At 45.1% G+C, this 72,089-nt stretch overlaps 1 protein-coding gene across 1 annotated transcript; it reads left to right on the top strand.

Moving 5' to 3' along the window:
- The first annotated feature begins 30,579 nt into the window (after nt 1-30,579).
- Nucleotides 30,580-63,091, top strand: LOC138638843 (CD48 antigen-like). The gene is made up of 5 exons (XM_069728505.1): nt 30,580-30,645; nt 53,720-54,028; nt 54,231-54,530; nt 56,400-56,495; nt 60,932-63,091. The coding sequence occupies exons 1-4, from the start codon at nt 30,612-30,614 to the stop codon at nt 56,486-56,488; spliced, it is 732 nt and encodes a 243-aa protein (XP_069584606.1). The 5' UTR covers nt 30,580-30,611; the 3' UTR covers nt 56,489-56,495; nt 60,932-63,091.
- Nucleotides 63,092-72,089: the final 8,998 nt, after the last annotated feature.

The following is a 72,089-nucleotide window of genomic DNA, read 5'->3' as shown; positions in this document are numbered from 1 at the left end:
AATAGGAATGACGGTTGAGGGAGAACATCGATAAGGGATGAAAAATAGTTTGTAACCATACTGGACAAATGTTGTCTCCTGTCACTTTGAATTGATGCTGCAGTACCTGTCCTGTCTGCGGTCATAGCAAAATCACTCCACAACCTGGTCAGAAAACCCCTCTGTCCAACGCCACTTCTGATGTGTGCACCCCTAGCACTCCTGGTCTGCTGGCCCCTGGAGCTCGTGTGAGAACGATCACGGGCGCTGTGTGCTGGGAATGCCTGAAGCAAACGGTCAACAAGAGTTGATTGTTTTGTTGCTAATATTAGTCCCAAGTTCTCATGTGGCATAATATTTTGCAATTTGCCTTTATAGCGAGGATCAAGGAGGCAGGCCAACCAGTAATCGTCATCGTTCATCATTTTTGTAATGCGTGTGTCCCTTTTGAGGATACGCAAGGCATAATCCGCCATGTGGGCCAAAGTTCCAGTTGTCAAATCTGCGGTTGTGCTTGGTTGAGGGGCAGTTGCAGGCAAATCTACGTCACTTGTGTCCCTCAAAAAACCAGAACCCGGCCTTGCCACGCCACCAATTTCCAGTGCCCCCGGGAAAGCTTCCTCATTAAAAATATACTCATCCCCATCATCCTCCTCGTCCTCCACCTCCTCTTCGCCCGCTACCTCGTCCTGTACACTGCCCTGACCAGACAATGGCTGACTGTCATCAAGGCTTTCCTCTTCCTCTGGTGCAGACGCCTGATCCTTTATGTGCGTCAAACTTTGCATCAGCAGACGCATTAGGGGGATGCTCATGCTTATTATGGCGTTGTCTGCACTAACCAGCCGTGTGCATTCCTCAAAACACTGAAGGACTTGACACATGTCTTGTATCTTCGACCACTGCACACCCGACAACTCCATGTCTGCCATCCTACTGCCTGCCCGTGTATGTGTATCCTGCCACAAAAACATTAGAGCCCGCCTCTGTTCGCACAGTCTCTGAAGCATGTGCAGTGTTGAGTTCCACCTTGTTGCAACGTCTATGATTAGGCGATGCTGGGGAAGGTTCAAAGACCGCTGATAGGTCTGCATACGGCTGGAGTGTACAGGCGAACGGCGGATATGTGCGCAAAGTCCACGCACTTTTAGGAGCAGGTCGGAGAAACCAGGATAAGTTTTCAATAAGCACTGCACCACCAGGTTTAAGGTGTGAGCCAGGCAAGGAATGTGTTTCAGTTGGGAAAGGGAGATGGCAGCCATGAAATTCCTTCCATTATCACTCACTACCTTGCCTGCCTCCAGATCTACTGTGCCCAGCCACGACTGCGTTTCTTGCTGCAAGAACTCGGACAGAACTTCCGCGGTGTGTCTGTTGTCGCCCAAACACTTCATAGCCAATACAGCCTGCTGACGCTTGCCAGTAGCTGCCCCATAATGGGACAACTGGTGTGCAACAGTGACAGCTGACGATGGAGTGGTTTGACGACTGCGGTCTGTGGAAGAGCTCTCGCTTCTGCAGGAGGACGAGGAGGAGGAGGGGGTGCGAACGCCTACAGCCAACTGTTTCCTAGACCGTGGGCTAGGCACAACTGTCCCGAAATTGATGTCCCCTGTGGTCCCTGCATCCACCACATTCACCCAGTGTGCCGTGATGGACACGTAACGTCCCTGGCCATGCCTACTGGTCCATGCATCTGTAGTCAGGTGCACCTTTGTACTCACAGATTGCCTGAGTGCATGGACGATGCGCTGTTTAACATGCTGGTGCAGGGCTGGGATGGCTTTTCTGGAAAAAAAGTGTCGACTGGGTAGCTCGTAGCGTGGTTCAGCGTACTCCATCAGGGCTTTGAAAGCTTCGCTTTCAACTAACCGGTAGGGCATCATCTCTAACGAGATTAGTCTAGCTATGTGGGCGTTCAAACCCTGTGTACGCGGATGCGAGGATAAGTACTTCCTTTTTCTAACTAGAGTCTCATGTAGGGTGAACTGGACTGGAGAGCTGGAGATCGTGGAACTAGCGGGTGTGCCGGTGGACATGGCAGACTGAGAGACGGTTGGAGACGGTATTGTTTCCGCCGGTGCCCTAGATGCAGTATTACCTCCAACGAAACTGGTGATTCCCTGACCCTGACTGCTTTGGGCTGGCAAAGAAACCTGCACAGAAACTGCCGGTGGTGAAGAAAATGGTGGCCTTACAGTGACGGAAGGGATGTTGCGTTGCTGAGTAGCTTCATTGGCCGAGTGTGCTACAACCTTAAGGGACGTTTGGTAGTTAGTCCAGGCTTGCAAATGCATGGTGGTTAAATGTCTATGCATGCAACTTGTATTGAGACTTTTCAGATTCTGACCTCTGCTTAAGCTAGTTGAACATTTTTGACAGATGACTTTGCGCTGATCAATTGGATGTTGTTTAAAAAAATGCCAGACTGCACTCTTCCTACCATCGGATCCCTTTTCAGGAATTGCAGACTGAGCTTTAACCGGATGGACACGCTGTCCTCCAACATTTTTTTGCTTTGCCACGCGTTTAGTGCCAGATACGGGCCCGGTAGATGGAACCTGTTGCGATGTTGATGCCTGCTGCGGCCCCTCCTCCTCCGCTTCAGAACTACTGCCGCCTGCACCCTGTTCCCCCAATGGCTGCCAATCGGGGTCGACAACTGGGTCATCTATAACCTCCTCTTCTAGCTCATGTGCAACTTCGTCTGTGTCACCGTGTAGGTCGGTGGTATAGCATTCGTGACGGGGCAACATAGTCTCATCAGGGTCTGATTCTGGATCAGTACCCTGAGAGGGCAATGTTGTGGTCTGAGTCAAAGGACCAGCATAGTAGTCTGGCTGTGGCTGTGCATCAGTGCACTCCATGTCAGAATCTACTTGTAATGGGCATGGCCTGTTAACTGTTTCACTTTCTAAGCCAGGGACGGTATGTGTAAAGAGCTCCATGGAGTAACCCGTTGTGTCGCCTGCTGCATCCTTCTCTCTTGTTGTTGTTTTTGCTGAAGAGGACAAGGAATCGACTTGTCCCTGACCGTGAACATCCACTAACGACGCGCTGCTTTTAGATTTGCCAGTTTCAGAAGAGGAGGCAAAAGAGCTAGAGGCTGAGTCAGCAAGGTAAGCCAAAACTTGCTGTTGCTGCTCCGGCTTTAAAAACGGTTTTTCAACTCCCAGAAAAGGGAGCGTTCGAGGCCTTGTGTAGCCAGACGACGAACCTGGCTCCACAGCTCCAGACTTAGGTGGAATAATTTTTTTCCCACGACCACCTGATGCTCCACTAGTACCACTACCACTACCATCATTACCAGCTGACAATGAACGCCCACGGCCACGACCTCTTCCACCAGACTTCCTCTTTGTTTTAAAAACTTAACCAAACTTACTTTATTTGTTGCTGTGAGACAACTTACACGGTGAGCTATAACTTCAGTATGATTTCGCTATCCCTTTACAGGTTGGTGAAACCGCAAGGAAAATCAGGCACAATGTTACACACTCTGTTTTCTGTGGCACAAAATCAGAGAGATGCCACACACGCAGGATTGTCACTCAAGCACAAATGTCAATATTAATCTCCCACTGTTTTTTTTTTTCAGGGAGACTTTACAAACGAAATTAAATAAAATGATTTATTCAGGAAGAATTTAGAAACCAAATAACATAAAATGATTTTTTCTGGGAGAATTTAGAAAACAAAAAAAAAATAGAAAATAGCCTTTCTATGGCCCAGTGCCCACTATTTGAGAGAGACAGATGGCACACCCAGGAGTCAGGAGTGGCACACAAGCAGAAAGGTCAATATTTATCTCCCACTGCCTTTTTTTTTCAGGGAGACTTTAGAAACAAAATGCAATAAAATGATTTATTCAGGAAGAATTTAAAAATAAAAAAAAAATAAAATGATTTTTACAGTGAGAATTTAGAAAACCCCCCCCCCCAAAAAAAAAAATAGCCTTTCTATGGCCCAGTGCACACTATTTGAGAGAGAGAGATGGCACACCCAGGAGTCAGGAGTGGCAAACAAGCAGATAGGGCAATATTTATCTCCCACTGATTGATTGATTGATTGATTGATTGATTGATTTTTTCAGGTAGAATTTAGAAACCAAATAAAAAAAAAAAAAAAAAAAGGCTTTCTATGGCCCACTGAGTGAGAGATGCAACACACAGGAGTCAGGAGTGGCACACAAGCCCAGAGGCCAATATTTATTTCCCACTGATTGATTGATTGATTGATTTTTTCAGGTAGAATTTTGAAACCAAACCAAATCAAACAAACAAAAAAAAAAAAAAGGCTTTCTATGGCCCACTGAGTGAGAGATGCAACACACAGGAGTCAGGAGTGGCACACAAGCCTAGAGGCCAATATTTATCTCCCACTGATTGATTGATTGATTGATTTTTTCAGGTAGAATTTAGAAACCAAACCAAATCAAACAAAAAAAAAATAGGCTTTCTATGGCCCACTGAGTGAGAGATGCAACACACAGGAGTCAGGAGTGGCACACAAGTCCAGTGGCCAATATTTATCTCCCACTGATTGATTGATTGATTGATTTTTTCAGGTAGAATTTAGAAACCAAACCAAATCAAACAAAAAAAAATAGGCTTTCTATGGCCCACTGAGTGAGAGATGCAACACACAGGAGTCAGGAGTGGCACACAAGCCCAGTGGCCAATATTTATCTCCCACTGATTGATTGATTGATTGATTGATTTTTTCAGGTAGAATTTAGAAACCAAACCAAATCAAACAAAAAAAAAATTGGCTTTCTATGGCCCAGTGACTGCCCACTAGTTGAGAGAGATGGCACACCCAGGAGTCAGGAGTGGCACACAAGCAGAAAGGGCAATATTAATCTCCCACTGATTTTTTTTTTATTTTTTCTGGGAGTATTTAGAAACCCAATAAAAAAAAAATTAAGAGGCTTTCTATGGCCCACTATTTGAGAGAGAGATGGCACACTCAGGACTGGCACACAAGCCCAAAGGCCAATATTAATCTCCCACTGTATTTTTTTTTATTTTTTCTGGGAGTATTTAGAAACCCAATAAAAAAAAATTAAGAGGCTTTCTATGGCCCACTATTTGAGAGAGAGATGGCACACTCAGGACTGGCACACAAGCCCAAAGGCCAATATTAATCTCCCACTGTATTTTTTTTAATTTTTTCTGGGAGTATTTAGAAACCCAATAAAAAAAAAAATTAAGAGGCTTTCTATGGCCCACTATTTGAGAGATAGATGGCACACTCAGGACTGGCACACAAGCCCAAAGGCCAATATTAAGGTCCCACTGTATTTTTTTTTATCAGGGAGAATTTATAAACCCCACAAAAAAAATACAGAAAAATGAAAAGGCTTTCTATGGCCCACTATGTGAGAGAGATGGCACACACAGGGATGGCACTCTAGCAGAAATGCCAAATTGCCAATCTTAATCTCCCACCAAAAAAAAAAAAAAAAAACTGGGACTGTCCTACAATTACTATCTCCCTGCCTGCAGTAATCTCAGCCAGGTATGGCAGGCAGCAATAAGGAGTGGACTGATGCACAAATTAAATAAAAAGTGTGGACAAACAAAAAAGATAGCTGTGCAGAAAGGAAGGAACCAGAGGATTTGTGCTTTGAAAAAAGCAGTTGGTTTGCACAGCGGCGTACACACAGCAATGCAGCTATCAGGGAGCCTTCTAGGGCAGCCCAATGAGCTACAGCGCTGAGGAAAAAAAAATGTAGCTTCCACTGTCCCTGCAAACAAAAGGTGGTGTTGGACAGTGGAAATCGCTACAGCACAAGCGGTTTGGTGGTTAATGGACCCTGCCTAACGCTATCCCTGCTTCTGACAAAGCGGCAGCAACCTCTCCCTAAGCTCAGATCAGCAGCAGTAAGATGTCTGTCGGCGGGAACGCCTCTTTATAGCCCCTGTGACACCGCAGACAGCAAGCCAATCACTGCAATGCCCTTCTCTAAGATGGTGGGGACCAGGACCTATGTCATCACGCTGCCCACACTCTGCGTTCACCTTCATTGGCTGAGAAATGGCGCTTTTCGCGTCATTGAAATGCGACTTTGGCGCGAAAGTCGCGTATCGCATGGCCGACCCCGCACAGGGGTCGGGTTTCATGAAACTCGACTTTGCCAAAAGTCGGCGACTTTTGAAAATGAACGACCCGTTTCGCTCAACCCTATCCGGCACTATGTGCCAGGAGCGGTCACGGACCGCCCCCGGCACATTAACCCCCGGCACACCGCGATCAAACATGATCGCGGTGTGCCGGCGGTACAGGGAAGCATCGCGCAGGGAGGGGGCTTCCTGCGTGCTTCCCTGAGACGATCGGTACAAGGTGATGTGCTCACCTTGTACCAAGCATCTTCTCCCTGCAGTCCCCGGATACAAAATGGCCGCAGGGCTGCATCCGGGTCCTGCAGGGAGTACTTCCGGGTCAGGAGCAGGCTGCTGCTGCAGCTCTGTAAGCCTGCAGCGATGAGTGAGATCGCCGATCTTACAGAGTGCTGTGCAAACTGTAAGATCGGCGATCTGTGATGTCCCCCCTGGGACAAAGTAAAAAAGTTAAAAAAAAAATTTCCACATGTGAAAAAAAAATTAAAAAAAATTACTAAATAAATAAATTAAAAAAATATATATTATTCCCTTAAATACATTTCTTTATCTAAAAAAAAAACAAAAAAAAAACAATTAAAGTACACATATTTAGTATCGCCGCGTCCGTAACGACCCAACCTATAAAACTGTCCCACTAGTTAACCCCTTCAGTGAACACCGTAAGAAAAAAAAAAAAAAAACGAGTCCAAAAACAACACTTTATTATCATACCGCCGAACAAAAAGTGGAATAACACGCGATCAAAAAGACGGATGTAAATAACCATGGTACCGATGAAAGCGTCATCTTGTTCCGCAAAAAACAAGGAACCACAAAGCATAATAAGCAAAAAAAAAAAAGTTATAGTCCTGAGAATAATGCGATGCCAAAATAATTATTTTTTCTATAAAATAGCTTTTATCGTATAAAAGCGCCAAAACATAAAAAAAAGATATAAATGAGCTATCGCTGTAATCGTACTGACCCGACAAATAAAACTGCTTTATCAATTTTACCAAACGCGGAACGGTATAAACGCCTCCCCCAAAAGAAATTTATGAATAGCTGGTGTCATGATCCAGTTCTTAGATTATGCTCAGCTCTCTTGTCTCTGGACTGGTCATGTGGGAGCTAATCCTCTCTGCCTCACCCTGGAGCTGGCTGAACTATTTAAGTCCTCTGCAGCCATTGGGCCAGTGTCAGCTTATGGTTCATGCTGCACGGTTTGAGCTCCTGACCTGATCCCTGTTATTGTGTTCCTGTTTGCCTCTGACTGCCTACACCCGTTTATGACTTGTTCTGACCTCTGGCCTGTACCCCGACTCCGTCTCCGTCTCACATTTTGGTTACCATGTTCCCGGTAGGTTCTGACATCTTGCTTGTCCCCGACGATTCTCTGCTCGCCCCTTCTGTACCGCGCTGCTATCTCCGTGTATGACCTTGGCTTGTTTCATGTCCCTTTCATTACCTGTGACACCTGTGTTGTTGCTCAGTGTTGCTGCGCTGTGTGTGCAACCTCCTTTCCTTAGCCAGCACCCCCTGGTGGAGATTTCTCTATACTGCACTGCAGCAGCACATCACAGCTGGTTTTTGGTCATTCGGCCTCACAAAAATCGGAATAAAAAGTGATTAAAAACTGTCACGTGTCCAAAAATGTTACCAATAAAAACGTCAACTCGTCCCGCAAAAAACAAGACCTCACATGACTCTGTGGACCAAAATATGGAAAAATTATAGCTCTCAAAATGTGGAGACGCAAAAACTTTTTTGCTATAAAAAAAGCGTCTTTTAGTGTGTGACAGCTGCCAATCATAAAAATCCGATATAAAAAATGCTATAAAAGTAAATCAAACCCCCCTTCATCACCCCCTTAGTTAGGGAAAAATAATAAAATTAAAAAAATTTATTTATTTCCATTTTCCCATCAGGGCTAGGGTTAGGGTTAGGGCTAGGGTTAGGGCTAGGGTTAGGGCTAGGGTTGGGGCTAGGGTTGGGGCTGGGGTTAGGGCTAGGGTTGGGGCTAGGGTTGGGGTTAGGGTTGGGGCTAGGGTTAGGGCTAGGGCTAGGGTTAGAGTTGGGGTTAGGGTTGGAGCTAAAGTTAGGGTTAGGGTTGGGGCTAAAGTTAGGGTTAGGGTTGGGGCTACAGTTAGGGTTAGGGTTTGGATTATATTTATGGTTGGGATTAGGGTTGGGATTAGAATTAGGGGTGTGGTTAGGGTTACCGTTGGGATTAGGGTTAGGGGTGTTGTTGGATTAGGGTTTCATGTAGAATTGGGGAGTTTCCACTGTTCAGGCACATCAGGGGCTCTCCAAACACGACATGGCGTCCGATCTCAATTCGAGCCAATTCTGCGTTGAAAAAGTAAAACAGTGCTCCTTCCCTTCCGAGCTCTCCGGTGCGCCCAAGCAGGGGTTTACCCCAACATATGGGGTATCAGCATACTCAGGACAAATTGGACAACAACTTTTGAGGTCCAAGTTCTCTTGTTATCCTTGGGAAAATAAAAATGTGGGGGGCTAAAAATCATTTTTGTGGGAAAAATAAGATTTTTTTATTTTCGCGGCTCTGCGTTGTAAACTGTAGTGAAACACTTAGGGGTTCAAAGTTCTCACAACACATCTAGATAAGTTCCTTGGAGGGTCTAGTTTCCAATATGGGGTCACTTGTGGGGGGTTTCTACTGTTTGGGTACATCAGGGGCTCTGCAAATGCAACGTGACGCCTGCAGACCAATCCATCTAAGTCTGTATTCCAAATGGCGCTCCTTCCCTTCCGAGCTCTGCCATGCGCCCAAACAATGGCTCCCCCCCCCCACATAAGGGGTATCAGCGTACTCAGGACAAATTGGACAACAACTTTTGGGGTCCAATTTATCCTGTTACCTTTGTCAAAATACAAAACTGGGGACTAAAAAATCATTTTTGTGAAAAAAAAAGAATTTTTATTTCACAGCTCTGCGTTATAAACTGTAGTGAAACACTTGGGGGCTCAAAGCTCTCAAAACACATCTAGATAAGTTCCTTGTGGGGTCTACTTTCCAAAATGGTGTCACTTGTGGGTGGTTTCAATGTTTAGGCACATCAGGGGCTCTCCAAACGCAACATGGCGTCCCATCTCAATTCCAGTAAGTTTTACATTGAAAAGTCAAATGGCGCTCCTTCCCTTCCAAGCTCTGCCATGCGCCCAAACAATGGTTTACACCCACATATGGGGTATCAGCGTACTCAGGACAAATTGCACAACAACTTTTGTGGTCTAATTTCTTCTCTTTCCCTTGGGAAAATAAAAAATTGGGGGTAAAAAGATCATTTTTGTGAAAAAAAATGATTTTTTATTTTTACGGCTCTGCATTATAAACTTCTATGAAGCACTTGTTGGGTCAAAGTGCTCACCACACATCTAGATAAGTTCCTCAAGGGGTCTACTTTCCAAAATGGTGTCACTTGTAGGGGGTTTCAATGTTTAGGCACATCAGGGGCTCTCCAAACGCAACATGGCGTCCCATCTCAATTCCAGTCAATTTTGCATTGAAAAGTCAAATGGCGCTCCTTTCCTTCCGAGCTCTGCCATGCGCCCAAACAGTGGTTTATCCCCACATATGGGGTATCAACGTACTCAGGACAAATTGTACAACAACTTTTGGGGTCCATTTTCTCCTGTTACCCTTGGTAAAATAAAACAAATTGGAGCTGAAATAAATTTTGTGTGAAAAAAAGTGAAATGTTCATTTTTATTTAAACATTCCAAAAATTCCTGTAAACACTTGAAGGGTTAATAAACTTATTGAATGTGGTTTTGAGCACCTTGAGGGGTGCAGTTTTTAGAATGGTATCACACTTGGGTATTTTCTATCATATAGACCCCTCAAAATGACTTAAAATGATATGTGGTCCCTAAAAAAAAATGGTGTTGTAAAAATGAGAAATTGCTGGTCAACTTTTAACCCTTATAACTCCCTAACAAAAAAAAAAATTGTTTCCACATTTGTGCTGATGTAAAGTAGACATGTGGGAAATGTTACTTATTAAGTATTTTGCATGACATATCTCTGTGATTTAAGGGTATAAAAATTCAAAGTTCAAAAATTGCGAAATTTTCAAAATTTTTGCCAAATTTCCGTTTTTTTCTCAAATAAACGCAAGTTATATCGAATAACGTTTACCACTATCATGAAGTACAATACATCACGAGAAAACAATGTCAGAATCGCCAAGATCCGTTGAAGCATTCCAGAGTTATAACCTCATAAAGGGACAGTGGTCAGAATTGTAAAAATTGGCCCGGTCATTAACGTGCAAACCACCCTCGGGGCTTAAGGGGTTAACTTTGTGTTTGTCACCTTTTAGTTTTCTTTAATTGTCCATATTCTATTGGCTTCCTCTCCCCGGATCTCTTCATTTGCGCTGGATTTTCCTCTCCCTCCCTTTTTTGATGTTACACCTAATGAAGACGTCATCTTGGACAGCACTTATGCCCATGACTTGCTACATATTAAGTTATTATGTCACGTTGTATATTTTGTTGTTATTATTTTTTTGTATTTTTGATGATTCTTTTGATAACTTGTCTGTTATACATTTATATAGGTATATTATAATATTGCACTATTGTCACTTTAATAAATATATTTTTTCTTCAGAACTGTTAAATATTTAGCACAATTGCCCTTTGTCCCTTTCAGCAACTTGCTGCTTCAGTTGGATCATGTATTATGGGACTTAATGACCCCGTGGATGCCAGACATGGCATACTTACCAGTTGTGTATCACTTGTGGCTTGTTTCTGTATTGTTTTGCCGCTGTGTGTTAGATGGGTGGGCTTTTTGCGGTGTATTCTGTGATGGCAGTGTCCTTGGTCATCTCTAAAATGGCTGCTGCTGCGGGCACGCGCGCCTTCATCCTTGCGTTGCTTTACTTTCTCTATGGTATCGTATGTACACTATGCGCATGCCTGCTGACGTAATCAGGTGTATTTCGCCTGCATGCACGCAGTGTGCCGACGGCCATGGGGAAGGGGATATTTTGGCGCGGGGCTTCCGGGACGCGGGCGCCACATGGGTTAGAATTTCCGGCTGCATTACTATTTAAACCTGTGAGACTGAGCACAATGTAGCCCCTTTTTGAAAAAGCTGTCACACAAATCGTGCATCAAAAGGGCCAGCAGGGAGACATGCGGACACTTCCTTTGATGATGGGTGAGCAGGATTAACCCTTTAGGGTATAGGAACCTGGTGCTTATAGTGTACTGACACCTGCTTGATTACTCACCAGTGTTTGTTTGCTATGTATGTCATTTTCATCATCTTCATTTGTTTACATATCTGATCCTGCTCACCCTTGGGAATATGTGACTCATCTTTCCCTGCTGTACCAGTATGTCTCCTTGATTATCTTCCTTTTTGTACTATGATGTTGACTGTTTTTTATTTGTATGTAATATTGGGAATAAAATTTTCTATATATTTTTTATTTTTGTTTTTTGGTGATCGGTCGGTACTCCGTTTTCTCTTGTGTTTATACTTTTGGGAGTATTCCACTAGTTTATTATCCTTTGTTGTGGTGTATTTGTCACGCCCCAGGGTCCTGGTCATCACAGTGGCATTTGTGGCACCCCTAGGGGTATTTGCCACAAAAATAGTTACTGACAGTAAATGCAAATACTAAAATAGCAAGACTGCACTACCACCTCCGGCCAGAAGGGGGAGCTCCAGAGACTCCCCTTGATCCATTCTGGTCTGAGAGAAGAACTGGCAGTTGGGCTAAGGAGCTGAAAGTGAGAGGTCATACAGTTGAATCTCTAACAGCCCTGTGACTGTTACCAGGCCTAAATCACCGGCCTGAGGAGAAGAGGGATAGAGAAAAAGGACATTGTGAGAACCGGGTAGCATTAATCACTACCCAGAACAGGCGCAAAGACGGATACCGGATCCGTGGCTGTATTCATTACATATAATACAGCAACCGGAAAAACGTGAGGTGATATCAGCTTCACTAGGGTCGGACGCAGCAACAGACACAGAGTTCAGCGGTACTCCTGGAGGGGGTAAGCCGATAAAAGGACTCGGGTTGCCCGTCGAACCAGGACCCGGAGGGGACAGATTGGGCCGGCAGCCAGTTCACATACAGCAGCAGGGCCACACAGATATTGCGTACAATAAGAGGCGAAGACCCCGGCAGGGTCAAAGTAACTCAGAGTTCCCATACAGACTCCGGTGACAGGACTGGTTGTAAATCCTTTTTGTTAAAGTAAACTGGTTAAACGTTTTAGTGCCTCAGTCTTTCATTTGGACAATAGCCATCTATCCAGGATTGGGATCATCACCGCTGGGAGAACCTGCTGCTGATCAAGTAAGTGCCTGTTCCCTCACGATACCCTTTACACTGTGCATTGCCTGAGGCCACAGCACCGGGTCAAGCCACCCGTGACACCCCCCTCAAGAGACAGACCCCATTGGTCCGGTGCTGGGTACCCCGGTCTCTTGGGCGTCACAATTGGCGTCACGAACAGGATCTAGCCAGCCCGTATACCGGGTATTGTGTGCCGTGATTGGAGCCCAAAACTGTGAAAACTTGGATGAAAAATCTTGAAAATTGACTTTATTAAAGAAAAATCCATTCTCCATTGAAAACTATTGAAAGTGACTTTTCCCCATTGGTTATAATGGAGTAAAGATGGCCGCCATCCCCTGAGGTAATCACTTCATAACCGTTAGGCACGAGACTGTTAATTGAGCTACGCCATCACCTGAGCCCCAGTCTAACTGAAAAACTTCAGAATCCGCCATTACAGAGCGCGGTGGGTGGGAGCAGCAGGGGGCGTGTCATTGTGGGCGGCACCAAGCTGAGCGCTCTGACATCAGAGCAAGGGGAAAATCGATCCTGCTGCACAGCGGAACGAATCTACACTATCCCGACGGAAGCGGAGGACCGGAAGGGTCCGGATTAACTAAGGGGGCACAGTATGTCGCAGCACGGAGACGCCGCAGCACCCGGCGACGCTAATGCAGCTGAAAGACAGAGTGTCGATAGAGAGTCCGGTAGCGCAGCGGTGCAAGGAGTGGCGCCCATCATGCCGGTGCTGATGCCATATACCCCGGGTGGCCCATGGCTTCCAATGTATGAAGGTGAGCCTAATACCCTTGACGATTTCAGAGAAAAGATGCTGGCCCATTTTGGCATGTTCCCTGTGGGTGAAGTTCAGCGTGTTAGTCTCCTGATGATGCAGTTAAGTGGCCATGCTAAGCGAGAAGTCACAGCATGGGCAGCTGATCTAAAAGGCACTGTTGAACGCATATTTGCTGGATTAAAAGCTACATTTGAAACCACTGCCAGCAGCAAAGCTAAAGTACGATTCTTTAATTGCAAACAAAAAGTTAATGAGGGCGTGAGAGACTTTGCCTTAAACCTGCAGGAAGCCCTTAAATCACTTACACTGGCTGAACCCATTTTTAACACCGGAGCGGATAAACTGCTAAGAGATCAATTTATTGAGGGACTCTACACCCCTTCTCACCGGGGGCATGTGAGCATGCTTGTTTTTAAGAACCCTGAATTGACATTTGCCCAATTAAAGGAGAGCGTTATACGTCTCCAGCTGGCAGAGGCACCTCGGGATCAGGATCCTGCGCAACTTATGGCAGAGGCTCCTCAACAACATGGAGTACCAGTGACATCAGCTATGTCCGGGGCCATTGCTAAGCCCCTGGGGCCCAGTACTAATGAGGCTCTTCAACAAAAGCTTGACTCTTTAACTGATGTTGTTGCTTCAATGGCTAAACCATGCAGGAGATGAGAGGACCCAAGATGGAGTTGTCAAACCGTAGAGAAGGTGTTCCATGGATGAGACCCCGGAGATACCCGACATGGAGAGGACGACCCCGCGACCGCTACCAACCGGATGGACAGCCCATTTGCCGCCGTTGCCAGCAGCCAGGCCACTTTGCACAAGATTGTGATTTAAACGGGAATCCCCTGGGAATGCGGGCCGCTTCGCAGGAATGAACTTTCAAGGCCCAACACCCTGGCACGACAGGTACATCGGAGGACGACCCATTATCCCTATCGTGCTGGACGGAATGCCCCTCAACGCTTTGCTGGACACAGGTTCCCAGATTTCATCTATACCGTATATCCTTTATAAGAGGTACTGGGCTGATGCAGATATTGATAAAGGGCCCTCTGATGTTGAACTAGATATATGGGCCAGTAATGGTAAGTTGGTACCGAAACTAGGATTCAGGGAGATGACCATAAAGATTGGTAAAGTAGAATTGAAGAAACAGGGTATAATTGTTGTTGATGTTGACCGGCGGAACTGTGAACCAACTGTATTGATAGGAATGAATGTGTTAGAGAACTGCTTTTCCGAAGTCATTTCTGTCTTACAGCAAATTGCTGAAACTGCCCAATCCTGCCAGCAGAGAGTTCTCCGGAGGGAAATAAAAGTATTGATGTTAAGGCAACAGGTAGAAGTTGCAGGTGGAGAAATCGGCAGTGTGAGGGTAAGTGATCCAACATCTATTGTAATCCCACCAAAAACAGAAATGCTGGTATGGTGTAGAGCAGCCATTGGTACTAAGGGACGAGATTATCAAGCCTTAATAGAACCAGTGTACACCGACAGCAGGCCCACTATACTCACAGCACGAGGGATAGTCGAGGTACACCGGGGACGAGTGCCGGTACGACTTTTGAACTGTGGAGAGGAAGAGGTCACTTTGCCAAGGTATGCTACAATGGCAAAGCTATATACTGTTGACAACAATGCCATCACAACCATTGAGCCCTTAGAACCAACCTGTCAGGTGGAAGGCAATGGCTCAGATGGAGAAATGGAGGATTGGTGCCAACAGCTACACGTGGGCATAAATTCAACACCTACCCATCAAAAACAAGGGGTGTATAGGCTAGTGACGGAATATGAACAAGTCTTCAGTAAACACCCATTGGACTTCGGACGGATAGAAGGGGTAGAACACACAATCCCCACCAGTGACCATCCCCCAATAAAAGAAAGATATAGACCCATACCGTCCGCTCACTATCAATGTGCAAAAGATATGCTGAGGGAGATGAAACAGGCCGGGGTAATAAGAGACAGCTGTAGCCCCTGGGCGGCCCCTCTAGTGATTGTCAAAAAAAAGGACGGAACCATGAGAATGTGCGTAGACTACCGGAAGTTTAATAACATCACCCATAAAGACGCCTACCCCTTGCCTAGGATAGAAGAGTCCTTAACTGCTTTGAAATCTGCTAATTATTTTTCCACCTTAGACTTAACAAGCGGGTATTGGCAAGTCCCTGTGGCTGAGCGAGATAAGGAAAAGACGGCATTCACCACACCAATGGGTCTATGTGAATTTAATCGCATGCCGTTCGGACTCTGCAACGCATCCGGTACCTTCCAGCGGCTGATGGAATGCTGCCTCGGACACAAGAACTTTGAGACCGTCCTCCTGTACCTAGATGATGTGATCGTCTACTCAAAGACTTACGAACAACACTTAATAGACCTGGCAGAAGTGTTCGAAGCCTTATCCAGGTATGGCATGAAAGTCAAGCCATCCAAATGTCACCTTCTCAAGCCAAAGGTACAGTACCTGGGACACATCGTGAGTTCGGAGGGAGTAGCACCAGATCCCGAGAAAATAAGCGCCATAAGGGATTGGCCAAGACCTACCAGCGCAAAAGAAGTGAGACAATTCCTGGGATTGGTGGGTTACTATCGCAGATTTATAAAAGGATTTACCAAGTTGGCAGCACCCTTGCAAGACACCTTGGTAGGGCAGACGAAGAAACCTTCAAACCGAAACCCTCCTTTTCAGTGGAACGACGAAAGGGAAGACTCCTTTGAACAACTAAAGAAGGCACTAACCGGAGAAGAGGTTCTGGCATACCCAGATTACCATCAACCTTTCATCCTCTACACCGATGCCAGTAATGTGGGACTAGGAGCGGTGCTGTCACAAAAGCAAGAAGGTCGGGAGAAAGTCATCGCCTTTGCAAGTAGAAAGCTCCGGCCTACTGAAAGAAATTCAGAAAATTACAGCTCCTTCAAATTGGAACTACTGGCAGTAGTTTGGGCTGTGACTGAACGTTTCAAACACTATCTGGCCGCTGCAGAATTTATTGTCTATACTGACAACAATCCGTTGACCCACCTGGACACAGCCAAATTAGGTGCGTTAGAACAGCGATGGATAGCCCGGTTATCTAATTACAACTTCAAGATCAAGTATCGAGCAGGTCGCAAGAATGGAAATGCCGATGCCCTATCCCGGATGCCACACTTGAGAGATGTAGAAGAAGAAATGGGGGAGCTTGAAGAAATTGAACTACCAGCCTTCCATCATCCCAAGGCAAAACATCATCAGTCAAGTACCTATCAGAAACAACAAGAGGTGAATTTAAATCCGTTAGCACACCATAGATGGGCTGACACCCAAGACAGCAATCCGGCTGTGAAGTTGGTGAAGGAACTGTTAACTGAGCAAAGTGCATATCCCGATGAGGATGCCCCAGAAGAGACGCATCAACTCTGGAAAGAGAGAGGCAAAATGTTCCTGTATCAAGGGAAGCTCTGTAGAAGGTACACCAATCCGAAAACACATGAATTGGTTTGGCAGATTATCGTGCCTAAACAAGATGTCAAGATGGTCCTCGAAGCTTACCATAATGGTGCTGGTCACTTCGGTTGGAAAAAGTTAGAAGTACTTCTAAGAGAAAGATTTTATTGGGTCGGGATGAGAAAATCAATCGAACAGTGGTGCAGAAATTGTGGCCCGTGCAACCTCAGAAGAAACGATCAAAAGAACCAAAGAGCACCACTGCAGCCCATAATCACCAAACAACCACTTGAACTTGTAGCCATGGACCACGTGAAGTTGACACCAAGCCGGTCTGGCTATGTCTATGCCTTGACCATCGTGGACCATTATTCACGCTTCTTGGTAGTAGTACCCGTAAAAGATCTGACAGCAAAAACAGCAGCCAAAGCGTTCCAAACGTACTTTTGTAGACCCCATGGATATCCGGAACAGGTTCTCACCGACCAAGGTACAGCCTTTGAATCAGAGATCTTCAGAGAATTCTGTAATATGTATGGTTGCAAAAAGATCCGGACGACGGCCTATCATCCACAAACAAACGGCTTATGCGAGAAGATGAACCATATTGTAATAGAACTACTAAAGACTTTACCTGAGGCAGAAAGGAATCAATGGCCAGAGAAATTGCCTGACTTGGTGGATCTGTATAATCATAGTAACATAGTAACATAGTAACATAGTTAGTAAGGCCGAAAAAAGACATTTGTCCATCCAGTTCAGCCTATATTCCGTCATAATAAATCCCCAGATCTACGTCCTTTTACAGAACCTAATAATTGTATGATACAATATTGTTCTGCTCCAGGAAGACATCCAGGCCTCTCTTGAACCCCTCGACTGAGTTCGCCATCACCACCTCCTCAGGCAAGCAATTCCAGATTCTCACTGCCCTAACAGTAAAGAATCCTCTTCTATGTTGGTGGAAAAACCTTCTCTCCTCCAGACGCAAAGAATGCCCCCTTGTGCCCGTCACCTTCCTTGGTATAAACAGATCCTCAGCGAGATATTTGTATTGTCCCCTTATATACTTATACATGGTTATTAGATCGCCCCTCAGTCGTCTTTTTTCTAGACTAAATAATCCTAATTTCGCTAATCTATCTGGGTATTGTAGTTCTCCCATCCCCTTTATTAATTTTGTTGCCCTCCTTTGTACTCTCTCTAGTTCCATTATATCCTTCCTGAGCACCGGTGCCCAAAACTGGACACAGTACTCCATGTGCGGTCTAACTAGGGATTTGTACAGAGGCAGTATAATGCTCTCATCATGTGTATCCAGACCTCTTTTAATGCACCCCATGATCCTGTTTGCCTTGGCAGCTGCTGCCTGGCACTGGCTGCTCCAGGTAAGTTTATCATTAACTAGGATCCCCAAGTCCTTCTCCCTGTCAGATTTACCCAGTGGTTTCCCGTTCAGTGTGTAATGGTGATATTGATTCCTTCTTCCCATGTGTATAACCTTACATTTATCATTGTTAAACCTCATCTGCCACCTTTCAGCCCAAGTTTCCAACTTATCCAGATCCATCTGTAGCAGAATACTATTTTCTCTTGTATTAACTGCTTTACATAGTTTTGTATCATCTGCAAATATCGATATTTTACTGTGTAAACCTTCTACCAGATCATTAATGAATATGTTGAAGAGAACAGGTCCCAATACTGACCCCTGCGGTACCCCACTGGTCACAGCGACCCAGTTAGAGACTATACCATTTATAACCACCCTCTGCTTTCTATCACTAAGCCAGTTACTAACCCATTTACACACATTTTCCCCCAGACCAAGCATTCTCATTTTGTGTACCAACCTCTTGTGCGGCACGGTATCAAACTCTTTGGAAAAATCGAGATATACCACGTCCAATGACTCACCGTGGTCCAGCCTATAGCTTACCTCTTCATAAAAATTGATTAGATTGGTTTGACAGGAGCGATTTCTCATAAACCCATGCTGATATGGAGTTAAACAGTTATTCTCATTGAGATAATCCAGAATAACATCCCTCAGAAACCCTTCAAATATTTTACCAACAATAGAGGTTAGACTTACTGGCCTATAATTTCCAGGTTCACTTTTAGAGCCCTTTTTGAATATTGGCACCACATTTGCTATGCGCCAGTCCTGCGGAACAGACCCTGTCGCTATAGAGTCCCTAAAAATAAGAAATAATGGTTTATCTATTACATTACTTAGTTCCCTTAGTACTCGTGGGTGTATGCCATCCGGACCCGGAGATTTATCTATTTTAACCTTATTTAGCCGGTTTCGCACCTCTTCTTGGGTTAGATTGGTGACCCTTAATATAGGGTTTTCATTGTTTCTTGGGATTTCACCTAGCATTTCATTTTCCACCGTGAATACCGTGGAGAAGAAGGTGTTTAATATGTTAGCTTTTTCCTCGTCATCTACAACCATTCTTTCCTCACTATTTTTTAAGGGGCCTACATTTTCAGTTTTTATTCTTTTACTATTGATATAGTTGAAGAACAGTTTGGGATTAGTTTTACTCTCCTTAGCAATGTGCTTCTCTGTTTCCTTTTTGGCAGCTTTAATTAGTTTTTTAGATAAAGTATTTTTCTCCCTATAGTTTTTTAGAGCTTCAATGGTGCCATCCTGCTTTAGTAGTGCAAATGCTTTCTTTTTACTGTTAATTGCCTGTCTTACTTCTTTGTTTAGCCACATTGGGTTTTTCCTATTTCTAGTCCTTTTATTCCCACAAGGTATAAACCGCTTACACTGCCTATTTAGGATGTTCTTAAACATTTCCCATTTATTATCTGTATTCTCATTTCTGAGGATATTGTCCCAGTCTACCAGATTAAGGGCATCTCTAAGCTGGTCAAACTTTGCCTTCCTAAAGTTCAGTGTTTTTGTGACTCCCTGACAAGTCCCCCTAGTGAAAGACAGGTGAAACTGTACAATATTGTGGTCGCTATTTCCTAGATGCCCAACCACCTGCAGATTTGTTATTCTGTCAGGTCTATTAGATAGTATTAGGTCTAAAAGTGCTGCTCCTCTGGTTGGATTCTGCACCAATTGTGAAAGATAATTTTTCTTGGTTATTAGCAGAAACCTGTTGCCTTTATGGGTTTCACAGGTTTCTGTTTCCCAGTTAATATCCGGGTAGTTAAAGTCCCCCATAACCAGGACCTCATTATGGGTTGCAGCTTCATCTATCTGCTTTAGAAGTAGACTTTCCATGCTTTCTGTTATACATGTTATATCATGTCCCGGTGAGTTCCACCAATTGCACCCCAGCTTACCTTATGCGTGCAAGACCCGGCCAATTACCAATCGATCTAGAAATGGGAATTCTGAAACCAGACGCAGAAGTCCAAGACTCCAATTGGGATATCATACGGCAAAAGCAGTATCGCCAAGTGCAAGAGAGTGTGGAAAGAAGCCTTCAGCAAACTAGAGAAAGACAAGAGCGAACTTTCAACCAGAATGCTCTAGCGACCCCATTAAGACCAGGTGACCAAGTGCTCAAGAGAAATCGTCGAACCAATAAACTGGACAATCAGTGGGAAGCCGTACCCTACACAGTTTTACCAACAAGAGTGGATAATCCTAAAATGTGTCTCATTAGCAAAAACGGAGGCTTAACATCTGTACTAGTGTCAAGAGACAATCTTAAATTATGCCCGGAAGCATTGAAAGAGCCAGACGTTGTCCAGCCAGAACCAGAAGTTATTCAACCCATACAGGTTCAACCAGTAAAGGAAAAAGAAGAGGAAGTGTATCACACCTGTATAGGAGACTTTCCCAAAACCCTACTAACATACCATGGTGCAGTAGTGGTTCCCATGGTGGCCTTTTACCCAACACCAAACCCAATACCAGAAGTCCCAAGACAGGAAGAGGCTGACCCCGTACTACAGGAGGTTCCAGGCCAGGAAGAACAGATTCCTGGTCAGAGTAATCCCATTCACGGTGGACTTGCCAACTCCATAGTCGTGGAATTATCTTTAGCAGAGCGGGCAGATACTACATCCGCAGTAGACAGTAGTACACCACATGAAGAGACACCGCTATTACGTAGATCACAGCGTAGTACCCAGGGTCAATTACCGGCCAGGTATGCAGATTACCAACTATAAAGCTCATAATGTGAATTGTATATATGTTATGCCGTATATAGTTAAACAGAAAATGTAGTATAGTCATTGTTATCAGTCTGCAACGTTTAAGCCCAGTGCCTACAGAGACTTGTCTGTATGAACTTCTTGCATATTCTTGAACTTTTTATCAGCCCGGAGGCACTAAATCAAAGCTCCGGAAAGACTGCTTTTTGAACTTTGCTCCTCGCTCTTTTTGAACTTTCTTTAGACTTTATATTGATAACTCCGTTGGAAAAATGGAACTAAATTCCTGGACACTAAGTACAGTGCCTTTCCTAATACCTTCAAGGATAGAACTGTATTAATGGACGCTATTTGAAGTGACTTTGTACAGAACTATATTTTTGTTTCCTCGAGTGGTTTTTGTAACTTTTCATTTTTAAGACTCTGTACATATTAATTGTTATTTCAAAATGTTATTGTCCCACAGTCCCGGAGTACTGTTCTTAACTAAGGGGGAATGTGGCACGCCTAGGGGTATTTGCCACAAAAATAGTTACTGACAGTAAATGCAAATACTAAAATAGCAAGACTGCACTACCACCTCCGGCCAGAAGGGGGAGCTCCAGAGACTCCCCTTGATCCATTCTGGTCTGAGAGAAGAACTGGCAGTTGGGCTAAGGAGCTGAAAGTGAGAGGTCATACAGTTGAATCTCTAACAGCCCTGTGACTGTTACCAGGCCTAAATCACCGGCCTGAGGAGAAGAGGGATAGAGAAAAAGGACATTGTGAGAACCGGGTAGCATTAATCACTACCCAGAACAGGCGCAAAGACGGATACCGGATCCGTGGCTGTATTCATTACATATAATACAGCAACCGGAAAAACGTGAGGTGATATCAGCTTCACTAGGGTCGGACGCAGCAACAGACACAGAGTTCAGCGGTACTCCTGGAGGGGGTAAGCCGATAAAAGGACTCGGGTTGCCCGTCGAACCAGGACCCGGAGGGGACAGATTGGGCCGGCAGCCAGTTCACATACAGCAGCAGGGCCACACAGATATTGCGTACAATAAGAGGCGAAGACCCCGGCAGGGTCAAAGTAACTCAGAGTTCCCATACAGACTCCGGTGACAGGACTGGTTGTAAATCCTTTTTGTTAAAGTAAACTGGTTAAACGTTTCAGTGCCTCAGTCTTTCATTTGGACAATAGCCATCTATCCAGGATTGGGATCATCACCGCTGGGAGAACCTGCTGCTGATCAAGTAAGTGCCTGTTCCCTCACGATACCCTTTACACTGTGCATTGCCTGAGGCCACAGCACCGGGTCAAGCCACCCGTGACACCCCCCTCAAGAGACAGACCCCATTGGTCCGGTGCTGGGTACCCCGGTCTCTTGGGCGTCACACATTGCTTTCCTCCCGGCGAGAGTGATGCAACGTTTGGAGGCAAGAAAGGAGTGGGCGGCACGGTGGCGCAGTGGTTAGCACAGCAGCCTTGCAGCGCTGGAGTCCTGGGTTCAAACCCCACCAAGGACAACATCTGCAAAGAGTTTGTATGTTCTCTCCGTGTTTGCGTGGGTTTCCTCCGGGCACTCCGGTTTCCTCCCACATTCCAAAGACATACTGATAGGGAATTTGTGAGCCCCATCGGGGACAGCAATGATAATGTGTGCAAAATGTAAAGCACTGCAGAATATGTTAGCGCTATATAAAAATAAAGATTATTATAACTGTAACCAGGTACCACAAACATGCAACACATTCACACTCCAGGCCACTAGGGGGAGCTTTTGATCCTGTTTACTAGGTGACTCCCCATATATATATATAACTGGTAGTCTGTTGGGAAAGTCAGAAAGTTCCAGACATCAGTCTGAGGAGGACAGAGGGTTTACGGAGCTGTGCATGCCACAGAGCTACAGCTACATATTGATTGCAGTGAGCGTGCAGGAGGGGAAGCACAGGAGAGGATACCAGAAGGTATCCGCTGCGGGTTTTACTCCTGCACTTGTTTTACTATTGATGCTGCATATGCAGCATCAATAGTAATGTTAAAAATAAAAAAAAATGGTTATACTCACCCTCTGACGTCCCGATCTCCTCGGCGCTGCATGCGGCGGTCCGGTCCCAAAGATGCTATGCGAGAAGGACCTTCGTGACGTCACGGTCATGTGACCGCGACGTCACCGCAGGCCCTGCTCGCATAGCAACCTGAGACCGGACGTCCGCGTACAGAGGTGAGGTGAGTATATCATTATTTTTTATTTAATTCTTTTTTTTACCACAAATATGGTTCCCAGGGCCTGGAGGAGAGTCTCCTCTCCTTCACCCCGGGTAGCAACCGCACATTATCCGCTTACTTCCCGCATGGTGGGCATAGCCCCATGCGGGAAGTAAGCGGATCAATGCATTTCTATGTGTGCAGAATCGCTGCGATTCTGCACACGAAAAAACATGCTGCGGGTTGTAAATCGCTGCGTTTCTGCGCGGTTTTTCCCGCAGCATGTGCACAGCGGTTTGCGGTTTCCCATTGGTTTACATGTTTACTGTAAACGCAATGGAAATTGCTGCGGACCCGCAGCATCAAAATCACCACGGTTCCGCGGTAAAAACCGCAATGTGTGCACATAGCCTTAGGGTTGATTTTTAAGTAGTGGACAATCGCTTTAACAAAGTGAGCAAGACACACATTTAACCTTTAAATATTTTCAGCCTGCATAATGACTTGTCAGAGGTACCTCCATAAGTGCTTTGCTCTGATACTTTCATTTGTGCTTGATACAAATGTCTTATTAGTGCGAAATATAGAAATCCTCTCTAACTATTTGTCAAGGATACCCCAAAATTTGTGTAATAGTTGTGTCAGAAAAGTGCTTGCCAAAGACTTCCCCTTCCCCTTTATTGTCTTATACTCCATTGGGTTAAGTGACTTTTAAGTGACTTTTAACCCCTTCATGACCCAGCCTATTTTGACCTTAAAGACCTTGCCGTTTTTTGCAATTCTGACCAGTGTCCCTTCATGAGGTAATAACTCAGGAACGCTTCAATGGATCCTAGCGGTTCTGAGATTGTTTTTTCGTGACATATTGGGCTTCATGTTAGTGGTAAATTTAGGTCAATAAATTCTGTGTTTATTTGTGATAAAAACGGAAATTTGGCGAAAATTTTGAAAATTTCGCAATTTTCACATTTTGAATTTTTATTCTGTTAAACCAGAGAGTTATGTGACACAAAATAGTTAATAAATAACATTTCCCACACGTCTACTTTACATCAGCACAATTTTGGAAACAAAATTTTTTTTTGCTAGGAAGTTATAAGGGTTAAAATTTGACCAGCGATTTCTCATTTTTACAACGAAATTTACAAAACCATTTTTTTTAGGGACCACCTCACATTTGAAGTCAGTTTGAGGGGTCTATATGGCTGAAAATACCCAAAAGTGACACCATTCTAAAAACTGCACCCCTCAAGGTGCACAAAACCACATTCAAGAAGTTTATTAACCCTTCAGGTGCTTCACAGCAGCAGAAGCAACATGGAAGGAAAAAATGAACATTTAACTTTTTAGTCACAAAAATGATTTTTCAGCAACAATTTTTTTATTTTCCCAATGGTAAAAGGAGAAACTGAACCACGTACGTTGTTGTCCAATTTGTCCTGAGTACGCTGATACCTCATATGTGGGGGTAAACCACTGTTTGGGCGCACGGCAGGGCTTGGAAGGGAAGGAGCGCCATTTGACTTTTTGAATGAAAAATTGGCTGCACTCTTTAGCGGACACCATGTCACATTTGGAGAGCCCCCGTGTGCCTAAAAATTGGAGCTCCCCCACAAGTGACCCCATTTTGGAAACTAGACGCCCCAAGGAACTTATCTAGATGCATAGTGAGCCCTTTAAACCCCCAGGTGCTTCACAAATTGATCCGTAAAAATGAAAAAGTACTTTTTTTTCACAAAAAAATTCTTTTAGCCTCAATTTTTTCATTTTCACATGGACAACAGGATAAAATGGATCCTAAAATTTGTTTGGCAATTTCTCCTGAGTACACCGATACTTCACATGTGGGGGTAAACCACTGTTTGGGCACATGGTAAGGCTCGGAAGGGAAGGAGCGCAATTTGACTTTTTGAATGAAAAATTATCTCCATCGATAGCGGACACCATGTCGCGTTTGGAGAGACCCTGTGTGCTTAAACATTGGAGCTCCCCCACAAGTGACCCCATTTTGGAAACTGGACCCCCCAAGGAACTTATCTAGATGCCTAGTGAGCACTTTAAACCCTCAGGTGCTTCACAAATTGATCCGTAAAAATGAAAAAGTACTTTTTTTTCACAAAAAATTTATTTTCGCCTCAATTTTTTCATTTTCACATGGGCAATAGGATAAAATGGATCCTAAAATTTGTTGAGCAATTTCTCCCGAGTACGCCGATACCTCATATGTGGGGGTAAACCACTGTTTGGGCACACGGCAGGGCTCGGAAGGGAAGGCGCGCCTTTTAACTTTTTGAATGGAAAATTAGCTCCAATTGTTAGCGGACACCATGTCGCATTTGGAGAGCCCCTGTGTGCCTATGCAATGGAGCTCCCCCACAAGTGACCCCATTTTGGAAACTAGACCCCCCAAGGAACTTATCTAGATGCATACTGAGCACTTTAAACCCCCAGGTGCTTCACAGAAGTTTATAATGCAGAGCCATGAAAATAAAAAATAATTTTTCTTTTCTCAAAAATGATTTTTTAGCCTGGAATTTCCTATTTTGCCAATGGTAATAGGAGAAATTGGACCACAAATGTTGTTGTCCAGTTTGTCCTGAGTATGCAGATACCCCATATGTGGGGGTAAACCACTGTTTGGGCGCACGGCAGGGCTCAGAAGGGAAGGCACGCCATTTGGCTTTTTAAATGGAAAATTATCTCCAATCATTAGCGGACACCATGTCGCGTTTGGAGAGCCCCTGTGTGCCTAAACATTGGAGATCCCCCACAAATTACCCCATTTTGGAAACTAGACCCCCAAAGGAACTAATCTAGATGTGTAGTGAGCACTTTGAACCCTCAAGTGCTTCACAGAAGTTTATAACGCAGAGCCATGAAAATAAAAAAAAAAAATTATTTTCTCAAAAATGAATTTTAGCCCGCAATTTTTTATGTTCCCAAGGGTAACAGGAGAAATTTGACCCCAAAAGTTGTTGTCCAGTTTCTCCTGAGTACGCTGATACCCCATATGTGGGGGTAAACCACTGTTTAGGCACATGCTGGGGCTCGGAAGTGAAGTAGTGACGTTTTGAAATGCAGACTTTGATGGAATGCTCTGCGGGCGTCACGTTGCGTTTGCAGAGCCCCTGATGTGGCTAAACAGTAGAAACCCCCCACAAGTGACCCCATTTTGGAAACTAGACCCCGAAAGGAACTTATCTAGATGTGAGGTGAGCACTTTGAACCCCCAAGTGCTTCACAGAAGTTCATAACACAGAGCAGTGAAAATAATAAATACGTTTTCTTTCCTCAAAAATAATTTTTTAGCCCAGAATTTTTTATTTTACCAAGGGTTACAGGAGAAATTGGACCACAAAAGTTGTTGTCCAGTTTCTCCTGAGTACGCTGATACCCCATGTGTGGGGGTAAACCACTGTTTGGGCACACGTGGGGGCTCAGAAGGGAAGTAGTGACTTTTGAAATGCAGACTTTGATGGAATGGTCTGCGGGCGTCACATTGCGTTTGCAGAGCCCCTGGTGTGCCTAAACAGTAGAAACCCCCCACAAGTGACCCCATTTTGGAAACTAGACCCCCAAAGGAACTTATCTAGATGTGTGGTGAGCACTTTCAACCCCCAAGTGCTTTACAGAAGTTTATAACGCAGAGCCGTGAAAATAATAAATACGTTTTCTTTCCTCAAAAATAATTTTTTAGCCCAGAATTTTTTATTTTCCCAAGGGTTACAGGAGAAATTGGACCGCAAAAGTTGTTGTCCAGTTTCTCCTGAGTACGCTGATGCCCCATGTGTGGGGGTAAACCACTGTTTGGGCACACGTGGGGGCTCAGAAGGGAAGTAGTGACTTTTGAAATGCAGACTTTGATGGAATGGTCTGCGGGCGTCACGTTGCGTTTGCAGAGCCCCTGGTGTGCCTAAACAGTAGAAACCCCCCACAAGTGACCCCATTTTGGAAACTAGACCCCCCAAGGAACTTATCTAGATATGTGGTGAGCACTTTGAACCCCCAAGTGCTTCACAGACGTTTACAACGCAGAGCCGTGAAAATAAAAAATCATTTTTCTTTCCTCAAAAATGATGTTTTAGCAAGCAATTTTTTATTTTCTCAAGGGTAACAGGAGAAATTGGACCCCAGTAATTGTTGCGCAGTTTGTCCTGAGTATGCTGGTACCCCATATGTGGGGGTAAACCACTGTTTGGGCACACGTCGGGGTTCGGAAGTGAGGGAGCACCATTTGAATTTTTGAATACAAGATTGGCTGGAATCAATGGTGGCGCCATGTTGCGTTTGGAGACCCCCTGAAGTGCCTAAACAGTGGAAACCCCTCAATTCTACCTCCAACACACCCCTAACCCTTATCCCAACTGTAGCCGTAACCCTAATCACAACCCTAACCCCAACACACCCCTAACCACAACCCTAACCCCAACACACCCCTAACCCTAACCACAACCCTAATTCCAACCCAACTCTAAGGCTATGTGCCAACGTTGCGGATTCGTATGAGATTTTTCAGCATCATTTTTGAAAAATCCACGGGTAAAAGGCACTGCGTTTTACCTGTGGATTTACCGTGGATTTCCAGTGTTTTTTGTGCGGATTTCACCTGTGGATTCCTATTGAGGAACAGGTGTAAAACGCTGCGGAATCCGCACAAAGAATTGGCATGCTGCGGAAAATACAACGCAGCGTTCCCGCGCGGTATTTTCTGCACCATGGGCACAGCGGATTTGGTTTTCCATATGTTTACATGGTACTGTAAACCCGATGGAACACTGCTGCGAATCCGCAGCGGCCAATCCGCACCGTGTGCACATAGCCTAATTCTAAAGGTATGTGCACACGCTGCGGAAAACGCTGCGGATCCGCAGCAGTTTCCCATGAGTGTACAGTTCAATGTGAACCTATGGGAACCAAAAATCGCTGTACACATGCTGCGGAAAAACTGCACGGAAACGCAGCGGTTTACATTCCGCAGCATGTCACTTCTTTCTGCGGATTCCGCAGCGGTTTTAGAACTGCTCCAATAGAAAATCGCAGTTGTAAAACCGCAGTGAAATGCGCAGAAAAAACGCGGTAAATCCACGATAAATCGGCAGCGGTTTAGCACTGTGGATTTTTCAAATCCGCATAGGACCAGAATACGTGTGCACATACCGAAACCCTAACCCTAGCCCTAACCCTACCCCTAACCCTAACCCTAGCCCTAACCCTACCCCTACCCCTAGCCCTAACCCTACCCCTACCCCTACCCCTAACCCTAACCCTACCCCTAACCCTAACCCTACCCCTAACCCTACCCCTAACCCTAACCCTAGTTCTTACCCCAACCTTAGTGAAAAAAAAAAAAATTCTTTATTTTTTTTATTGTCCCTATCTATGGGGGTGACAAAGGGGGGGGTCATTTACTATTTTTTTTATTTTGATCACTGAGATAGGATATATCTCAGTGATCAAAATTCACTCTGGAACGAATCTGCCGGCCGGCAGATTCGGCGGGCGCACTGCACATGCGCCCGCCATTTTGGAAGATGGCGGCGCCCAGGAATGAAGACGGACGGACCTCGGGCGGCCAGGTAAGTATAAGGGGGGGGAGATCAGGGCACGGGGGGGGCGTCGGAGCACGGGGGGGTGGATCGGATCATGGGGGGGGTGGATCGGAACACAGGAGGGAGGATTGGAGCACGGGGAAGGATTGGAGCACGGGGTGAGGGATCGCTGTGCGGGGGGGGTGGATCGGAGCACGGGGGGGGGGGGTCGCTGTGTGCGGGGGGGGGATCGGAGTGCGGGGGGGTTTGATTGCAGCACAGGGGGTGTGATTGGTGCACGGGGAAGCGGACAGGAGGACGGGGGAGCGGAGCACAGGACGGAGGGGAGCGGACCACAGATCGGGGGGCTGGGGGGGCGATCGGAGGGGTGGGGTGGGTGCACATAAGTGTTTCCAGCCATGGCCGATGATATTGCAGCATCGGCCATGGCTGGATTGTAATATTTCACCAGTTTTTTAGGTGAAATATTACAAATCGCTCTGATTGGCAGTTTCACTTTCAACAGCCAATCAGAGCGATCGTAGCCACGAGGGGGTGAAGCCACCCCCCCTGGGCTAAACTACCACTCCCCCTGTCCCTGCAGATCGGGTGAAATGGGAGTTAACCCTTTCACCCGGCCTGCAGGGACGCGATCTTTCCATGACGCATATGCTGCGTCATGGGTCGGAATGGCACCGACTTTCATGACGCAGCGTATGCGTCAAAGGTCGGGAAGGGGTTAATAACCGAAAAAGTAGCGTTACAGATCTTGTTGACCTGGGTATCTTGAGCCTGAGCCCCTGATTTTACACTTGGTGCCACAATTGCTAGCCATAATCATGCCCCGTTAAGTGCCACGTGGGCTCATTTAACTGGGCTGAATAAGATTACAAAAAAACTTTGCTTTCTAACAAGAACAGAGTCACCCTGAAACATGGACTGTGTCTGTTATTTCAGCTAATTCCCATTTACCTAAATACTAGAGACAGCCCAGGCACAAGAGATATAGGTATATTCCTTGGGGGTGGATCTTTGATAGCTGTAGTACTCTTATTAAGGAGCCTTTCACCCTAAGAAATATCAAATTTCATTTTTTTAAATATGAACAGTAAATCTGCTTAGTATAAACCAAAATCCTACTGTCACGCACCCTGCATGGTGCTTACAGATTGATCCGTGCGGGTGTCCTGAGCTGGGGTGAAAGTATACCAGGCATGCAATCAGGGATCTAGGAGGAGTGATGTAGCTGAGGTAAAGAAAGTATTTCAGATGAACAGGACCTTAGACATGTGACTGCCAGGGGAGTGTCCGGGAACGGAGTCCCAGAGAGCTATACACTGCTGGGAGAAGCAGGAGAAGTGTCAGACAGGCAAAAGTCAAAATCAGAGTACGGCACAAATAGCAAAAAGGGGCAGACAGGAAAGTGGTCAGGGACAAATGCCGAGGTCAGAACCAGAGAGAAAACGTGGTACCAGAGGGGCCAGACAAAGCGGGTAGTCTAAGGGCAAAGCAGGAGTCAACATAACCAAACGAGCAACAAGATTACAGGCATACAAAGGGTCAACCTCTTCAGCCGAGGGCAGGAATATAACTGACACTGGACCTAGGAAGATTGGCAACTAAATAGCAGCCCTCTGCCAGAGAGAGGCAGATACAATTAAACCCGTCTGACCAGGACGGCAAAAAGACAAAACCCCGTCCTGGATCATGACACCTATAGTTACAAGTCTGGGAACGATAATAATAATAATAATAATTTTTATTTATATAGCGCCAACATATTCCGCAGCACTTTACAATTAAGCGGAGACATGTACAGACAATAAATTCAGTACAAATTAAGACAATTTAAACAGTGACATTAGGACGGGTGATAATTCACAGAGGGAGGCGGAGTTTCCGGATACAGAATTAGTTATACAGTTTTTATATGTTTTATTTGTTTTCATGGTTGGTAAAGCTACAATGTGGATAAAACAAGATCAGTGACCACGTGACTGGCAGAGGTGGTTGTTAGGCGTTATTTAGATCAATGGGGGAAGTGCACTTTCATTTCTCTTCACAGTGAGAGGATGTTGCAAATAACCCAAATCCAGCTCTCTGTAATGGTGCCCGTCTTTCTCCTGGTCTGTTCTTCAGGTAAGAGGCCTTCATATAGATATTCTCAGACTTTGTCTTTTGGCGCAACCATTGAAGGAATGATGAGAGACTATCTGTTTTTTTTTCTTGACAATGCAGATAATCTGGCATCATTTTTTAACCCTTTAAAAAGCAAGACATTTCTCATTTTTGCTCTTTAGCTTTTTCCTCCAAAAACTTTTTAATTTGTTTCCGTCAACATCACCGTTCGAGGGCTCGTTTTTTTCTGGGATGAGTTGTAGTTTTGAAAGACACCATTCACTTCACCATATAATGTGCTAGAAAATGGGAAAAAATTCAAATCTGACAATATTTTGGGGGGTTTGTTTTTATAGCTTTCATTGTGTGGTTCCATGATTTTCCATGCCAGCATGATTAAGGTGATAACAAACTGGTATATTTTTTATTAATTTACTGTTCACTCAAAAAATCTCAAAAATGTGTAAAAAAAAATGATTTGTGTCAGCATTTTCTGAAACCCTTTGCTTTTTGTATTTTTTTCGTTGATGGAGCTGAGTGAAGCTTGATTTCTTGTAGACTGAGGTGACATTTTTGCAGTTTATATGCATTTTTTGGGGTTCAAGTGCGTTTACCAAAGGTAGTAAATCTGACAGCTTGAAAGTGATGGATGACAAATTCAGCTCTTCTTCATCTACTGTATATGTGAATACATCATATTGCAAAATCCTGATTGTAGATAAGGTAACTAGTGAAAATATTAAAATTGTCCAATTATATTATATTTTTCGGACTATAAGGCGCACCGGACTATAAGACGCACCCAGGTTTTAGAGGTGGAAAATAGGGAAAAACATATTTGAAGCAAAAAAGGTGGTAAAATATTTAATAACATAAACATACTATTATATGTGTTGTTATTATATATAATAGTATGTTATTATGTTAGAAGCTACGGGACCAGTGTGGTGGCTGTAAAGTACTATATGAAGACGCTGGAGGGTGAGTATAAGAATGGGGCACAGGTCTTATATTTAAAGCACCACTCCAGCACTGAAAAATAACACCGGAGTGCTGCTTTAAGAACCCATGGGAGAACTATAACTCCCAGCATGTCCTGCAGAACCTAAGGCATGCTGGGAGTTATAGTTCACCAAAGAAGTGGCAGAGTGCTTTATTGTGTGTTGTAGTAACTAACCTTTTAATTGTGGCAGCCAGCCACACTGTGGTGAGGTAAAATGCTGGAGCATCCCATCCCATGACACCACAGAGCGCTCCCTCTTGTTGCCTCTCCACAGCACAGGAGTAAGCTTGCAGATTGTAGTGTGGTGTCTGCAGGACCTGTGATGACATCAGAAGAGGGAGGGCTCTGTGCTGCCATGTAATGCTCCCGCCCGCCCACTCCTGACATCACACAAGTCCTTGTGCTGGAGCACTCAGCACCCAGCACAGCCAGGCAGGCAGGTATGCAGCAATCTTGTCCCCTCTGGCCCCTGCTGCTGCCCCCTCCACGACCAGATACACAGATCTCCCCAGCTGCTGCAGGAATCCAGCGCTGGGGAAACTATGTGTGTCCCTGTGAAGGAGTATTCATTTGCTGCTCCCAACTCACAGCTCAGCTGACAGGTGGGCGGGGAAGCAGCTAATGAATATTCACTGCACTTTAATGATCGGGACCATGTGGTTTCCCCAGAGTTGATTCCTGAAGCCCAGCAGGGATGTTTTTCTGCCTCCTGCCTCCCAGTGCAATCCCACTCGCTGCTGCCCCCTCTCAAGTTACATCCCTACCATAAGATGCACCCACACTTTCCTCTCAAATTTGGAGGAAAAAAAGTGTGTCTTATGGTCAGAAAAATACGGTATTTGTTTACATGACTGAGCTAGAGAACCGAGGTGCAGATTAAGTACTGGCCAGACTATTTTCCTGTATAGTTCCCATTCACACTTTGGACATCTTTTTCCTTGTCTTCATCACAGTTTTTCTCCCCTCTCACACCGCTGACCCCATCCCTGTAGTGGTAGACTCTTCATTTATGTACTATCACTCCTCGGTCTCTCACTTCCACCTGGCTTTTTTTTGCTAGTCATCTTCATTTAGGCTTGTATAACTTTCCTTTGGCTACTACACTTCATTCTCTGATGTCAGACTTTACCACTCATTACAAAAGTGGTCCTCCTCTCTAACCAGGGCTGAACTCTATGCTCTCACTCACTATGGAGGCAGCTCTCTATTATGGTGGCCAAGATTCCCCTCTGAAACAATCACAACTTTAAACTTCCCTGAATGACATAGTCTTGTGCAGCACATCACACCTGACAAATGTACAAGTTTAATGCTTTTAAGGATTTGGAGTCCCAACCTGCTTCTTGTACTCTCTGTGACTGATCCTGAGTGGAGACAATCTGGCTTGTGCCCTCTGTGACTGACCCTTAGTAGAGGCAACCTGGCTGATACCTTTTGTGACTGACTCTGAGTGGAGGCAATCTGATTTGTGTCCTTTCTGACTGACCCTGAGTAGAGGTAATTTAGCTCCTGCCCTCTGTGGCTGACCCTAAGTAGAGACAATCTGGCTCATGCCTTCTGTGACTGAATCTGATTGGAGGCAATCTGGCTCGTTCCCTCTCTCACTGACCCTGAATAGAGATAATTTAGCTCATGACCCTGAGTAGAGATAATTTAGCTTGTGCCCTCTGTGACAGACCCTGAGTGGAGGCAATCTGGCTCATCCCCTCTCTGACTAACCCTGAGTAGAGATAATTTAGCTCATGCCCTTAGTAACCGACCCTGAGTGGAGGTAATCTGGCTCATGCCCTCTTTAACTGACACTGAGTAGATATAATTTGGCTTGTTCCCTCTGTGACTGACCCTGAGTGGAGGTAATCTGGCTCATGCCCTCTGTGACTGACCCCGAGTTTAGTTGTAGGGTGGAGAGCCAAGATTATTATTATTATTATTCATTTTTATAGCGCCATTTATTCCATGGCGCTTTACAGGTCAATGGGGCAAATATAGACAAGTACAATTAACATGAGTAAAACAAGGCACACACAAGTACAGGAGGAGAGAGGACCCTGCCCGCGAGGGCTCACAGTCTACAGGGGATGGGTGAGGATACACTAGGTGAGGGTAGAGCTGGTTATGTGGCGCTTCAGTAGACTGGGGATCACTGCAGGTTGTAGGCTTGTCGGAAGAGGTGGGTCTTCAGGTTCCTTTTGAAGGTTTCCGTGGTAGGTGAGAGCCTGATGTGTTGGGGTAGAGAGTTCCAGAGTATGGGGGAAGCAAGGGAGAAGTCTTGGATGCGGCTGTGGGAGGAAGAGATGAGAGAGGAGTAGAGTAGGAGATCATGAGATGATCGAAGGTTGGGTGTAGGTAGGTAGCGGGAGACCATGTCACATATGTATGGAGGAGTCAGATTGTGAATGGCTTTGTATGTCATTGTTAGTGTTTTGAACTGTAGCCTCTGGGCAATAGGAAGCCAGTGAAGGGCCTGGCAGAGAGGAGAGGCTGGGGAATAACGGGGAGACAGGTGGATTAGTCATGCACCAGAGTTTAAGATGGATTGGAGTGGTGCCAGAGTGCTAGAAGGGAAGCCAGAGAGTAGGAGGTTGCAGTAGTCAAGGCGCGAGATGATAAGGGCATGCACTAGTGTTTTTGTGGTTTCATGGTCCAGGAATGTACGGATCCGGGAAATGTTTTTGAGTTGGAATCGGCAAGAGGAGGCAAGGGCTTGGATATGTGGCTTGAAAGAGAGGGTAGAGTCAAGGATCACCCCGAGGCACCGAGCGTGCGGGACCGGGGAAAGTGAGCAGCCATTGACATTGATGGATAGGTCGAAGGAGGGGTAGAGTGAGGTGGGGGAAAGATGATAAATTCTGTTTTGTCCATGTTCAGTTTTAGAAAACGAGCAGAAAAGAAGGATGAAATAGCAAACAGACATTGCGGGATTTTGGTCAGTAAGGAAGTGAGGTCGGGTCCAGATAGGTAGATCTGCGTGTCATCAGCGTAGAGATGATATTGTAAACCGTGGGATTCTATGAGCTGTCCCAGGCCGAAGGTGTAGATGGAGAAGAGTAGGGGTCCTAGAACTGAGCCTTGGGGAACACCGACAGACAGGGGGCGAGATGAGGAGGTGGTGTGGGAGAGGGAGACACTGAATGTCCGGTCTGTTAGATATGATGAGATCCAGGATAGGGCCAAGTTTGTGATGCCAAGAGATGAGAGGATCTGTAACAGGAGGGAGTGGTCCACAGTGTCGAAGGCAGAAGACAGGTCCAGGAGGAGGAGGACAGAGTAGTGTCGCTTGCTCTTGGCAGTTAGTAGGTCGTTGGTCCCTTTAGTTAGGGCAGTTTCAGTTGAGTGATGTGTTCGGAAGCCAGATTGTAACTGGTCAAAGAGGGAGCAGGAGGAGAGGTGGGAGGACAGTTCAAAATGGACATGCTGTTTCAGTAGTTTTGAGGCAAGAGGGAGAAGGGATATCGGGCGATAGCTGGACACGGAGGATGGGTTGAGGGAGGGTTTTTTGAGGATAGGTGTGATTGATGCATGTTTGAAGGATGAGGGGAAGACACCGTTTGTAAGTGAGAGGTTGAAGAGTTGTGTTAAGGTTGGGATGAAGACTTTTGTGAGGTTAGGGATGATGTGGGATGGGAGCGGGTCAAGAGTGCAAGTGGTGAGATGTGATCTTGATAGAAGGAGGGAGAGCTGATCTTCTGTCATGGTGGAGAAGCTGGCTTTGGAGCAGGGCTGAGTAGTCAAGAGGAGGGGCATTGGGGGCTGCGGGCCAAAGCTTTGTCTGATGTTATCTATCTTCTGCTTAAAGAAAGAGGCAAATTCTTCAGCTGAAATGATAGGGGAGGGAGGAGATGCTGGGGGATGGAGTAGAGAATTGAAAGTGTTGAAGAGCTGTTTAGGGTTGTGAGACAGGGAGGATATGAGAGATGAGAAGTAAGTTTGTTTTGCGGCAGTGAGCACGGACTTGAAGCTGGCAAGGGACTGCTTGTATGCAGTGAAGTGCTGAGCAGAACAAGATCTCTTCCATCACCGTTCAGCGATCCTGGAAGCCTGTCTCAGTTCTTTGGCCAGGCTGGTTAGCCAGGGCTGCCTGTTGATTCTACGAGTTTTGCTATGCATGAGTGGGGCGGCCGAATCGAGTGTTGCTGTTATTGTGGTGTTATAAAAAGAGGCAGCAGCGTCTGTGTCATGGAAGGAAGCTATGTTTGTAAGAGGGAGAAGGGACTCAGAGAGTGATTGTAAATTGAGGTGTTTGAGATTTCTGCGAGGGTGAGTGAGTTTGTGGAGTGGAGGTTGTGCGCTAGGAGGGGAGAGAGAAGAAAATGTCAGTAGGTTGTGGTCAGACAGGGGGAGGGGTGAGTTGGTGAGATTAGTAAGGGAACAAAGGCGGGTGAAGATGAGGTCCAGTGTGTGGCCATCTTTATGGGTGGCTTCAGATGACTATTGAGTGAGACCAAAAGAGACAGTGAGCGAAAAAAGTTTAGAGGCGGCTGAGGTGGAAGTGTCAATGGGGATATTGAAGTCACCCATGATGATAGTGGGGATGTCAGCTGAGAGGAAATGAAGTAGCCAGGTGGTGAAGTGGTCAAGAAAGGTGGAGATGGCTAGTTCTGGGGGGCGGTAGATGACAGCCAGCTGTAGATTAGAGGGGGAGTAGATGCGGATGGAGTGCACCTCGAACGAGGGAAGAGTAGCAGAGGGTGGTAGTGGAATTGGGGTAAAGGAGCAGGTGTCAGACAGGAGCAAGCCAACCCCTCCACCACGTTTGTTGCTGGGGCGATGGGTGTGAGAGAGGTGGAATCCACCATAGGAAAGAGCGGCTGGAGAGGCCGAGTCAGAGGGGGTGAGCCAGGTTTCAGTGATGCCGAGGAAGGAGAGTTTGTTATTGATAAAGATAACGGTCTCTCCTGCGTATCTGGGCTAGAACCATTGGAGCTGTCACCAGTGTTTCATGGGGAAGAGATTGTGGACTGGAGCAGTTCAGGGCGCCTGACTGATGGGGGCAGATCTGACATAAATAGCAGTTTGAGCGGGAAGACAGGACTGTCAGGACTCTGAACATTTTTTATTACCTTTTGTGCATTACTGCCCTTTTCCAAGATGGCGTCTTTGGTCTCATGTGCACTGTGTCTTCCTGCTATATAAACTCCACCCCAACCTTCAGTCTGTGCTAGAGTATACTGCCTTGCATCCAGCTCCTGACCCTGGTGACTCCCTGGCTATGTACCTACTCCTGTGAACCTGTGTGGTGATCCTGCTAATCTGCTCTGAGTTCCTGCTGCATACACCAGTAATCTGCTGCTTGTGTTTTCTCCATCTCCATTTGTTGGACATGTAAGCTGTTGCTGCTCTGCAAAAACCTGAGACTATTACCCAGGCCTACCTGGTTGAGCTAAGATATTATTTGATATTATTTGAACTGCCTTATAAGCATAGTTATCTGTGTTTGGACTAAACAAGGACTTATTCGTGTCTCAAGAGTAAAGGTACCGTCACACTGAACGATATCGCTAGCGATCCGTGACGTTGCAGCGTCCTGGCTAGCAATATCGTTGAGTTTGACAGGCAGCAGCGATCAGGATCCTGCTGTGCCATCGTTGGTCGGCGCAGAAAGTCCAGAACTTTATTTCGGCGCTGGACTCCCGCAGACATCGCTGAATCGGCATGTGTGACGCCGATTCAGTGATGTCTTCACTGGTAACTAGGGTAAACATCGGGTTACTAAGCGCAGGGCCACGCTTAGTAACCCGATATTTACCCTGGTTACCAGTGTAAATGTAAAAAAAAACAAACACTACATACTTACATTCCGTGTCTGTCCCCCGGCGCTGTGCTTCTCTGCACTGTGTAAGCGCCGGCCGGAAAGTAGAGCACAGCGGTGACGTCACCGCTGTGCTTTCCAGCTGGCGCTCACTGTCAGTGCAGAGAAGCACAGCGCTGGGGGACAGACACAGAATGTAAGTATGTAGTGTTTTTTTTTTTTTTACGTTGGTAACCAGGGTAAACATCGGGTTACTAAGCGCGGCCCTGCGCTTAGTAACCCAATGTTTACCCTGGTAACCTGGGGACTTCGGGATTGTTGGTCGCTGGAGAGCTGTCTGTGTGACAGCTCTCCAGCGACCACACAGCGACGCTGCAGCGATCGGCATCGTTGTCAGTGTCGCTGCAGCGTCGATAAATGTGCTTCATAGATTTTCTGCGTGATTGCATTTTCCTCTGAAGTTCCCTATAGACTGTTAAGCTGTGTTTAAAATTTACACCAAGTGTTGTGGACTTGAGTTTCTCTCTGCACCTGTTTGACTTTACCACTTATAAAACCATGCAAAGAGTCTCCTGAGTTATCCCCTTGTGAGTAGTGAAACAGTTAAATCCCTCTCTACGGACCCATGCCCGCTAGCTGCGCCTATACCCCCAGCTAGCCAGACTGCCGACATATCCTACCCTCAGCCCAGAGAGACTTCCGCACCAGCAGGGCCGGCGTCAGCACCCGGCAGACCGGGCAAATGCCGGGGCCTTAGAGAGAAAGGGGGGCCCACTCATGCTGTCATAGATACAGCTGGGAGAGCAGAGCAGGAGATAACATGCTCTCTCCGCCCACAAAGTCACTGCTGGCTGCGTTCTCTTAACCCCTATGTGCCAGCTCTGACACAAGCATCTTCTGACTCAGTCAGTGCAGCCAGGCAGGCACACATAGGGGTTAAGAGAAGGCAGCCAGTGTGACATTGTGGGTGGAGAGAGCACGTTCTCTGCTCTCCCCCCTGGGTGGCTGCAGACAGTGCTGAAGTTTATCAGGCAGATTCCGGAGGAGCTCTGTCCTACCAGTGCCTGAGTGAGTGCTATGGTATCCAGCAGTGGTTGCAGTTGTGGCTCAGTCTGCTGCTGTCTGTCTCCGCTGCCTAAAAATGTGGGTGATGTCTGGAGGAGCAGCTGGTGGGATGCAGCCTGTAGCCGCCCAGAACCCCAGAATACATGCATGCTGCACCAAACCTGCACCAGTGGGGTAGGAAGAAGCTTAACCCCTTCCCATCTGTATGAAGGTTATTGCTGAACCTTAAAGATAACAATCCGACCCGCATAAATGGGGTTAACCAGATGCCAGGAGGAAGGGGAGCTGCTGCCATGTGGGCTGTACGTTGGGGCCCCGTGGCCCCAGGCTGGTGACTGGAGGGACGCTGCCCAGTGCTGGCATGTGGGTGATTTCTGCTCCGGAGTCTCAGCTTCTCTCCTCCAGGTCACACTGTGCAGTCACAGCAACATTGGTTGTGTCTGTCCAGGTCCCAGCAGCTGCCACTGCTCCCACCACGGACATGGCATCACTTAACCCTTCCCCTGCAGCCACCGGCAACAAATCCACATTATTCCTTGATTAAATCAGGTTCCAACCCAATAGAGGAGCAGACATTTCCTGCTGCCATTAGGGTCTGGGAGGGGGTGACATTGGCTGCCCTGCTACTCTGTAGTGGGGGGTGACAAGTGTAACATGGGGTAACGATGACAGAGAAATGCACAGGATAATAGTGAGAGCGACAGAGGGCAGTGTATGGTATGGAGCAGTCAGGGGGTGGGCTGCAGGATCCCTCCTTACTGTACATGACTGCTCGGGACAGGGAGGCATTTAATGAGCTTCTAATGGCAGGGCACTAATTGGGTCATTAGGGTTTGTGGAAAGGATTCAGCATCAGGTCCCTCATTAATGCCCGAGCCGCCTGTTACTTTGTAGCACAGATCTGTTGGGGCCGCAAAACCAAACAACGTTGTTTATGTAGAAAAGTCTTTGTTTCATAGAAAAACTCAAAAGAGAAAAGCACCTCCCCTGTATATATATACACTGCACAGCACCTTTCCTCCTGTATATATACACACTGCACAGCACCTCTCCTGTATATATACACTGCACAGCACCTTTCCTCCTGTATATATACACTGCAGAATCTACAATAGCTGTCACTCATGTAAGAAGTGAAATCTGGCATTGTACTATACATTTCTCTGCTGTATCTGTGCATCATAAATCGGGGTATGTGTTAAAGGGGGGGGCCCACTGAGACTCTTTCGCCCGGGGCCCTCGAAAACCTGGAGCTGGCCCTGCGCACCAGGTAGTGACCAGGATAGAGTACGTACCTTGGCTCCGCTCACAACCGCGTAGGCACCGCTTAGTCCTATCCTTGAGGTGTCTGCTGAGGCCCGGCCCATACTTGTAGCTGTGTCCGCTGGACTGTGTGCTTCTACTGCCGTCTTGCCTGCTGAACTTTCTTCTTCTTCTTCTGTGCTGCCGACCATCACCTCTACTCCATCATGTGCACGGATCAGGAGATCACGTGCCAAAGAACCCGGAGGATTCGTCGTCGCCGAGGGATCTTCCAGCCACATTCCTCCAGCGCGCAGAGACTAAGTTAACCTGTTATATTCTATTGCATTTGAATTTTCGCCTATCCTCCAATCACATCCTTTACCCCCCTGCTTGTACCATTACTGTTCCTATATATAAAGAACCTGTTAACCCTTGCTCTGCCTCTTGTGTGTCACTGCATCCTATGCATCTGCTAGCATCCTACATAGAGAACCCAGCTATCACGACCCCTGATGCAGGCTTACAGCAGGGGTCTGTGCACAGATACAAAGAGAATAGGGAGGCCTGAAAGGAGAGCTACAATGAGCTTACAGACCTGACTGCAGGACCTGAAACACCTGATCCCTAAGGGGAGTGGCCAGAGGCGGAGCCAGACACTGGGTAGTGATGGAGACTGGCAATGCCGGAGAGAAGTCAAAACGTGCCAAAGTGAAGCCAGGAGGTCACTCAGGTGCTGAAGAGTGAGACAAAACGGTTAGTCAGGATGTAGCCAAAGGTCAGGGAGCCGGAGATAGCAGTACAGTACAAGCAGGGCAGGCGGGTGCGGAGTAAGAGTAATCAAGCCAGAAGGTCAGAGCCGGAAGAGACAGTAATACCAGAATCACAGAGCAAAGCACATAAAGAGGAAACGGACCAGGTCATACACGAGAGACAATCAGACAAAACAGTATGCAAGCACACCAGGGGGTAAGACACACAGCCAAAGCGAATGTATAACTGACAAGCAACCCCAGACGGGGTCAGGTATATATAGCCCTCCCAAATCCAAAAGAAGGCCACACAAAATTAACCCTTAGAGGACAGGGAAAGGAACCCTGTCCTCAACCATGACATTAGCCCTCAAGTTTGTTGTTACGTGAATCACAACTATAATGCTTATTTATGCTTTTGTCAAGTACACATCTCCAAGTCACTCTCCATGTAAACAGCTTAACACCCTATAACAGAATTCATCTAGGACATGGCATCCCAAGGACTGTTTTCACTAGTCCCAGAACCATGTTCGCATGTTCTTATGTCACACAACATAAAGTTAACTTCAACCAATTTAAGTGCTATACTGTACATGTCACAGTGGAGGGACTTCAAATATAATTGAAGGGCCAGTACTTTGTAAGGAGGAGAACACTCAGATCCCATTTTTACCATCTGACAAGCTCACATGTTGAAACAATTCAATGGAACATATTATTCAATGGAACTATTATGTTCCATCATTAGTTGAAGTGATTTCAGTAAGTCAACATTTTCTTCTACCAATATGCGTCTGCTTGAATCATTTCATGTCAATTTACTTGGGCTTCTTATAATCCACTCCTGGACATCTGTGATTCAATCAATATTTGGTGGGACCATTCTTTGCTTTCAAAACAGCATCTGTTCTTCGAGGTACACATTTCAAATCCTTCTCTCTACGGAAGTAATGCCAGACAGAATCTCACATATCAAAAGCACTGATTTTTTGGGGATATTAGCATGAAATAGTATGCAACTGGTTATTTTTCCAACTTTTCTGAACATCAATGGAGTCTCTCCATTACCCAGGAGCTTCCTGGACATTTCAAAATAATTGCCCAAAACATGAGACATTTAGCTAAACCAGAGTTTATCAAAAAGAAAAATATCCCCTGTAGACAGCTGTTTCAAGGGTTCTTACCACCTGTCAATGCAGAGTAAGGCACTAATGGGTTGGACTTTGACTTATAGGATAGCTACTTCCAATACGATGCATGAAATAGCAAGTTTCCTTCCTTTTAGTTAGTATACCCTGCAAGACTCCCTACGCCAGCCTGAAAGTCTCCACATAAAGAAATATTATTCCCTTGACCTTATACTAAGAAGTCGAGAGAAAACTTACAAGAACTTTACTATGATCTGATCTGTAGAACAGGATGTGGGTTGGTCAATAATAAAACTAACTTATGTGATTTTCTCTTCAAAACAAGAAGAAAGTAGTTCCTCTATGTGTCACTATGAGGAGGGATTTCACAATTGTCAGAGATTTTCTTTTACCAATATTTATATCCTATTATTTAGCATTAATTAGTCTTTCTTATTTTGATCCACATAAATCGGAAGAACCAAGGTTATATGATACGTAGACCATTTAATAGCTTTTACCATGAAATACATTTCTCACCTTTGCAAAGTGTGGATGTAAATGTTTCATCAATGGGAGTCTGACTGTGGGGTTTTAAAGGAATTGTCCACAACTAGAACAACCGCTTCTTGAACTAAACTAAAGCCTATACTCACCTCCCGTGTGGGGCCGTTCCAGCGGTGTCGACGTAAGCCACCCCGGGGCTGTGATGTGGTGTTATGACACATGATGCTAGGCACCCAATCAGCATTGGTGTCACTGTCTCCGCCTTTGGACAAACTGAACATGAAGAGGAAGCCAGAGCTGCAGCTGACCCCTGACTTCCTCTTTATGTTCAGTTCATACATAAGTGGGCACAGTGACGTCTGCGCTGATTGGGCACCCATGTCACATGTCACAACACCGCACGAGAGCCCCAGGGGAGAGCGTGTGCCAACACTGCGAGAAAGGCGTCTGCATGGGAGGGGAGTGTAGACTTTATTATTTTAACTGCACCAAACATTTTGTTTAAGAAGGGGTTGCCCTAGTAGTGGACAACCCCTTTAAAGTCTCTTGTGTGGAGGGAGCACAGGTGTGTATGTTTTATGACCACTTTATTCACTTCAGTGGGACTTATGGACATAGACAATCCTTCTTTCCCATAGATGTCAATGCGTGTGCGCAGTGTGTATGTGCACCAGAGGCGTTGAATGAGGAATACAGGGCTGGATGCCAAATTCTATAGTGGTGCACTCACTTCCAGAGGTGCAAGGGCCCTGTAAGGGATGACATTTCCGTCTGCGCCACAAGTACCTATACAGAGCACAGCAGTCAAAATGAGTTTGTCATCAGCTGTTTAGCTCTGCATATACAGTGATCAAGACAACAAAGCTCACTTTATCATACTGTGAGCTTACTCATATCACTCACTGTCTATGCAGGACATCACATCCTAAGACTAACTCATCTCAACTGCTTCACTCTGTATAGGTCGAACCTGCCATGAGAAAGGTCACACTGTGCTCTCCCACAGCTCCCTATTTATTTGTAGCTTTGTGAGAGTAGAAACATAGACATTTTAATTTAAAATATCCCCTGTAACTAACATTATAATAAATTTTAACCCCTCAACGACCAGAGGTATTTTTGGTTTTGCATTTTCATTTTTGACTCCCTTTCTTCCCAGAGCCATAACTTTTTTATATTTTTTGGTCAATATGGCTATGTGATGGCTTGTTTTTTGCGGGACGAGTTGCACTTTTCAACGACACCATTTATTTTACCATGTTGTGTACTTGAAAATAAGAAAAAAATTCCAAATGCGGTGAAATTGCAAAAAAAGTGCAATCTCATAGTTGTTTTTTTTTTTTTAGCCATGTTCACTAAATGCTAAAATTGAGGATCAGTAGATAAAAACGAAGGAGTGCTCACAGTAGTAATGAAATAATAGCCATGTCAATAGATGTAAACTCAATTTTTAAGTAATGATAACTACTGACAAGCCGGGCAAGTGTAGACAAGATGGACAGTCGGAAAATTATCAATAGAAACCAAAACAAAGCACCACAAAACCGACCATAAGTCCAAAATAATATAATCTTTATTAATGTAAAATTTGAGTAAAAAGCATTAAAAAAGGGGGGAAAACAATGCAGATACGAATTATAGGCCACAATGTCTTAATTTAAATGGTATAAGAACATACTGTACATAGAAAAACAAGGAAGCGTACCCAGGAGGAAATATACTAAGAATATAGCTGAATAGAGCACAAAATTGTGAAGTCATATAGAATAGGGAGGGATCACAGTTACAATTGTGTAGGCACAAATACATAAAAAGGTAATCATATAGGGGATTGTTACCCTGTACCTGTGCCCTAATAAAAGGTGAACACAGCACAACTATCAATATAAAAGTAAAAGTGTTCTCTGTGGAACAATCATGTGTACAAAAATCAACTGATAAAAAACTAATGATGACAAATAAATTCAATCTGCACAGGGTAAAAACAATATAGTGAGTGTTAAAGTACAAAGGAGTGAATACTCAAAATGTAGGAGAAAATATATATAGCGTTGTGGATAATCACTCACAGTGTGTCTGCAGATATGTGGCGCCTGGATGGCGTCCTCCCCAACGCGTGTTTCAGCTCTTTACCTTACTCAAATTTTACGTTAATAAACATTATATTATTTTGGACTTATGTTCGGTTTTGTGGTGCTTTGTTTTGGTTTCTAAATGCTAAAACTGATCTGCCATTATGATTTTCCAGATCATTGTGAATTCATAGACACCAAACATCTATAGATTCTTTTTTATTTAGGTGGTGAAAAAAAATCCAAACTTTGGTAAAAAAAAAAAAAAAAAAATTGTGCCATTTTCCAAAAGCTGTAGCGTCTCCATTTTTTTGTGATCTTGGGCTGGGTGAGGGCTTGTTTTTTGCATGGGAGACTAGAAACTGTAGTTGTCTGATTGGCTCTGCTACATACAGGCGATGATCAGATCGCCTGTACTGTATGTAGCAGAATTACTCACTTGCTAGGCTCACCGACCACTGGGTGGCGCTCAAAGCAATCCGGCAGTGACAACAATAGAGGTCTGCTGGAGACCTCTGGTTGTTGACCTGCGATTACGTGAGGGGTCACTGATAGACAGAATTTTGGGTACGCTTGCCGGAAGCTCGAGATAAATGACACTGTCAGAGTTTGACAGCGGCATTTAACAGCCTCAGGTGGATTGCGATTCCACCCGTGGCTGTTGCGTGCCCATGTCAGCTGTATAGTTCAGCTGACATGTGCCAACAAAGGTGCGGGCTCAGAGTTGGAGCCTGCAAAAAACAAGGGGAGTATGAGTCTGACATTGGTGTACATTTACACCCAATGTCGGAAAGAGGTTAAAGAAGTTTTCCGATGAATAAAGTACATTTTAGTTAATAGATCTATGAATAGAAATATGTTTCATAAGTTTCAAAATTGGATGTTTAAGTAAAAAATGTCTCTGTGCTGATATAAGCTTATGAATCTGCCCCTGCTGTGTACTGTGTGATGGTTGTGTCTGGCAGTGCAGGAACATGGTCTGATCAAACCGCAGCTTCAGGGCAGCGGGGGGGTGGGGGGGGAGACAAAAGAGTATCCAGACAGGACGGTGTGGGATTGCAGCTGATTCTGTGAGGTAAAACATTTCGCTGTCTGTATTTAAAGGGAATCTGTGACCCTAAAAATAGTATATGAGCTAAAGCCACCAGCATCAGGGCTTATCTACAGCATTCTGTAATGCATTCTGTAATGCTGTAGATAAGCCCTCAATGTAACCTGAAAGGTAAGAAAAACAGGTTATATTGTACTCAACCAGGGGCGGTCCCGCTGCGGTCCGGGTCCGATGGGTGTCGCGGTCTGGGTCCGGTGCTTCCTAGCTTCATGCAATGACGTCCTTTTCTTGTCTTCCTGACGTGGATCTGGCGCAGGCGTACATTATCTGCCCTGCTTAGAACAGAGCAAAGTACTGCAGTGCGCAGATCCGCAGCAGGAAGACAAGAAGAGAATGTCATCCTATGAAGATGGGGGGTGCTGGACCCAGACTGCGTCACCCATCGGACCAGACCGCAGCTGGACCGCCCCTGGGTGAGTATAATATAACTTGTTTTTCTTATCTTTCAGGACACATCGGGGGCTTAGCTACAGCATTATAGACAGCTGTAGATAAGCCCATGATGCCAGTGGCCTTAGCTCATATACGATTTTTGGGGTAACAGATTCCCTTTAAGCAATATTTTACCACAAAGAAAGAATCAGCTGTTATCCAATGCTGTCCTGTCTGTATATTATTTTGTGTCCTCTCCTGCCCAAGAGATGCGGTATGATCAGACCATGTTCCTGCACGGTCAGACACAGCCATTACACAGTACACAGCAGGGGCACATTTATAAGATTATCTCAGAGCAGGAAAACTTTTTATAAACACATCCAATTGTGGAACTTATTATTATTCATATATGCATTTATTAAAATATTCCTTAAAATTAATTTTGTTTGTGGGAAAACCTCTTTAATCCCTTTACATTTACGCCCAATGGCGAACTCCCTCCCAGCTCTGGTGGTGACCCCACATCTTTTCCGGTACATGTCAGCTATTTTGAACAGCTTACATGTTCCTCTAACAGCCGCGGGTGGAATCACGATCCACCAGCTGCTGTTAAACTGGTAAACGCAGCTGTCAAACTCTGACATCAATATTTAACTTGCACTTCCAGCAAGCGCGTCGGAATTCCTGCCCATCGGTGACCCCGTCACGTGATCGTGAGTGACTGATGGGTTGATATGACAGCAAGAGGTCTCAAGCAGACCTCTAAGGTTGTCACTGCCGGATTGCTATGAGCACCACCCAGTGGTCGGTGTTCATAGCAAGTGAGCAATTCTACTACATACAGGCGATCTGATCATCGCCTGTATGTAGCAGAGCCGATCGGGTTATGGCAGCGTCTAGTCTCTCATGGAGACTATTAAATCATGCCAAAAGAAAAAAAAATGTTTTTAAATATATTTTAAAAAATGAAAAAAGTATAAACGTTCAAATGACCCCCCTTTTGCCCCATTCAAAATAAAACAATAAAAAAGAATCAAGCATACACATATTTAGTATTGCCAAGTTCAGAATCGCCTGACTTATCAATATAAAAAAGAATTAACCCGATTGCTAAAGAGTGTAGCAAGAAAAAGTCAAAACGCCTAAATTACATTTTTTTGGTCGCCTCTACATTGCAATAAAATATAATAATGGGCAATCAAAAGATCGTAGCTGCACTAAAACGGTATAATTAAAAACGTCAGCTCAGTGTGCAAAAAATAAGCCTTCACCCAACCCCAGATCACATAAAATGGAAACGCTAAAGGTCTCAGAGAATGGCCCAAGTTTTTTGGGAATTTTTTTCACCACTTAAATAAAAAAAAAACTACACATGTGTTTGTGAACTCATAATGACCTGGAGAATCATAATGGCAGTTATAGGATTTTGTGAGAATGGTAAAAAAAAAAAAACCTGTGGGATTGCACTTTTCTGCAATTTCACCACACTTGGAATTTTTTTTCCCCCCATTTTCAAGTACACGACATGGTAAAACCAATGGTGTTGTTCAAGAGAACAACTTGTCCCGCAAACAACAAGTTCTCACATGGCCATATTGACAGAAAAATAAAAACGTTATGCTCTGGTTAGAAGAGGAGCAAAAAATGAAAATGCAAACCCAAAAATACCTCTGGTTGTTAAGGGGTTAAGTTTTCACATACTTTTTTAAATCCTAACTAGTGTTAGAACTAGGGTTAGGGCTAAGGTAAGAGTTAGAGCCAAGGTAAGAGACAGTGCTAGGGAAAGAGGGGGGGCTGTATGGGGCGCAGCTAAAAGGAGGCCCCCACATGACTGCGTTGCCATGGGGAGCAGTGCAGTAGGTTTTTAAAGTAGGAGAAAGGGGGCCTGGGGATTGGTAGAGTAGGATTGGGGGTGTGGATTTATGCAAAAGGGAGGTGGGGGCTTGGGAAAGTGCGGGAAAAGGGGAATCAGTCACCTTAGACGGGCGAAGTGAGTGGACCTGCTGCCACAGCCACTTACCATGTCTACCGTGGACAGCCTGGTCGCTCAGCTTCACCGGGAGGCTAGATCCAGGAGGGCCGGATGGCTGGAGGAGCAGCTCACAGGGCTGCTCGGCGACAGTGGGAGCCAGGACAGCGGGAGCCGGGGCAGCAGAACCAGGCGGACGAGGCCGCCAGAGAGGCTGTCCCCCGACACTACACCGCGCGGCAGGCGCAGGCCGCGGAGCCCCTCCCGGGACCCTGCGGGGGCTGGGGGACGCGGCGGATCCACCTTGCCCGCCCCCCCCTCCAGCAGGAATCCACCTGGCGGCCCTGCCGGCGCGAGGCGGCGTGGTGCTGGGCGAGCAATGCAGATGCGGCAGGACGCCGGCGCTGCACAGGATGCCAGGGCCGCACTTCCGGTGCGGCCTGGCAGAGGGCGCGGCGGCGCCGCAGCACCGAGATCTGCAGCCTCTACCCGCCGGGGAGCATCTCCCGCGGTGTCGGCGACGCGAGCGACGGGGCGGAGGAGGAGCCCAGCGGCGGCGGCAGCATCCACGAGGCAGGAGCCGGGGAGTATTGCGGCGGGTGCACCCGGATCCCATCCTCCCAGTGCACCTGGCTCTGCGACAGGACGGCAGAGCAGATTATCGTGCAGGACAGCGGCGGCATCACGGCAGGGAGCGGGTCGCGGTCGCGCCGCAGGAGCGGCGTCCAGAGGAGACAGTCCAGCGTCAGGAAACAGAGGACTCACAGAGCCGGACAGATCCAGATCCAGCAGAAGGTCGAGGGACCGGTCGCCTTCGCCAGTCTCGGTCCCGCCTGGTGACGTGGAGGCCAGGGGCGCGGGCCTGGGGCAGATGAGCGGCAGCGACGATTCCGGGAACGAACATCGCGACGAAAGGGACCGGCAGGATTCAGGAAGCACGGCTGGTGGGGACACAGCACCTGCGCAGCCACGTGAGTATATGTCCAGTCTTTTTCCAGTGCTGGGTGTTTCGGGTGTAGTAGAGCGGGGTGGGGGCAGTAATGAGGTTCCAGGTGTTAGAGAGCTTTTAGCGGGTATGTCGCAGATTTTGCGTAGATTGGATGGGGACGGGGGTAATTCAGTTGCTAATAGTGTGGGATCGTCGCCCGCTGGGGCCTGGGTGTCGGTGGTTGGGGGTATAGCAGGGGGTTCGAGCGAGATTGCGAGCTCGGGTAGTGGGCCGCCTGTTTCTGTGGCGGGGGTGTCGGTGTCAGTTCAAACGGAAACGGGAAAAGGTGATACCATTAAGTTAGACGATAGGGCAAAAGGCGAGGTCTATGTGTGTTTTGAGGGTCCGCTGGGGGCCCATTTGAAGAAGGACGTGAAGGAAAGGATTTGGAAAGACGAATACGTAGAGATTTTCTCTCTCCTTCCTTTAGAAAAATTTAATTTGGATAAAGGAAAGAAAGACGACAACAAAAAGGAGGAGGAAGAAAAGAGGCGTTGGCGCCTTATTCCTCAGATGTTCGTTAACTGGCAGCAGGCCTTTGCCATTCTAGCGAGTGTTATAGGGGAGAAATTCCCCGAGAATTGCTCAGGCCTGTTTTGTTATTTGGATGCTATTGGAGAAGCGCATCGTACCTACGGGGGCCAGGCTTGGCTGGGATACGATGAACAGTTCAGGCAGCGAAAAGCGGTGAGGCCGGAGATAAGGTGGGACCAAAAAGACATCGGATGGTGGTTGAAGGTGATGGCTCCGGTGCGATATGGGCAGTCCTTTCAGGGGGGAGGGGGGTTAGCAGTCTGCAGTCAGGACAAGGCGGAGGACACGGGTCTCAGGGTGCAAAGGAAAAAACTGGGACATGCTGGCAGTTTAATGAGGGCCAGTGCAAGTATTGCACCACCTGTAAATTTAAACACGTGTGCTCCCACTGCAACGGGGCCTCTCACAGAGCCGCTAAATGTTTCAAGAAATCACGGGGTAAGCCATCAGTGGGTGGCGGTCAAGGGGGTGACTCCGGTGAGGGTTCAAAAGATGGCCCCCTATCTAAGTAGATACCCGGATGTTAAAAAGGCGGAGGTTATTAGGGACGGTTTTCTTGAGGGGTTTAAGATCCCTCACCCAACGCACGTGGTTCCTTTTTCTACAAAAAATTTGAGATCAGCTAGCTTGCATTCGGAGGTTGTTTCGGCTAAATTGGCAAAAGAGGTTGAACTGGGAAGAATGGCGGGGCCGTTTAGTTCATTGCCCATGGCTGGCGTAATTGTTTCCCCGCTTGGGGTGGTGCCCAAGAAGGAGTCGAACAAGTTCCGGTTAATTCAGCATCTGTCGTATCCCAAAGGATCCTCAGGTAATGATGGGATTGCGGAGGAGTTGGGCTCCGTTGTTTACACATCGTTTGATGCGGCTGTTCGGTGGGTGCGAAAGTACGGGCCTGGGGCATTGTTGGCAAAAACGGACATCGAGTCGGCCTTTAGGCTCTTGCCGGTGCATCCGCAGAGCATTCCTTTGTTAGGTTGTTGGTGGGAGGGTGGTTTTTACTTGGATAGGTGTTTGCCTATGGGATGTTCGATTTCTTGTGCATTGTTTGAGACTTTCAGTACCTTTTTGGAGTGGGTAGTGAGAGACATATCGGCCGTTCCTTCTGTCATTCACTACTTGGATGACTTTCTGTTTGTTGGTCCACCGGATTCGGCAGTGTGTGGTCATCTACTTGGTACCATGGAATGGGTGGCCGGACAGTTTGGGGTTCCTTTGGCACAGGATAAAACTGAGGGCCCCTGCAAGGTCCTGAGTTTCTTAGGGATTCTCATTGATTCTGAAAAAATAGAGTGTAGGTTGCCGGATGATAAGTTGGTGTTGCTTAAGCAAGAGGTGAGTCGGATTGGAAAATTGCGGAAGACTTCTTTGAAGGAGTTGCAGTCGTTGCTGGGCCGCCTGAATTTTGCTTGTCGTATTATGCCAATGGGCAGGATATTTTGCCGCAGATTGTCCAGGGCGACGGCTGGAGTCCGGTCGGCTCATCATTTTATCCGTTTCGGTAGAGAGCATAAGGATGACCTTCTTGTTTGGCAACGTTTTTTGGAAGGCTATAACGGCAGGCCGCTTATTCAGCAGGAGGATCTGAATGGTTTTGATTGCGAGATCTACACAGACGCAGCGGGTGGAGTTGGTTATGGGGCCTACTGTGGAGGAAAATGGAGCGTCGGGGTGTGGCCAGAGGATTGGCGAAAGAAGAGGCTTACCAAGAATTTAGCATTGTTGGAGTTGTTCCCGATTGTGGTGTCGGTGTTTGTTTGGGGTGACAGTTTTCGTGACCGGCGAATACGTTTTCATTGCGATAACTCGAGCGTGGTGTCCGTGATCAACAGCCTATCTTCTTCCTCCCCCCAGTAATTAGGCTGGTCAGGGAGTTGGTCTTGAGATGCTTGGATTTGAATGCATGGATTTCGGCGGTGCACGGAGTTCAGAACAATATAGCTGACGCCTTGTCTCGTTTGCAGTGGGACCGATTCCAGGAATTGGCTCCAGATTCGGAGGCGGCAGGAGCAGCATGTCCTTTGCATCTGTGGCAGGTGGTTACGGAAGGGGAGGCCGATTGATCCAAGCTTCGGTGTCAAACAGGACATGGTCAAATTATGCGGCGTCATGGGCCATGTGGGAAAGTTGGTTGTTTCAATGCGGCTCGGCTGAGTCAGATAGCGATAGGGCAATGGCGTTATTGGCACTGGTAGGTAAGGTCGTGGAGTGGGGTTGGTCCGTGTCTAGGTTAAACAAGTTTATAGCAGGTTTAGCTTTTGGTTTTCAGTTGCAAGGATTGAGGGACGTCACAAAGGACTTTGTTATACGGCAGGCGTTGAAGGGTTTTCGTAAGGGTAATTCGACTTTTGATAAACGTAGGCCCATTTCTTTTGCGATGTTGCAGCGGTTAGGGGAGGCCTTGGGTGTCATTTGTTCATCTCAGTTCGAGATGGTACTGTTTCGGTTGGCCTTTTCTTTAGCGTTTTTTGGTGCTTTGCATCTGGGTCAATTGGTTTCCCCGAGCAAGGACAGGTCGGGTGGTCTTTTGGCGGAAGATGTAGTTTTTTGGGACGGGGGAGTCGCTTTTTGGATAAGGCGTTCAAAGACGGATCAGCTAGGTAGGGGAAAGAAAGTAGTGCTAGGAAGGGTGGCGGGTAGCGGGATGTGTCCGCAACGCTGTTTAGAGGCATATTGGAATTTGTCATCGGTCAGGTCAGGCCCTCTGTTGCAACACCAAGAAGGGGATTTCTTGTCACGTTTCCAGTTTGTAGTCATTTTGAAGAAGGGCTTGGGTTTACTGGGTGTTAACCTGGAAAATTTCGGCTCGCACTCTTTTAGGATTGGGGCCGCGTCCGAGGCCGATGGTTTGGGCCTCGGGCCGGAGGTGATCAAGAAAATAGGCAGGTGGAGTTCTAATCGTTACCTGTCTTATGTGCGGCATTAAATTAACAATGCTGGAGGGGGAAGTGCGTTTTTTGCGGATTGTTAATTGTGGTTGTCTTTTCCAGGTCCTGCCCCCTTTTTGGCGTGGATTGTAGGACACTCTTCCGTATATTGGGGCGCTCTCCGGGCCGATGCGCGCGCGAATGGTAGGCAACTGGGTTTCGGCCGGGAGGCAGTGATCATCCGTTGGATGGGGACTCGTGGTATGTCGTGGCGTAGCTTCTTGCCGGAATTCTCCCGCGCCACCCGTTTGGATCGCCCCCCGGACATTCTAGTGGTTCACTTGGGGGGTAACGATTTGGGGGCAAAACCGGTGAGGGAACTCATTCGGGATATCCGGTACGACTTGTTGAGGCTGTGGGTATCTTTTCCCGGTATGCTGACGGTGTGGTCGGACATTGTGCCACGGAAGACGTGGCAGGAGGCCCGTTCCCATAAAGGGATTAACAGAGCCAGGGTAAAATTGAACAGGATGGTGGCGAGTTTTGTGTCCCGGAATGGGGGTATTGCCGTGAGACATTTCGAGCTAGAGGCCGGGGTTGGTAATTTCTGGAGGGATGATGGAGTGCATCTTAACGAGATCGGGATGGATTTATGGGCGCTCGGTCTACAAGAAGGAGTAGAAAGAGCTTTGGCGGTGGTGGGGCACTCACGAGCCTGAGGTGGTCAGGGCTGTTCGTGTGTGGCGGGGGGTGGGGTTCTTGGACTTGGTGATGATGCTTATAGGGTTGATCTGGCTTTTGGTACGGGCTCTGGACGGGGTGTTTACCTCAGGAGCTTTGTGGTTGGTTTGTCCGAAATGGGTTACATGGTGCCCTCGAGCTGGTGGTTACAGCTGAGGGTAAATACGTGTTTTTTGGTTAAAATTTTGGGTAGGCTCTCTGCCTATTATGAGCCAGATTTTTTAGCTCCAAGAGCCCCCCCCTCGAGGTTTTATATTTACTGTTTACATGTTGTTATTTATGTATTTGTTTGTTAATAAAATGGCCGCTGTGGCCAAATTATCCAAAAAGAAATTAACGTGGTGGTGTGTTTTCTTGGGTAATAAACGGAAGGGTTTAAGAGGGTGCAGGGTAGTTGGGGGTGGGGGATGCCTTACGGAAAGGATCCTTTATTGGCCATACGCGGTCATGGGGTAAGTGTACAGCTGCGTTAATAAAATATTTTCATTTTACACAAAATTGTGAAAAAAAGTATGAAACAATATTATGTATAAATAAGTATAACTTTTTATTTTAAAATGTTATATCAGATTTCAGCATAAAATAACTAAAAGGTTAAAGGGCTATTTCTGAAAACACTACATACAGTATGTCCTTGGATGACAAAGTATTCAATACATAATTGATGGAAAGGACTTAATTAGTGCTATTGGCACACAAGTTAGGGGACGCAAAATGCTGGATTGGAATCAAAGGTAATATATTTTGTTGATATGTCACGTCAAATCTTATAAATACATTTTGGAAATGTAACAGTAACTTGGGACCTCTGCAACCTCCATATAATTAATTTTCTTTACCTGGGCAAAGAGTGAGCTTGGTGCCCACTAAAGTATCTCCTATCATAGCCACATATGAATATAGCAGCTAAAAATAATTTAGAACTCAAATGTCCTTTTTTATTGCTTTGTGTCATTGCTAATTTTAGCTTTTGGTTTCTTTTAACCAATTAAGAGCATGTGTCAGTGATTGGCCTGGTGAACCGCTCCGTAGAACTCTCCGCCTACCGCCACTTCCCACTTCCTGTTAAAGAAACTATATGGAAGTTTACATCTGGAGGCGGCACAGTTAAAGTGGCAGAGGCTGGGAATAATTCATTCTTGACATACAGCGACCAATTCAAGAACCGTGTTGAAGCTTCCCATAATGGAACAATCATTACCATCCGACATCTGAGCTTAAAAGATGCCGGGGAATACTGTGCAGAGATCGTGCTTACCAGCAAAGTTATCCTCAAGTCGATCTTTACCCTCGCTGTGTACGGTAAGTTTATCTGTCCGGTTATCCATCTTATGAGCTAGAACCAATCCCAGAAACATGAATATGTCAAGAAATTACATCGTTTGAATATTAACCCATAGCAGCTGGCAAATTTTCCAGAATTTTACTAATACTTTATTGGCGTTTATGTGTCATTTTGGTCTCTTTATTGTATGTAATCAGTGTTGCATCTCTTTCATTATAGATCCCATTCCCACTCCGGCAATAAAGATGGAATGGATGGAATATAGTGGGGACCGATGTAACGTCACACTCCATTGTTCGGCTCCATCTCATAAACCAGCTTTGTTTTATACTTGGAGATACAGATACCAGGACATAGAGTATAATCTGTATAGTAATGGAAGCACCATCCAGATAACACTAACCCCAGCTCACCAGGACATGGAGTTCCTGTGTATAGTCCAGAGCCCGGCAGACCAGAAAAATGTCTCTGTCCATCTAGGATGGTTTTGTGGGATGGCTAATATGATGAAAAACAGAGGTGACGTAAGACCTTTCTCTACATACATGTGTAAAGAATAAATGTCGGTATGTATAGGCTTCATCCATAAAATAACATCATAGAGTCAGCAAAGTGGCAGGAGAATGTCTTGTGATAAATTGTGGCAGGGTAACTAATAATGCCAATAGAATTTGCCTAAATACATCATATATGTAACTGAGTTAACTATTATTTATCTAGAATCCTCAACATTGAAATTGCAACACCAAGGAGGACAAGCCAAAAGGTGATATTAAGATATGAAAATAATCAAATAAAAGCTAGATTGAAATAACATTTTGTAGCCACAAGAAGCTTAAAAAATTGGATCAAGTCTTGTAGGTTGAATGTATGACGCCTCTTGTTCGCTATTGTTCTAGTTATTGAAAATTGTCTCAAACTGGAAGGGACAGAATCTTTGAACAGACAGACCTTGGTTTATCCAACTTGCAGATTGCCAAGATGTCAACAATGGTCAATGTCATGCGTTCCCATGGATGGGAGTACAATGGCAAACTGGAATGAAAGTAAGAGATTCACAGATGCGAAACGCTGCAGGGACGGTGACACAGGGTCCTACTTCGGTATCACACAAGCAAGAGAGCTAGAGATGAGTGAACTGTCCCAAGAAGCTTTATTACATGCAAACCAAAAGGTCCACAGAACAATCAACCACACAGAGGATAAAATAATCCAGGAACACGCATACAGTTCGGGATTAATGCCCCTGGAGATGAGAGTCACAATCTTCTATTTAGAGATCGATATGACAATGCGGCTCCAGATACTTTTCAGTATTGGGCTCCTCCAGCAGTAGTTTCCAGGGTATTCAGAGTTTCTCCAAGTCTCTCTTGGGTGCTGGCCTTAGCATGAGCATCCCACAAAGAATCTATCTTATTGTTCTGTCTGTCCTCCTTAGGCCCCGTCTTTATAGCCAGTGGTAGGCAGACTGGTTGGAAGGTTTTCAGGCCCCTCAAGACCTGGGAACAGTGCCTTAGAGATCAAGGCACTACATCGGTGATTTGCTGCATTTGGAGAGCAGAGGGGTCATGAATGTTCAGTCAGGAAAAGTCATCAAGATGCATGGACACATTCAGGCTGCAGATTGAAACTGAGCTAATCCAATTATCTTATCTTTTGTAAAGTAATAGACTGGGAATACACAGAATGATACAGAGCAACAAGACAACACTCCTAAAATCATTAAAAATATGAACATAGACAGAATGATACCCCATACACCATATCACACCACCACAGACAGATCATCAGATTAGAATAATGGTGCATAGTGAGTGATCCATTCTGTACTGCAAGAAATAAAACCTCATATACCAAATCTATGGCATTACACAATGTCTACACAAACCATCAGAAGGCATCTGCACGACATTGGACTACGAACTAGATGTCCAGATACAGGAGTCCATTGACCTCATGCCACCGATCTCAAAGGCTCTAATTGTAGTAGGTCCTACTCCTGAGATTATGGTGGCAAAATATACTGTAGCCAGAACCCTCTAGTCTTCATTCCAGATGCAATAACAGCTTGGAGGTACACTGATTGTGGTGATTCCAGAAGCTTGGTGTTGCAGTTTCGATGTTGAGGAGTATCTCTATCTATCTACACTTCTCCACTCTATTTATTAGTAAATCTTAACAACATTCAAGTGAATGGACCCAAGCTGTAATTCCAGACACTGCTAGGAGTAGGGTGGTTTACAGTTAAGACTATCATTTCTAATCTCTGATACCATATGTTACCTCTGCATGTGCCTGGATCTCCTTTCTTCTTAGCTTATTCTTAGGTCTCTCCTTTACTTTAAGCTCCAGAATCTTTACAAATCTATCATTATATCTTGCCTCCAGGATGTTATTTGTATCTGAGGTCCGGACTAATCGTAGCTTTCCTGCTCATCTCCCTGTTCTTCATATGCCTGTCTCGCTGTTATCAGTAATACACAGGTAACTCTTTATATGACCAATGACAATTATCAGAACAATGAAAATGATGGTTCTCCGATATTCTGCGGATAGATCAAAAAATTGATTGGCAATATTAAAGGGAACCTGTCACCAGGTTTGATTTCTTGCTTCGTGTGGATGACGCGTCCCTGCATGATGCACACAGGCTCCCTGACATCGCAGTCCTGCACAGGTATACAGTGAGGAAAAAAAGTATTTAGTTAGCCACCAACTGTTGTACAGGTTCTCCCACTTAACAAGAGAGGCCTGTAATTGACATCATATGTAGACCACAACTATGAGAGTCAAAATAAAAAAACAAATCCAGAAAATCACCTTGTCTGATTTGGCAAGATTTATTTTGCAAATTATGATGGAAAATATGTATTTGGTCATTAACAAAAGTTCATCTCAATATTTTGTTATATATCCTTTGTTGCCAATGACAGAGGTCAAACATTTTCTTTTTTTCTTTCAGTCTTCACAAGGTTGGCACACACTGTTGGTGGTATGTTGGCACATTGCTACATGCAGATCTCCCCTAGAGCAGGGATGTTTTTCCGACCTGTCGCTGGGCAACATGGACTTTCAACTCCCTCCAAAAGGTTTTCTATGGGGTTGAGATCTGGAGACTGGCTAGGTCACTCCAGGACCTTCATATGCTTCTTACGAAGCCACTACTTCATTGCCCTGGTGTTGTGCTTGGGATCATTATCATGTTGAAAGACCCATCCACGTTTCATCTTCAATGCTCTTGCTGATTGCACTCAAAATCTCACGATACATGGCTCCATTCATTCTTTCATGTACACAGATCAGTCGTCCTGATCCCTTTGCAGAGAAACAGCCCCAATGCATGATGTTGCCACGCCCATGCTTCACGGTAGATATGGTGTTCTTTGGGTGCAACTAAGCTTTCTGTCTCCTTCAAACACTGCGAGTTTTGTTTCTACCAAACAGTTCTACTTTGGTTTCATCAGACCATATGACATTCTCCCAATACTGTTCTGGATAATCCAAATGCTCTCTAGCAAACTTCAGAATGGCTCAGATATGTACTGGCTTAAGCAGGGGACATGTCTGGCGCTACAGGATCTGAGTCCCTGGCGGCGTAGTGTGTTACTGATAGTAGCTTCTGTTACGGTGGTCCCAGCTCTATGCAGGTCATTCACTAGGTCCCCCATGTGGTTCTGGGATTTTTGCTCACCATTCTTGTGATCATTTTGACCCCACTGGGTAAGATCTTGTATGAAACCCCAGACCGATGGAGATTATCAGTGGTCTTGTAAGTATTCCATTTTCTTATTATTGCTCCCACAGTTGATTGTATCCCACCCAACTGTTGCATATTGCAGATTCAGCCTTCCCATCCTGGTGCATGGCTTACAATTTTGTTTCTGGTGTCCTCTGACAGCTCTTTGGTATTCACCATAGTGGAGTTTGGAGTGTGACTGTTTGAGGTTGTGGACGTGTGTCTTTTATACTGATAACAAGTTCAACCAGGTGCCATTACTACTGGTAATGAGTGAAGGACAAAGGATCCTCTTAAAGAAGAGCTTACAGGTCTGTGAGAGCCTGAAATCTTGCATGTTTTAGGTGACCACTACTTATTTTCCACCATAATTTGCAAAATACAACTTGCCAAATCAGACATAGGGATTTTCTGGATTTGTTTTTTTCATTTTGACTCTCATAGTTGTGGTCTACCTATGATGTCAATTACAGGCCTCTCTCATATTTTTAAGTGGGAGAACTTACACAATTGGTGGCTGACTACATACTTTTTTTCCCCAGTGTACTTTACTCTGACCTTTTTTCAGCGCCTTCGCACTGCAGTACTTTCCTCTGCCCTCAACAGGGCAGAGAAGTATGCCTGCGCAGGAGTGTAGTGCCAAGTCCACACGATTTTTTTTTTCAGAATAAATGTTTATCTCAAAATAGAGCCAACCGCGCTGGGCAGTAACATCTATCTGCGATTTGATAGATGCTACTGCGCAGACACCGCCATTTTGCTAAACAAAATAAAATTGTCTCCACCAAGATGGCCCCGCCGGCGCCCACACAGTAGCATACATTGGATCTGCAAACACTTTTTCATCCAAATATAGATGAGTAATTGAATTGAGATAAATTTTGGAATGCTTTTTTTTAGGGTTTTATACCACCAAACTTTACCCCAGAGCACGTAATAGTCTATCGATGAGTAATTTAATCCAGTTTTACATTCCACTGTACAGTAACAATAACTCTGTTTAATTGTATGAATGACCAACTGAATCCAGAAAAATGTATTCAACGTAAATATTTTTGAAAATGTAGTTAACGTACTTCTACACTCATAAAGGCTTTACAGAAAGTGCAAAGCTAGGAAAAAATTATTAGGAGGGTCTTCCATTCAAAGTTGAAGGTATCAAGTGAAGTGCTTCATAAAAAACATTTACTATTTAGTGTAGTTGATGTACTACCACACTCATAAAAGCTTTGCACAAACTGCAAAGTCAGGAAAACATTATAACGAGAGTTATCCATAAACCATTGAAGGCCACAATTGGAGGGCCTCATTTAAATATTGAACATTAAAAGCAGTTTATGTGCTGCTGTCATCTGGTGGGGGGAAAAGTGGATGTTAATCCAGGCTTTGTTTATTTTTATCAAAATGAGTCTGTCAACAATCAAGCAAAAGCACCTGTCTCTTATGACCCCCCCGCCCGGTAGCACTAAAAACCCATTCAGACATGACGCTAGAGGCAGGACAGGACAATGGCTCCAAGACATAGAGGGACAGCTCATGCTAGGTGTCCAATTTTGAGACCCAATACTTTAATATTGCATGGAAATTACGGAGTATGCTGGTTTGGTCGGTCAAGTATTGCTTGACCATCTTTAAAAACTTTTCTCTCCTTGTCAAAAATACCCAGTCATCAGGACCTGGATGCTGGGATGGTGTCATGAAATTGGCTCATTACCCCTGCCTCTGCTGTATGTTTACCTCTCCCATTGATTGGACAAGGAGGAAGCTTGCCCCCTACCATTAGCATTGTGTGATGAGAATTTTTTCAACATGTTTTCAACAATCTCCTTCTGGTATAGCAACATTTTAGAATACCTCTCTGCCTCAATAAGGAAAGATTCAAAGTTCTCCTTGTAGCGAGGGTCTGGCAGACAGAACAACCAGTACACTTTTTGGCCAAGATAAATATAACACAAGGGTCACGGGAAAGGCAGCAGTAAGTAAAGTTGGCCATATGTGCCAAGCTCACTACATCCAACATTTCCTGTCTCCACCATGATGACCACTTTCCTTCTCCTCTTTTTTCTCTTCCTCCTCTCTCACATTTTCAACCCATTCTTGTAGGAGAGATGGGAAGAAGGTTGTATGGGTACTATCATGTGCTAGCTACTGTTACTCCTCCTCCTCAGTCTCAGCCTCCCCATTGTTACCCAATCCGCGCTGAGCAGATGAAATGAGGATGGGCTGGGTAGTATCTCCCAGTCTCATGTCTTCCTCCATCGCCACCTAGTCCTTCATGTTTAATTATGATTAGCAACTGTTTAAGAAGGCACAGAAGCGGGATAGTTGCACTGCCTATGGCATCAACACTGCTCACCATCTTTGTGGAGTCCACAAAGTCTTGGAGAACTCCACAAATATTAGACATCCATGCCCACGCTTCAGTTGTTATGTGAGCAGGCTGACCAGAATGCCCACAGCATGTTGGAGCTCGTATTCCACAACTGCCCTCTACTGTTTACAAACCCTTGCCAGCATGTGCAGAGTTAAGTTCCAGTGTGTGGTATTGTTGCACCCCAGTAGGTGAGCTGGCACTTGCATGCGCTACTGCAGCACTGTCACAGTGGCAGCAGCTGTAGCTGACTTGCGTAAATAGGCGCTGACATGGCTTACCTTGATCAGAAGCTCTATCAAATCTGGGTAGGTTTTGAATACCTTCTGAACTACCAGCAGTAAAACAAAAAAATGACTAAGAATTTTTTGGCAGCTGCTAGTGATGATCGAGCAGTGAACTGCTCGAGTGCTTGGTACTCGAATCGAGCAGGTCGGACGCTTGGACAGGCTTAACTTGAGTAACAGATATAATGGAAGTCAATGAGAAACTCAAGCATTTTTCCAGAAGTCTCTAACAAGAGAGTTGGGGGGGGGGGGAATTGCTGAAATTTTAATGGAAACTGTGGTCAAGTGGCATGGGAACAACATGGGTAAGATGCCCGGATGCATCGCTGACTCCCAGGTCACTGCTGGGAACAAATGTTACAGAGTGTAGGGGGATCTACAGGTTGAGAACACTTACCCCTGTTGGTCTAAATGAAAATCTGTGGTTTTGGATCTTTCTTAGGGATAACTCTATATTATAATTTTGATTGTAATTTTATTGTTTTAGTTCATTTTAATATTCTATTTACTTCTCTGCTTTTCATAGAACTTTCATCATACAATGATATCTCAAACAAAAAGCAGCAACGTATGGTATCGATTTGGGATAACTACTCAATTACCAACCAATGACAAACATGAGAAATTGGACGGTTGTGAAAATATTCAGAAGACCGTGATTCCCTGAAATTCCTGGACAACTATTTGGCAAACCAGAAACAGCAAGAAGAAGGAGATTTGTATCATTATGGACATTTTTATACCAACTATATTCTTCTTAGTATTGTTTATTTCTCCCCAGGATAAGGAGACAAGGATTTAACTTTTATTATTGGTGAGAACACAATTTACAGGTAGTAACTATGTTTAGTTAAAAATTAGTCATCTTTAAATTTGTTCTTATGGGGTAGATATTGATGACTTAATATATAACATCAAATTTTGTAGGGATACTTTGATTTCTTTTTCCCACATAAACATAGTCATTATAAGTTGTTAATACTTTAATATTTAACATTGGTATTACTGACACTTACTAGTTCATAATTATCCTAGATTATGCACTCTTTCATAGACACCTTTTCAAACATCTTTTTTTTATCTAACAAGGATAGAAAATATGGTCCTCCGTAAAGCGCTGATAAATAATTGTGTGCTTTCTTTTATAATAATTGATTATAATTACGTATATGGATTTTTTTTTGCACTTACCATTTTGGGTTTTCATAATACTAATATACCATGGTATAATTTCATAATTTTTCATTATTGTCTTTCCCCCTTACCTCCCTTTCCCTACATCTCCTTCCCTTCTTTCACCAATACCACACTAACTGAATGTGAACTACATTTTTTCCACTACCTACACTTCTCACATAGGCACTTCAGTATTCAATGACACACATTTTTTTCTTGATATGTGTACTAGTTTCACATGTCTCAATTAGGATATTCATTAGTAAAAAAAACACGGGAGACCCAGTTTATAACACTATCTTTTAACACATAATCTTTTACCATTTTGGCATCCCCTTATTTAATCACAGATTTTCAAATCCAATAGGTCACACATATATAGTGTGTGAGTATTAAGACAATCGTAAATAAGCATCTGTCTTCTCTAATTTTTCCATCCTCCACCTTTTTCTCCATAATATTGTCATCATTCTTCTCTCACATACTTCTTATCCCAAGTTTTTCTTTTTGATGTGGGTTTTCTTCCACTGATGCTAGAAGAAAGGAATGACAGGGTGAAATCCAAATTAGTACTATACTTGCCGCAGGTGTTGGTGCACATGTGCTTCTATGCAGTTCTCACAGACCTCCCCCGGAAAGTAACATAGCAACCACATGCATCTAAATGCTTGCGTTTCACTGCGCACCAGAGGGAGATCACTTCCTGGTGAGACAGACAGGAGCGCTATATGACAACAGCATGACCTCAGGGATCATTAATCATTAGATAGCAGCCCGCTGACATGTTTATATGTTATTGGCTGATGTGTGGATGTAACATAGTGCTAACCCCCAACTTGGATACTCCCCCAGGAAGAAGAAACCATAGCGAAACGCGCGTCGGGGTTTGCGGCACATACCATACCTGACCTGCCATTGGCTCCACAAGGTTCATATGCCGCCACACATGTAAGATTATACTATTTAGTGTTTGGACTTAACTTTATAGGAGGCGATGGTGTGCAGATTTGACTGGCAACTTAAAGGTTTATCATGGAGTGATTTTTTAGAAGTTGAACATCTACGCACAAGTCTAGCATTGAACCACTCTACCTACATAGGATCATGTAGAGCCCAGTATATCTGTGTATCAGTACACTGTATCTGACATTTTGCTTTCATTTTTTTGTGATGGGCAATCACAGGACAACATTATTAGGCAATGCTAACTAGATATATACAATTTAAGGCAATTTTTGTTACAACTTAAAGGATATATATATATATATATATTTGTACATAACATTTCTTTTATACACATAGCACATATGTACAAAAAAAGAGGTATATGTAACTTTATTTACAAAAAGGAAGTATATATAACTTTATTTACAAAAAAGGAAGTATATGTAACTATTTACAAAAAAGGAAGTATATGTAACTTTTTGCTGGTCTTGCAGATAGTCAGCTCTATGAATGTCCCTTTTAGGTGCTCTTTGTTCTGTGACATATTGTTTTAATGTATTTATTATTCATGAATTTTTCAATAAACTTTTGAAGTTTTATTATGACATAAATCATTTCTTTGTCTGTCCTGTTGAGAAGTTCACAGACGTTAAGAGTATATATAGAATTTTAAGTACTAAGGTTTTTTGTCTTGGACAAACATTGACTAATGAGAACAATGTTGTCTTTAGAGATTGACAATAAAAGATACAAAACTGAAGAAAAAAATGGATTTTACAGGAAAAAATGTTAGGAAACAATCTTTCCTGTATAGTGACTTGAATATATAACGCAAAATTAAAAAGAGAAAAAACAACAACAAAAAACTGACTTCCTCCTCCCCCTCATGTTTAGTGCATGCATGATCAGCAACTTTCTCTGTCAGTGCAGCAATGACAGTTTTCAACGCATACGGGTGCTATGCTGCTGCATCTCCATGCTATACAAGCGATCAGCCTGCAAAACAAATGACAGTGGGACAAAATAAAAAAGTTTCAAAAGTAAATAAATATATAATTGTAAAAATATTTTAAGATAAATAAAAAATAATTAAAATATCAAAAGATATTGTACCCATAAATAAATAGTTGTAGGAAAAAAATTATAAAAAATAAAAGTACACATATTTGGTATCGCTGCTTTCGGAATGACCCGACCTATAAAACTGTCCCACTAATTAATCCCTTTAGTGAACATCATAAAAAAATAAAAAGCAAGGAAAAAAAAATTCTTTATCTTCACACTGCCGCACAGAAAGTGGAATGAAACGCGTTCAAAAAGACGGATAAAAATAAACATGTATCGATGAAAACGCCATCTTGTCCCGCAAAAAACAAACCGCCATACAGCTCCATCAGTGGAATAATAAAAAAATTATAGCTTTCAGAATAAAGCAAAAATAATTATTTTTTCTATAAACCAGTTTTTATTTTGTAAAAGCACCAAAACTTAAAAGAGCAATATAAATGCGGTATCACTGTAACAGTACTAACCTGAAGAATAAAACTGCCTTATCAATTTTACCACATGCGGAATGACATAAACCCCTCAAAAAATAATTCCTGAATTGCTAGTTTTTTTTCATTCAGCCTCCCAAAAATCGCAATAGAAAGCGATCAAATAGTACCAATAAAAACAACTCGTTCTGCAAAAAACAAAACTTCACATGACTCTGTGGGCCAAAATATGAAAAAATTTTAGCTCTCAAAATATGGTGATGCTTTTGCAATAAAAAGTGTCTTTTAGGGAGTGACAGCAGCCAAACATAAAAACCCGATATAAATCTGGTATCGCTGTAGTTGCACCGACCCAAAGAATAAAGCCACCTATTCACTTATACCACGTGAGGAACGGCATAAAAAATAAGTAAAAACAATTCTTCACATGCTGTTGATTTTTTCATTCTGCCTCTCAAAGATCGCAGTAAGGCCCGGCGCACTTTATCCTTTGCTCTGCGCTGAGCACTTGCATCGGGGTTTCCGTGTAAAACTCTGAAATACGTGATTCAGATGGAACCTCTGGCAATAGATTCCCTATAATGAGGCAGATAGAGGCATTGTGAATGATATAGGACTTGTGATCTGGCAGTGTCCATCCTCTTAGGATTGCATAAAAATGCCGTTGGCCACAGTTTTGCGTGTTTCTGAAAAGAAGGACATCGCTGAACAGAGGTCAGACTTAGTCCAGAGTAACTCTGCTGCCTCATTATGGTGAATGGATCCCCTCAGGGTTTCATCTGAATCATGTTACTCAGAGATTTAGATGGAACCCCCAAAGTAAGTGCTCAGTGTAGAGCCCCGGATAAATATTATCTCAAACGTTATGTAAAATGTTCCCAATAAAAGCTTCAACTTACAAAAAAGCAAGACCCCACTCAGGTCTTCCACATTACTGGTAATACAAAGGCTCTGGAAAAGTGAAATGGCTCCTCACCCTCCAAAAGAAATTCAGCAAATTCTACGCTCCCTAATCCATATACCCCCACCCTTCTGAGCCCCAGTGTACCTAAACCACATATATGGTCCACATGTTTGGCATTTCTGAAGTGATGAGAGCTCACCTAAGTTAGGGGTGCATGTCTCCAGAAGTACGGGCTGGGAATAACATACTGGTGACTGCAATGTGCTGTTCACTACAGGGTACTGGTCACTGCATCGGCAGTTTGCAATTTCCACTCAGCAACATCCACTGCTGCTTGTTTCTGGAAAATAGTACCATGGAGTCAAAATCATCACTACACCTGTAGATTAATTCCCAAAGTGGTATAATTTCCAAAATGGGGTCACTTTAGCTGGATTCTGCTCTTCTAGCATTTAGGGACTCTGTATATGGAGTCCGTAAACCGTTCTAGGAAAATCTGCGAGCGAGGAGGCAAAAAGCACTCGGTTTCTCCCAAGTCTCTCCGTATGGCTAAGTAGTACTGTACAGACACATATGAGGTATTGCCATGGTTAATAGAAATTGTGGGACAAATTATGGTGCCATTTTTGCCAACTTCTAGTGTGAAAATGTAATATCTGAGGCTAAAACAGCATTTTGGTGGTAAAAATGTACCGTAGTTATTTTTTCTTCACTGGTATAAATTTCTGTGACACACCCGTAGATAAATTCATTTGGAAGTGTAGTTTGTAAAATAAGTTCACATATAGGGGGGTCCTTTTGTTCTGGCACCTCAGGGGCTCTGTCAATGTGACATGGCACTCTCAAACCATTCCAGCAAAATCTGAACTCCAATATGATGCCTCTTCCCTTCTGAGTTTTGCACTGTGCCTCAAAAGTAGTATTCCTCCACATATGGGGTATCGGTGTACTCAAGAGAAATTACACAACAAATTGTATGGTGCAATTTCTCCTGTTACCCGTTTGAAAATGCAACATTTTGGGCCAAACTAACATTTTTGAGGGGAAAATGTGATTTTTTTTTTTTTAATTTTTACATCTCAATGTTATAAACTTCTGTGAAGCACCTGAGAGTTCAAGGTGCACATCACATATCTAAATATATTTCTTGAGGGGTCTATTTTCCAAAATGTGGTCACTTGTGGGGTAGGAGGTTCATCTGTTTAGGCACATCAGTGGCTCTTCAAATGTGACATGAGGTCCACTAACGATTTCAGGAAATTTTACATTCAAAAAGTGAAATGACGCTCCTTCCCTTCCGAGCCCTACCGTGCACCCAAACAGTAGTTTTCTCCCTCATATGGGGTATCAGCGTGTTCAGGAGAAATCACACTACAAGTTGGATGGTGCAATTTCTCCTGTTACCCTTATGAAAATTAAAAACTTGGGGCCAAAATAATATTTTTGCGGGAAAAATGTGAATTTTTAATTTTCGTGGCTCAACTAAATAGTGATGAGTAGGGTTGAGCGACTTTTAGTTTTTTAGGGTTGAGTCGGGTTTCACGAAACCCGACTATCTCAAAAGTCGAGTCGAGTGAAATCGGCCGATTATCGCGAAAAGTTGGGGATCGACCGAAACACGAAACCCAATGCAAGTCAATGGGGAAGCATAGTCGGCAGTGAGTGGAGGCCAGGAAAACATGTACAGTGCCCATTTTAATGGCAAAAACATACATTCTTGTTACTGAAGCTTGTAAATCTTAATTTACCTTATAATAATAGTAAGGCATTGGAAATTGGGGGTCATTTGGCTAAAGTTGTGGGGGATAGGACTGGTTCAAGTATTTAGTGGGCCCAGGAAATCTGGACCACGTCACAGCAGTGGAGCAGGGAGAGGTAAGTATTTCAACTTTGCAAGTGCTGTGATCCTGAGCAAGCAGGGGGGGGCCCACTCGGCATTGGCACTGGCACAGGGCCCCTCAAAATACGGCGGTGTGTTTGCACGGCGGGGGCGCCTCCCACCGGCAGCGACACTTTTGCGTACTATGAGGGGCCCTGTGCCAGTGACGTCGCCAACGAGTTTCCCCCCCACACCTGATGAAGGAACCTGCACTTTCATCTGCACCTTCCTCTTTGTCCCCGTGTACGGTGTTATGGTATGCAGAGTCACAATCTTGCATTATGGGTCAATGTACCAGCAGACTCATCTATCACTGGCTGGGCAATGGACAGGATGAAGAGGAAACACAGATATAGGCCCAAATAAAAAAGTGGGCTAAATACAGTTCAAAATTGGTAACAGGCCTTACCAGGGGGCATTGCTTTGTTCAGTGGAGTACAGCGGTAATGAGAGGCTGACACAGTGAGTAGGCCCAAATCAGTAAGTAGGCTAAATGCAGTTCAAAATTGGTAACAGAAGTAAACAGGCGGCACTGGTTTGTTCAGTGTAGGAGAACATCAAGGAGCGGCAGACACCGTTAGTAGGGCCAACAAAACAAGTAGGCCAAATGCAGTGTTATATTAAAAACAATTTAACGAGACCCTGAAGATAGAAACTAGGGAAAGGCAACCTGGAGAACACCTTGGAGCGGAAGACACCGTTTGTAGAACCCAGACCCAACTTGTAGGCCTAATGCAGTGTTGTTTCAACAACTACTTAACAAGAGCTTCAAGATAGAAGCTAGGGAGAGGCAACCTGGAGAACACCTTGGAGCAGCAGACACCGTCTCTACAACCCAGACCCAACTTGTAGGCCTAATGCAGTGTTGTTTCAACAACTATTTAACGAGAGCTTCAAGATACAAGCTAGGGAGAGGCAACCTGGAGAACACCTTGGAGCGGCAGACACCGTCTCTACAACCCAGACCCAACTTGTAGGCCTAATGCAGTGTTGTTTCAACAACTACTTAATGAGAGCTTCAAGATAGAAGCTAGGGAGAGGCAACCTGGAGAACACCTTGGAGCGGCAGACACCGTCTCTACAACCCAGACCCAACTTGTAGGCCTAATGCAGTGTTGTTTCAACAACTACTTAACGAGAGCCTGAAAATGGAATTTCAGGACAAGAAACCATGAGAACAGCACGGAGCGGTATACACCGTTAGTAGGCCCCAACCACACTAGTGGGCCAAATTCAGTGTAATATTAACAACTACTTAAGGAGAGCCTGAAAATGGAATTTCAGGACAAGAAACCATGAGAACAGCATGGAGCGGCATACACCGTTAGTAGGCCCAACCACACTAGTAGGCCAAATTCAGTGTAATATTAACAACTACTTAAGGAGAGCCTGAAAATGGAATTTCAGGACAAGAAACCATGAGAACAGCAAGGAGCGGCAGACACCGTTAGGAGGCCCCAACCCAACTAGTAAGCCAAATGCAGTTGTTCCATTTAACAACTATTTAACAAGAGCCTGAAGATAGAAGCTCAGGAAGGACAACCAGGAGAACACCTTGGAGCGGCAGACACCGTTAGTAGGCCCCAACCAAACTAGTAGCCCCACTGCTGTTGTTCGAATAAAAACTATTTAACGAGAGCCTGAAGATTGAAGCTCAGGAAAGGCAACCAGGAGAACACCTTGGAGCAGCAGACACTGTTAGTAGGCCCAACCACACTAGTAGGCCAAATTCAGTGTAATATTAACAACTACTTAAGGAGAGCCTGAAAATGGAATTTCAGGACAAGAAACCATGAGAACAGCAAGGAGCGGCAGACACCGTTAGGAGGCCCCAACCCAACTAGTAAGCCAAATGCAGTTGTTCCATTTAACAACTATTTAACAAGAGCCTGAAGATAGAAGCTCAGGAAGGACAACCAGGAGAACACCTTGGAGCGGCAGACACCGTTAGTAGGCCCCAACCAAACTAGTAGCCCCATTGCAGTTGTTCGATTAAAAAACTATTTAACAAGAGCCTGAAGATAGAAACTCAGTAAAGGCAATCAGGAGAACACCTTGGAGCGGAAGACTCAGTTTGTAGACCACAACGAAACTTGTGGCCCCAGTGCAGTTTTATAATTCTGACAGGCTGAAAACCAGCCTTTTTTTTTTTTTTTTTTTTTTTTTTTTAAGAGGAGGACAGCTGTATTAAGTGGCGCAGACAGACACTGCTAATAGGCCTTACACCACAAAGTAGGCTCACTGCAGGTTGAAAAAAAGTTACATGGGTACACGGTCGGCATTGGTGTGCTCAGCGGAGGACAAATGGTAGGAGGGACCGCAGACACACTTAGTAGGCCTAAAATTAAGAAAAATAGGCTCAAAGCACCTTCGATTATGTGGCAGGGGTACACAGGCAGCATTGGTGTGGTCAGCGGAGGACGATTAGAAGGAGTGTCTGACACAGTTAGTACTCCCAAAAAATAAATAGATGTTAATGTCTCGCAAAACAACAAAACCAAAAAACAAAAGGGTGGCATACTTAGGTAGAGGGGTGGGCTCCTCTTCTGAGTTTCAGACATAGTAATTTGGTGCTAAGTATTTACTGGTGTCAATATAGGACACTGACCCTGACTATTTTAACTAGCATCATACATGTCAACAAATTGGTATTGTCAGTGCCAGGCATTGAAAGATGTCAGCGCATAGACTAAACATTGTTGGAGCTGTGAGAGATAATTTTGCAAGTGGTAGAGCACTGTTTGAGCTGGGGGGGGACTCTCTTGTGGCCGGCGGTACAGGCCCAGGGCCCCTCATGTTACAACGGTGTGTCTGACGTTGGGAGCGCGCCACCACCGCCAGAGACACTTTATTGTATTATGAGGGACCCAGTGGCCGTGCTGTCGACCAAATGCGGGCACACCCACCTCTTCAGACAAACGGCACTCTCACGGGTGCTTGCGCCAAGTGGCGAGACCACGGCCCCGTGGGGGGAGTTAGCCCATTTAGGGAGGTGTAAACATGTCGTATGCTGAACAAACAGCTGCTGCAAATAAAGAGATTGGAACAGTCAGTAAGACCAGTCCACAAGCAAGACCTTTTTATAGGAAAGCTAGGTGTCAGCTGGGAAAGGTGGGGCAAAATAATTAGAAATCCATGAGTGGTTCATTTTAATGAAGGTTAGATCATCAACATTTTGGGTAGCCAGACGAGTCCTTTTTTCGGTCAATATTGAACCAGCAGCACTGAATACTCTTCCTGATAGCACACTAGCTGCTGGGCAAGCAAGCTCCTGCAATGCATATTTTGCCAATTCAGGCCAGGTGTCTATTTTGGATGCCCAGTAATCAAATGGGAATGACGGTTGAGGGAGAACATCGATAAGGGATGAAAAATAGTTAGTAACCATACTGGACAAATGTTGTCTCCTGTCACTTTGAATTGATGCTGCAGTACCTGTCCTGTCTGCGGTCATTGAGAAATCACTCCACAACCTGGTCAGAAAACCCCTCTGTCCAACGCCACTTCTGATTTGTGCAACTCTAACACCTCTGCCCTGTTGCCCCCTGCAGCTCGTGTGAGAACCATCACCGGCGCTGTGTGCTGGGAATGCCTGAATCAAACGGTCTACAAGAGTTGCTTGTTTGGTTGCTAATATTTGTTCGAGGTTCTCATGTGGCATGATATTTTGCAATTTGCCTTTATAGCGAGGATCAAGGAGGCAGGCCAACCAGTAATCGTCATCGGTCATCATTTTAATAATACGTGGGTCCCTTTTGAGGATACGTAAGGCATAATCCGCCATGTGGGCCAAAGTTCCAGTTGTCAAATCTGCGGTTGTGCTGGGTTGAGGGGCAGTTTCAGGCAAATCTACGTCACTTGTCTCCCTCAAAAAACCTGAACCTGGCCTTGCAACGCCGATAGTTGCTATTGGCCCCAGAGAAGCTTCCTCATTCAAAAAATACTCATCCCCATCATCCCCCTCGTCCTCCTCCTCTTCGCCCGCTACCTAGTCCTGTAGACTGCCCTGACCAGACAATGGCTGACTGTCATCAAGGCTTCCCTCTTCCTCGGCTGCAGACGCCTGCTCCTTTATGTGCGTCAAACTTTGCATCAGCAGACGCATTAGGGGGATGCTCATGCTTATTATGGCGTTGTCTGCACTTAGCAGCCGTTTGCATTCCTCAAAACACTGAAGGACTTGACACAGGTCTTGTACCTTCGACCACTGCACACCTGACAACTCCATGTCTGCCATCCAACTGCCTGCCCGTGTATGTGTATCCTCCCACAAATACATAACAGCACGCCTCTGTTCGCACAGTATCTGAAGCATGTGCAGTGTGGAGTTCCACCTTGTTGTAACGTCGATGATTAGGCGATGCTGGGGAAGGTTCAAAGACCGCTGATGGTTCTGCATACGGCTGGAGTGCACGGGCGAACGGTGGATATGCGAGCAAAGTCTGCGCACTTGGAGGAGCAGGTCGGGTAACCCCGGATAACTTTTCAGGAAGCACTGCACCACCAGGTTTAAGGTGTGAGCCAGGCAAGGAATGTGTTTCAGTTGGGAAAGGGCTATGGCAGCCATAAAATTCCTTCCGTTATCACTCACTACCTTGCCTGCCTCAAGATGTACAGTGCCCAGCCATGACTGAGTTTCTTTCTGCAAGAACTCGGACAGAACTTCCGCGGTGTGTCTGTTGTCGCCCAAACACTTCATTGCCAATACAGCCTGCTGACGCTTGCCACTAGCTGTCCCATAATGGGACACCTCGTTTGCAACAGTGGCAGCTGCGGATGGAGTGCTCGTGTGACTGCGGTCTGTGGACGAGCTCTCGCTTCTGCAGGAGGACGAGGAGGAGGAGGAGGGGGGGCGAACGCCTACAGCCAACTGTTTCCTAGACCGTGGGCTAGGCAGAACTGTCCCAATATTGCTGTCCCCTGTGGACCCTGCATCCACCACATTAACCCAGTGTGCCGTGATGGACACGTAACATCCCTGGCCATGCCTACTGGTCCATGCATCTGTTGTCAGGTGCACCTTTGTACTCACAGATTGCCTGAGTGCATGGACGATGCGGTCTTTTACATGCTGGTGGAGGGATGGGATGGCTTTTCTCGAAAAGAAGTGTTGACTGGATAGCTCGTATCGGGGTTCAGCGTAGTCCATCAGGGCTTTGAACGCTTTGCTTTCAACTAACCGGTAGGGCATCATCTCTAATGAGATTAGTCTAGCAATGTGGGCGTTCAAACCCTGTGTACGCGGATGCGAGGATGAGTACTTCCTTTTCCTAATGAGAGTCTC

Source organism: Ranitomeya imitator, chromosome 1 (genome assembly GCF_032444005.1).
Source record: "Ranitomeya imitator isolate aRanImi1 chromosome 1, aRanImi1.pri, whole genome shotgun sequence".
Lineage (NCBI taxonomy): Eukaryota > Metazoa > Chordata > Amphibia > Anura > Dendrobatidae > Ranitomeya > Ranitomeya imitator.
Note: the sequence above shows the minus strand (reverse complement) of the source record. Positions and strands in the feature narration are given on the sequence as shown.

What these genes read in the sequence shown, in the direction of transcription:
- LOC138638843 (XM_069728505.1), top strand. Translation starts at nt 30,612, where the DNA reads ATGGTGCCCGTCTTTCTCCTGGTCTGTTCTTCAG. An exon ending in CTTTACCCTCGCTGTGTACG is followed by an intron (nt 54,029 to 54,230) that starts GTAAGTTTATCT and finishes CTTTCATTATAG; the next exon opens with ATCCCATTCCCACTCCGGCA. An exon ending in TAATATGATGAAAAACAGAG is followed by an intron (nt 54,531 to 56,399) that starts GTGACGTAAGAC and finishes TCTTGCCTCCAG; the next exon opens with GATGTTATTTGTATCTGAGG.